Raw genomic sequence first — 72089 nt, forward strand, 5'->3', positions numbered from 1 at the left:
AAGCAATGGAGGATCAACTGACTTGAGGAGTCAATCTACTTCTTCAAGACAGCCAAACCTGTTCGAGATTGGTGCCCCGAACCAGCGTCTATTTAGAGCTTGGTCTTTGTTGGAATACCCCCTCCCGGACTGATGATGTACCAAGGACCAATCGCCCCCATAAGTATGTGTGGTACGTGGTGGATAAAAGAAAGTTAGTGGCCTGGGTACAATAGATGAGCCCTCGCCATCAATAAGCCATGAACAAATATGGTGGGCCGTGTGTGGATCCTCAAACGTCACGACTATACAGTCACCAGGACTGGATTTCTGTGAAGGACCCACCCAGGGGACTCTACGCACCATTAAAACTCTACTTCTCCGGCCATTTGGGATCGGTCTATTCACGTTGAGCCAGTGCATGACCTTATTCTTCAGAGACCAATGGTTTTCGTGGTGGTCAATCTCGACCTCAGGCACACCCGTCAGTACCACCACATAATCCTTGGCCTCTGGGGGGAGATCAATATAACCCCCTCGGAAATTGCTCTTGTTATGTGAGCCCTGGGTGAGTCGGTGGACAGTGTTGCTAGCATTCCGCCTCAGAGGAGCACCTGCATTACTATGTATGGGAGCTTGGGGAATGGGGTGCTTTGGTACCCTAGGCGGGGGATCAGAGGTTTTGTGGTCAACTCCCTTGGTACGAGGTTTGGGGACTGGCCGTGTTGTAACTGGAGCTGGAGGAGGAAGGTTTGGAGTCTGTGGGGCTAAGTTATTCTCTAGGAGACCTTGGTTTTCTAGACCTCGCAAGCCAAGAGTAGCCAAGGCTATAATGCTCTTTTCCATCTCTAATAGATGGTTCTCAATGCGTGATAGTCTTAGGTCCAAGGGACATAGGAGCTTTTTTAAGGTTTCCCAAACTATTTCTATAAACTCCCCATCCCTCCCTTCCTGGTCCTCTAATTGTGATCCAATTTCCTCAGCAATTGTATTATCTTTAGTGGTTGCAGGGGGTACACCGTCGCTATCTTTATCCCGGGGTACCCGTGGCAAAGAAGCATGCCCTCCTGTAACGCTAGTCACAGGGAAACTACCAACATTAAGTTGGTGTGCCCCAACAATTTTAGCCTTCTTACGTGAGTATGCAGACCTTGAGATACGTTTCCTTTTGTGTAGTTTATCGGGAATTTCCAGGGTATGGGGTGAGGTAGTGGTTTGTTGGTCAAGGATAGCCACAGGTGGGATCTGACTTGCAAACTGGGGTGTGGGACACAAAGTTGGAGGTGGGACGTGCGAAACTGGAGTGTAATGGACATCCGCCTGCGTAATCACGCAGCGCGGATTGACCAGATGCTCCGGAGTAATAGCAGATGCTATGTGACCCAAGGATGATTTTTTAGAAATAGCGATGTCCTGCGACAATCTTCTAGCAGCAGCCAAATCTAAAGAGACACGAGTTTGCAATTTGGTGATTTCATTGTCTATAGCAATATTTGTGCGCGTAATGAAATTATCCATGGGGCCATTTTGTTTCAACCCCCCCTTAGCAGTCCTACTGCGGCTAGCCCGAGTGCACATATCTATGAAAGGTAGACAACCCGCATACACAATAGGAAGGAGCAATGTAAACAGTACCGGTGGCAAAGCAAGGGGCGAAAGGGGGGGCCCAGACCAGACCTCTTGGACCTCGAACGGCCTCAAATGGCCTGCTCTTTGCCCGGTCTTCGCCCCGTGCTGCGTCCCGCGCTGCGGGAGACTAAGACTAAGATATAGGGGGCGTGAAGGGCAGGGGGCGGGCCAGCAGGGAGAGCGGACCGGAAGCTGACTGTCGGTCTCGCAGGGACTCCTGGTTGTTGGAGTCCCTGCACACTCGCAGCCCTGCTGAAGCCTCTCACCCGGTACCGCCTTTCCTCGAGTCTCCGCCGACTCTGCTGCTCTGCACCCAACAAGGCGATGCGGCACCCGCGAAGAGGGTGCGACGAGGTGTGGGCTTAGTTGATGTCAGGAACGCTGCTGTATTTCTGTCCTTGCGCTAGTGCCTCCGTAGGGAACAAACTGCAAACCCACAGAGGGAAAGGTGAGGGATGTTTTGTAATATCCTCAGGTGGGCGGGGGGCGGGCCAGAAGGGAGAGCGGACCGGAAGCTGACTGTCGGTCTCGCAGGGACTCCTGGTTGTTGGAGTCCCCGCACACTCGCAGCCCCGCTGAAGCCTCTCACCCGGTACCGCCTTTCCTCGAGTCTCCGCCGACTCTGCTGCTCTGCACCCAACAAGGCGATGCGGCACCCGCGAAGCGGGTGCGGCGAGGTGTGGGCTTAGTTGATGTCAGGAACGCCGCTGTATTTCTGTCCTTGCGCTAGTGCCTCCGTAGGGAACAAACTGCAAACCACGTAATATTGGGTTTTGAAAATTATTTGGGCGCATGACTTTGAACTCCTGGCATTATGATGTCAGGTTTGTTGTAAATTATTTATTGTGTTGGTTTTCTCTTTCCAACTGGCCATTGTTAGTTCTTTTACTGTGTTGTATAGGTCCTGGAGAGTGACATTTGTCCACTTAAGTCGCTTTAGCTTGGTCATGTTTACACTTCCAGCCACTTCTGAAGTGACACAGTGCTTTGAGGAGCTTAAACTGAAGTGAATATGTTGATAGGAGTGATCACTCAGATTGGTGAATTCAATTGAGAACTGTGATAGGATTGGAATTAATGTAAAGGAGACTGCTGTGAAGTATAGTATGGATCGGGCCTTACTCATGTGTTTGGTGATTTTCAGACAGGTGTCTTCCGTTGATCTGCCATTTATTACTCTAAAACTGCTGTGAAGTCTAGTGTGGAATGTGTCTTATCTTCGTGGCAGGGGAATTTCGGAGGAGTGTCTTTCATTCATCTGCCATTTATTACTCTCATACCCAGTTACTTTAGCAACTTAACTAGCGACTGGCCTGTACGATCTGGGGGGCATATTACCAACAACTAGCTTAGCGAGTATTTTTTTAACACCAAGCATCGCAGAGATAACGCGCTATTAGCAACATTTATCTCTAAAGCAATAAAATATCCGGCGTTAGTGGCGAAATGCATGAATATAGCTGGTAATCCAGCGATATTCACGCATTATCGCTAATGAGGACTTAGCCATAATATCCAACTCCCATTGGATATAATGGCTAAGAACTGGTCAGAGCAGGCCTGCCTTGCTAATAGGCTGTTAGCGACAGCTTGCTAATAGGGTGATAGAATTATCGCCGCTTAGCGGCCGAAAACGGACGCTAAAGCGGCGATAATCACATATCGCCCGCCTTGGTAATATGCCCCTGGGCGAGTTGTTTTTAGTTGATACTGCAGCTGAACGTTCCAGTATATATTGTGTGGTTGATAGTTTGTCATCCTCTTCTGGGGTATAGATTAAGTTGGAGTTGAAGTCTCTTTTCAGCACTATGTACCAAGATGGGCAGATGAATCTCAAGTCTGAGATTGTTGTACTCAGTAGGGAATCAATAGCTGTTTTGTTCCTTTCTTTTAGATGAACGTATGTGTTCAATAACAGCACAGGATTTATTTATTTATTTTCGAGATTTTTATTGCGCAAACAAATACCCGAAGGTGTCTCGGCGCATGTGGCGGATAGAGAGACCGAGCAGCAGGCTTACTGGTTGAACAACCATGTCTTTAAGAGCCTACGAAAGCTCATCAGATTGGGGACAGTTTTGATGGTGAGTGGCAGAAGGTTCCAAAGTTTAGGTGTGGCAACCAAGAAGCGCCTGTCTCCCCAGGTTGCCGTTCTCGTGCGAGGTACCGGAAGCAGGCAGGTGTTGGCGGATCTCAGCTGTCTCTTGGGGCTATACAGCTGGAACGCTTCAATCAGAAACTTTGGACCGACGCCATGCACTGCCTTGTAGGCGATGCAGAGGGCCTTGAATTTAATACGGCCCTCTACTCTTAGCCAATGCAGGTGACGAATGGCTGAGGTGGTTGGCTGACGGCGGGGGATGTCAAGAAGAATTCTTGCAGCCGCATTCTGTATGGACTGCAACTTAGATAGAATGAGTTTCTGAGTATTAAGGAAGAGGGCATTCCCGTAGTCAATTTTGGAAAACACTAGGGTGGAGACCAGGGTCTTCCCAGCCGAGGTGGGGAGGTAAGGCAGTATTTTCCTAATTTTCTTTAGAATAAAGAACGCAGATGACACAACCTTGTTGACATGAAGGTTAAATGACAGCTTGCTGTCAAAAATGACTACCAGGTTTCTAGCCTTTTCAACTGGGACAGGTGGAGAGCCCAGCTGGTTAGGCCACCAAGTGGAAGCCCAGTCCGGGGAGAGTTTACCAAAGGTCATGACCTCGGTTTTGTCAGAGTTAAGCCTCAGACAATTGGAGGACATCCAGGTACTGACAGCAAGCATGGCCCTTTGAAAATTAGCTGCCACCGCTGGGCCATCCTTGTGGATCGCCAGAACCAGTTGGGTGTCGTCTGCGTAGGATGCAAGTCGCAACCCATGGGCCTTTATTACCCTCGCTAAGTCTGCTACATAGATATTAAATAGCGTTGGACTTAGCGAGGAACCTTGTGGAACTCCACAGGGGAGTGCAGAGACAGGAGAATAGAAGTTACCCAACTTCACTGTCTGGGTACGGTTGGCCAGAAAAGATGAAATAAGATCTCTAGCCGTACAGTTTATCCCCAGGGCTGTGACACGGTCGACCAGAATAGCATGGTCGACCGTGTCAAAGGCTGCGGACAAGTCCAGAAGGATCAGGACAGCCGCACCTCCCTGGTCCCTGATTTGATTTGCAGGTGCTCTAGTGAGCAATTTCGATTAGTTGCAATCCATGGTGGGGAGTGTTAATTGTTTGGATTTTATATTTAATGCTTTAGACACATAAACTCCCTTTTGGGAGCCCATATTGCAAATGTTTTACTGTGGCAACACTGCAGTGGATAAAGTCCCCCAGCTGTAGGTAGTCCGGTGCCCATGTCTCATGAAGGGATATTATATCATATGAATCCTAGTCTTGAGGTGTAGTGCCTTCTTCTAGTCAGTTTCTTTGCTCCTACTATATTCCATGAGATCAAAAGTAAGTTGCCTCTCCTGAGTTTGCTTGCTGGTCTCCCCACATGTCAGTCGCCATTGTGTGCGTTAAGAGTGGCTGGAAGCCAACTCCATTTACTTTGGCCTGCATCTGTGTTTGCGTTCTGATCATTGTAGGCGAATACACCAGCGTCTTCTCTGGAGTTTGTTTTAATGGTTGTTTTGGTTTATGAGGTGGGTTGGCGCTCGGGATAGTGGGGTGTGGTTGGTTTAGATAGTTTTATGCCCCATGCATAGAATTGCTGTGTACAGTTCAAGATGAAGAGCACTGTTTCTTCCATTTGCCAGGTAGTAAGAGTTTGTTCATTGGTTTGTTGACCTGCTGGAATGAATTGTACTGATAGCAGGTTTGAGGATTCTATATGTTTTAATGCTGGGATTTCTGACGTCAGTTTTTAAATATTCCTCCTGTGTAGGGTGCCATGCCGACACTGTGATTTGTATTCTGGTGTTAAATTATTTTCAGCGTCAGATGTTTATGCGAGGAGGCTGGAAACCAACTCCATTTCCTTTAGCCTGCATCTGTGTTTGCATTCTGGTCATTGTAGGCGAATACACCCGCTTCTTCTCTTCTTGCATCTTTTGCTACCAATGGGGCAGCTACTTCTACTATCTCATTCTAAGTCAGATTAACTGAGACTTGTATGAATGAAGATTCTATTCCCGATGTTTTACTTAACCTTGATTTATAGAATGTGTTTACCTCCTTTTCTCATTCTTTTAGGATTATGCTAAATACCATGTTAGTGCTTGTGAGATTCTTGGCTGGATCGAGCTTTGCTTTACCACCTCATATTGGTCCAAATATGAGGCACAGTTTAGGTGACGGGTATTTTGCCAGTTATAGTATTTTGTTTCTTGCTTTTCTTTCACTTTTTTTGTCTTCTCTCTTGTTTAGCTGTATTGGACTCTTTCATAGTTGCTCTTTCTACTAGGGTCTCCTGGGTCTTTTACGGCATTGCCCTTTTTGTCTCCTGTTTTATTTAAGGTTTTCTTACTTCTCCTGTTGGCTGACAAGAGCCTGTAGCTTACCCTAGTGAGTTTGTAGTAGGTCTGGAGTGTCCTTCTATCATAGTGGTGGTGGTTGGACTGTTGGGCAGGTTAACTTTTTTATGCTTATTATCTATTCCAGTATCACTGGTAGGTAGCTTAGTTTGTCGATTATCGGGCTGCATGCCCAAGATGTTTGTAATTGTGAGTGAATTATTTGTGCTCTTGTTATTAAGTCTTTTAGTTTTTCCAGCTTGGTGTTAATGCCTGAAATATATGAAGCTATAATATTCAATAGATCTATTTGGATATCCAGCTTGCCAGATTGCATTGTCAGTTCCCTTTGTTGAGGCTTGTGGAGCATGTAGTGGTGTGGTGAAGACATACGGCTGGGCACTTGGATTGTTTTGTTCCCTGTACATAGTGGCCCATTTTGATTGTTTTTTTGCATTGTGTTTACTTGTGGTTGAGTGAAGTTAAAGGCGTTATCTAGGAAAGTTCAAACATGCTTTTTACTATTTTTGTTGTGGCATTCGTCATTTATCGCCACATAATTTTTTTCTGATGTGTTATGGTCATTTTTACTCTTCTGTCCTTTGACTTTAGTCTCCTAGCAAACCATTTTTAGCTTTCCTGGCTAGTAAGGGATCCTCATTAGCTGAGACCATGTTTGATCTCAGCCAGGAACTTTCCAAGTCATCTCAGAGAGCCTGTGCAATAGCATTTAACCCCTGCGTTGCTTCCTGTTTTGGGATGATTCTAGGTGTTATTGAAAAAGGGTACAGGACACCATATCATGTATGACAATTGTTTTCACATCTTCAGTATGGGTTATGATACAAGTTAGTAGTTGAGTTTTCACACTTTCAAAGCAAACGTGGAAGTGTTGGAGAATGAGCCCCACAGGACATTTGTATGGCTTACTAGTCTAGTGAACCTAGGCAGTATTACTTAGCATTCCTTTGCCTTAGTTACAATGGTAGATATGCTTGTGCAGCTTGAAGAATGAGCCCTCCGGCAAAGGCATACTTGGACACCCGCAACTTGCATCCACAAACTGGAAGAAGTTGGATTTAGCACAGTCACTTGGATATTTTACAGGATTAGTCAGGACTCTGATGAGGAACTAGACATGAACAGGTCAAAAAAGCTTAGATAGGTGTGCTTTCACAAGAATATTGCATAGGTAGAAGGCAGATAGTAAAGGTAGTACAGATACACATGCCATCACTTCATCTTGACCTACGGTTTCAAAGCCACTGGTGCCACATTCACCACAATACTAAATTATACCCTCACTCAAATAAGCAGCTAACTCTGAACCATACATAACGCAGCAGGCAGCCTCCTCCCTTAACATTCCAACATGCACATACCCAGCACCTGACGCAGGTTCACCGACTCTCAATCGAAAGCTCATTTCAAAACTCCAGAAATACACATTCAAAGTCTTTCACAGCATTCAATACCGCCTTAGATTTCAGAAACCTTCTAGATACACATTTTCTCAGCATGGGCAACCCCAAAGTAAAGAGAATATACTTCTCCTAGACATTTGCGCCATCTCAAGAATGAGTGCATTCCACATGAAGCTGAGCACTTAACATTTCAACTAGGTTACTCCATTGATCACCTCTGACTGCTCTTGCATTAGGGACAGGATACCCTCTCTATCTTTACAAAAAAATTCATACCACTACAGAAAAATCTGCACCCAACGCTAAAAGTATGGGTAAAGGGTATGGCTTGCTTGCCATGTACATCCTCCATCACAACTTAGTATATGTACAGTTTGCTGTATGATGAGTGCATTACAGTCACAGCACAGCACATAACGTTGGATGGGACATATGCTACATTCTTACAGACTGCCCTGTGTGGCAAAAACTACAGTTCTACATAGTTTATGATGTTCTCTTTAGGGAACTTTAGCACTAGTCCCCTGCATGTTTGCCTACATTTCAAAGGCAGATATGCTCACTCCTTCCAAAAAAAAAACCTAGAGGCATACAAGGATATCCCCGACTTGCATCCACAAACTGGAAGGAATTGGATTTACCACAGTTAGGGCCATATTATCAAGAAAGGGCGATACATATTAGCCGCTTTTATCGGCAGGAAACTGCCGCTAAAGCGGCGATAATGGCCTTGATAATATGCCCTTGTGGATTCCCATAGAAGCCCAGGTTCTGTTGTCAACCTTGGCTTCTATGGGATTTCACAAGGGCATATTATCAAGCCCATTATCGCCGCTTTAGCGGCAGTTTCCTGCCGATAAAAGCAGCTATAATGTCTCGCCCTTTTTTGATAATATGGCCCTTAGTGTGCAAAAGACGTATGTAAGACATGTCTATCTGAGCATCACGTGTCTTTCATGGAAGCCATTAATAAATGTTCACTAGGCATGAGTTCTGTAATATTCAAAAGAAAGAGGTGGTTACATGACAGATGGTAATAAGTAGTCAAATTGATTCCATCATGTGGCGTATAGATATAATGGGCCCTTGCATGGTGAGGTATGTTGATGTGAGTGCACTTAACTGTTGGATTGGGTGTGGTGTGTGAATGGACAATCAAGCTGCTGGTGTTTTAAAGTAGCTTTATGACTCACCTTCAGAGGTCTTGGTTTCGATATTTAGATACTCAGATCAGTATTTTTGCTCTGCAGCCAGTATTTCTAGAGGTGCTACAACCAACCACTGTAAGTGTTGGATAAACTATAACAAATTAGTACCACATTTATATCTGTGGCTGTAACATGACCCTAACTAAGAACTCCTTGTTTTGTCATTATGGGTAGCTGTGGATTTTGGATGCTAGCTCAGCCGGCACCTAGGCAAACCTGCAAGTGTTTGAAAACTAGACAACAAGCTCTACCTACACAAGTGAGGTAGCATTATTATCAGGAGACCTGGAGGATCTCTGGGTGGTAGGAAATTTGTGCCGATCCAGTGTTCTCACGACTTTCAAAAACAGAAATGTGAGGAAAATGTGACTATTTAGCTAAATCTGAGGTTTCCAAAGGATGTTGGATACAAAAAAAATGTAGGCAAACCACACAAGCCTCACCACCTCAGACGCCCTCCCACCCGCAAATGTTTAGTTTTAGAAATGTCTGAGTTTGGAAGGTTTCCCTAAATGGCTGCCAAGCCCGGAACCAAAAAGCGCAGGTGCACCTTTGCACAACCAGGTTATGATAATTTTGATGTCTCCAAAATAGGTTTTTGGCCCTTACCTGTCATTGGCACTTGGTCCGCCCACAGAAGTGAGGTATCATTTTCATCAGGAAACCTAGGGGAATGCTGGGTGGTAGTAAATCTGTGCGGGTCCGGTGATTTAGCAACTTTTCCACACAGAAATGTGCAGAAAAGTTAACTTTTAAGCTACATTTGAAGTTTGGAGAGGATTCCGGGTAAGATAATGTTGAGAGATCCATGCAAGTCACACCCTATTAAGTCCTCCGGGTGTTTAGTTTTCAGAAATGTCTGGGTTTGGCAGGTTTCTCTAGACTACCGCCGAGCTTGGGGCCAAAAACGCAGGTGCCCCTTACAAAACCAGGTTGTTTTGTGATAGATCATTTTGATGTCTCCACAATACATTTTGGGCCATTCCCTATCACAGGCATTTGGCTTACCCACATAAATGGGGAGCCTCAGACATTAAACAAGCATTTGCAATGCAATAGGTCTCGCATTAGGAAAGATTGAGCTATTGGTCTTGTAAATGACAAATTTTATATTTATGTGTTGGTTTTGAAAATAGCGAAATTAATAGCTTTGTCATTTACAATGCCAAAACTTTTAACTTTTCCAAATGTGACACCTATACCATTTGTAATGCAAAGTGTTTTGTATTTACGTGACTTAGATGTATTGATATTACGAATAACTATGGATTTTAATTTCTTTCAATAATACATTTTTAAATAAAAGTTATTGTAATTTATAATGGCAATAGCTTAAACTTTTGTAAATATCTTTGCGAAGATTATGTTCAGTGTATTTTATTGTGATGAAAATCAAAGAACAGAAGTGAAATATTAACATTTTTTGTGACATTTGTAATAAATCTTGAAACATTGAGAGAACATATTTGAACCAGTTGTTGTTGAATGGTTGCACAGATTGATACTGTGGTGGCGCTGAGTGATGTTGTGGTGGCGACGAGTGATGCTGTGGTGGTGCGATAGATAGATAGAGTGAGGGCGATAGATAGCTAGAGAGAGGATGAAAGATGGATAGAGTGAGGGCGTAAGATGGATAGAGGGTGATAGATAGATGTGTGTGTGTGTGTGGTTGTGTGTGTGGTTGGGTGTGTGGTTGTGTGGCAGTGTGTAGTTGTGTGTGTGGTTGTGTGTGTGGTTGTGTGTGTGGTTGTGTGTGTGTGTGTAGTTGTGTGTGTGGTTGTGTGTGTGTTTTGGTGTGGTTGTGTGTGGTTGTGTGTGTGGTGTTGTATGTGTGGCTGCGTGTGTGGTTGTTGTTCTGTGTGTAGTTCTGTGTGTAGTTGTGTGTGTGGTTGGGTGTGTGTTGTTGGGTGTGTGTGGTTGGGTGTGTGTGGTTGGGTGTGTGTGGTTGTGTGTGTGTGGTTGTGTGGTTGGGTGTGTGTGGTTGGGTGTGTGTTTGGGTGTGTGTGGTTGGGTGTGTGGTTGGGTGTGTGTGGTTGGGTGTGTGGTTGGGTGTGTGGTTGGGTGTGTGGTTGGGTGTGTGGATGTGTGTGAATGTGTGTGGATGTGTGTGGTTGGGTGTGGTTGGGAGTGTGGGTGAGTGTGATTGGGTGTGTGGTGGTTGGGTGTGATTGTGTGTGTGTGGTTGTGTGTGAGATTGTATGTGTGGTGTGTGTGTGGGTGTATGTGTGCGTGGTTGTCTGTATGTGTGTGCAGCTAGAGAAGGATGTATGTGGAAGAGAGCAGCAGATCAGCACAGCAGAAGAGAACAGGGAGTTAAAGAAGGAGGCGGGTGGAAGAGGGCAGCAGATCAGCACAGGAGAAGAGAAGAGAACAGGGAGTTAAAGAAGGAGGTGGGGTGGAAGAGAGCAGCAGATCAGCACAGGAGAAGAGAACAGGGAGTTAAAGAAGGAAGCGGGTGGAAGAGAACAGCAGATCAGCACGGGAGAAAAGAACTGGGAGTTGAAGAAGGAGGCGGGTGGAAGAGAGCAGCAGATCAGCATGGGAGAAAAGAACAGGGAGGTAAAGAAGGAGGCAGGTGGAAGAGAGCAGCAGATGAGCACCGGAGAAGAGAACAGGGAGTTAAAGGAGGAGGCGGGTGGAAGAGAACAGCAGATTGGCACAGGAGAAGAGAACAGGGAGTTAGAGAAAGAGGCTGGTAGAAGAGAACAGCAGATTAGCACAGGAGAAGAGAAAAGGGAGTTCGAGAAGGATGCGGGGTGAAAGAACAGCACATCAGCACAGGTGAAGAGAACATGGAGTTAAAGAAGGAGGCGGGTGAAAGAGAAGAGCAGATCAGCACAGGCGAAGAGAACAGGGAGTTAAAGAAGGGGGTGGAAGAGAGCAGCAGAACAGCACGGGAGAAGAGAACAGGGAGGCAGAGAAGGAGGCGGGCTGAAGAGAGCAGCAGATCAGCTCTGGAGAAGAGAAGTGAACAGGGAGTTTGAGAAGGAGGTGGGTGGAAGAGAGCAGCATAACAGCACAGCAGAAGAGAACATGGAGTTAAAGAAGGGGGCGGGTGGAAGAGAGCAGCAGATCAGCACAGGCGGAGAGAAGAGAACAGGGAGTTAGAGAAGGAGGCAGGGTGGAAGAGAGCAGCAGAGGGCATGAGAGTGGTAGAGTGAGTGCGGTATAGTGAGGGTGGTAGAGTGAGGGCGGTAGAGTGGTAGAGTGAGGGCGGTAGAGTGTGGGCGGTAGAGTGGTAGAGAGTGCGTGTGGGCGGTAGAGTGGTAAAGTGAGGGCGGTAGAGTGGTAGAGAGGGCGTGAGGGCAGTCGAGTGAGGGCGGTAGAGTGGTAGAGTGAGGGCGGTATAGTGAGGGCAGAATGAGGGAGGTAGAGTGGTAGTGAGGGTGGTAGAGTGAGGGCGGTAGAGTGAGGGCAGTAGAGTGAGGGTGGTAGAGTAAGGTCAGTAGAGTGGTAGAGGGAGGGCAGTAGAGTGAGGGCAGTAGAGTGGTAGAGTGAGGGTGGTAGAGGAGTAGAGTGAGGGCGGTAGAGTGAGGTCAGTAGAGTGGTAGAGTGAGGGCAGTAGAGTGAGGGCGGTAGAGTGAGGGCGGTAGAGTGGTAGAGAGAGGGCGGTAGTGTGAGGGCGGTAGAGTGGTAGAGTGAGGGCGGTTGAGTGAGGGCGGTAGAGTGGTAGAGTGAGGGCGGTAGAGTGAAGGCGGTAGAGTGAGGGCAGTAGAGTGGTAGAGTGAGGGCGGTAGAGTGGTAGAGTGAGGGCGGTTGAGTGAGGGCGGTAGAGTGGTAGAGTGAGGGCGGTTGAGTGAGGGCGGTAGAGTGGTAGAGTGAGGGCGGTTGAGTGGTAGGGTGAGGGCAGTAGAGTGGTAGAGTGAGGGCGGTAGAGTGGTAGAGTGAGGGCGGTAGAGTGGTAGATTGAGGGCAGTAGAGTGAGGGCGGTAGAGTGAGGGCGGTAGAGTGAGGGCGGTAGAGTGGTAGAGTGAGGGCGGTAGAGTGGTAGAGTGAGGGCGGTAGAGTGGTAGAGTGAGGGCGGTAGAGTGAGGTTGTGAGAGTGGTAGAGTGAGGGTGGTAGAGTGGTAGAGTGAGGGCAGTAGAGTGGTAGAGTGAGGGCAGTAGAGTGGTAGAGTGAAAGCAGTGGATTGATGTGAGGGCGGTAGGGCAGTAGAGTGAGGGCGGTAGAGTGAGGACGGTAGAGTGGTAGAGTGAGGGCAGTAGAGTGGTAGAGTGAGGGCGGTAGAGTGGTAGAGTGAGGGCGGTAGAGTGGTAGAGTGAAGACAGTAGAGTGGTAGAGTGAGGGCGGTAGAGTGAGGGCGGTAGAGTGAGGTTGTGAGAGTGGTAGAGTGAGGGTGGTAGAGTGGTAGAGTGAGGGCAGTAGAGTGGTAGAGTGAGGGCGGTAGATTGGTAGAGTCAGAGGTGTTGGTAGGGGTACGTGTCAGACAGTGCTTTATGAGTTGAATGTGCGCTGCGATTGTTTCCTGAGGTGGGAAAGCTGGTATGTGTAAAGCAGTGTCCCCAGAGGTGGTAATGGGGCACGTGCGAAGCAAAGCTTCCAGAGTGACATTTGTGATTAAGTTGTCCCCTTCTTCACATTACATAGTGCTTCGCTTACATTTTTGTCTCTTGTGGTACAGGATGAATTCATGAAAAGAAATCGTGAATTGGAGCACCTCATCGTAGCAAAATGTCAAAAATAAAACTCAGGAGATTAACAACATCCACGAAACCAACAGAGTCCTGAGAGGTTGAAGAAGTGTTTGAAAATAAATGAAATGTGAATAAACAAGGGAGGGTCAGTAGTGTGTCGACAATGGAAAAGAGAAGTGGGGGCAGATCGTGGAGTAGGGCTAGCAGCAGTGCGAGGAGGAAGGGGATCAGTAGCACATGGAGGAAAGGGGAAAAGCATTGCCACTAGGTGTTGGAGAGCAACAAAGGAGACGGTGGGGGGGAACAATGGTTAGTCGGCGAGTGAGGGAGCAACGGAGGTGCTGGAGACTGACCAGCTGCACGAAGAGGAAGAAAGTATTGGCAGAACTTTAAAAACCGAAACATACTCCTTGGAAAATGCATTTACAGTGAAGAAATTTGTGAGCATGTTTGGGTTAAGTTTTAAGTGAATTTTGCGTTACCCTACGGTGTAGTTACTGCAGTGGCCCGGAGAGGACAAGTAGTTCACGCAATCTGAACACATACAATATTAAATGTACAAAAGCAACATGTGTCAGTGTTCATACAGCGTGCTCGGCTGGCTACTGCATGCAAATGAGATATGTGTCACTGTTCCACTTATCAGATCAAGAACATCGCCGAAAGAAAAAACAAGAAAGGCCAGAGCTAATAATACATGTAAACGATTCATGTTCAACAGCAAAGCCAGGAATCCGGCACATGTTCTGCCGGCACTTGGAGAAAGCGCAGCACAAACAGGGGCATAGAGGCCAGATTCTTTGCGCAAAATAATGGTTTCATTGTTTCATCCCACCGCTGCCCCTCAAAAACATCAAAGTTGGTCTGCAGTCAGAGCGAGGAAGCTCCTCAGCAGAGCCCTTGAGCCCCGAGCTGCTCCCAGCATGGGCACAGAGACAGCTTACTACTTTTTCTTTGTGCCCAAGACTTCTTTCCAAAATGAAAAAAAAATCACCTAAGCTACATACACACAGGTCAATAAACGCTGGTAAGACAGCTCCGTTGGTTAATACATGAAATGAGGAAATCAAAGAGCAGAATTCGGATCGGTGGCCTCGGCTTTTCAGCCTTCAGAGGTTGATTAAAAAGAAAAGCGTACTGCGTCTGATGGGTAAAATCACTCTTCTGAATCAATAAAGCGCCTGCCAAGAAAACTGCATCAAAAAGATATTTGGTAGCGCTCACTGTCATTAACAAAACTGTTAACTCGTATATATGTTATAAAGAAAATATAGAAATACACTTAATTTGTGTAACCAAGCCCTACTTGAGCATTTACGTTCATGAATAACTAGCCATGTACAGATAAACTTACCAATGACCAAAATGTCGGTGTGGACGCACTTTTAAACATACTGGACATATTAAAGTGTAACGTATGGGAACTCGGTACTCAATCACGTGCTCACTCAGCTCGTGTTGATGTTCTTTACAGAGGAGCGGGCGTGCACGCCTGTCACACTCTCCAGCACACCCCATGCACAGCTTATGCAGCAGGGCCCCTCTCTGCAGAGGGAAGGCCGCCCGTCCAACAGGGTGGCACCTGGGCCACTGTGCACTACACGTGCACCTGCTATGTGGATGGCATGCTGCTCTCCTGCGCGCGCCCAGCCCAGGAAGCATCTGCCACCGCAATAAAGATATCAATGGGCACCCGCGGTGCACAGCAGCATCTCTCGGCCCCCATCAGCGGCGGGAGTGGACGCCCTGGCACAGCCCACGGCTGGTCCCCCGTAGTAGTAAACAGAAGAGAAGCATCTACCCCCAACCCCTCTCTAGCCCTAAATACTTGCCCTCCTCGCCTTAATCCTTCATCGGGATGCGTCCGCTCTGATAACCTCCATCTTCTTGAGCTCGTCGCTCAGCTGCTCTCCGCCCCGCCCGGCTAGGATGCAGCTCAGAGCCCCAGGAACGCCCTTTACCTTGTGAACAGATGATGCCCGGGAGCTCGAGCGGTCCACCTGCCCTGGCGCCGGCCCTAGGCTAGGGGTGCGGGATGGGACCCGATGCGGGCGGACGGCCGGGTCTCCGTGCGATGCATGCCAGCCCTGCTCTGATCACAGAGGGCCAGGGATGAGATAGGCCTGCAGAAGGCAGCGCCGACAAGCTGCCTCCTAGGCTGGCCATGACATCCGATCTGTAACCTTCAAGAGCCAAAATGGATTCAGTAAACATCGCAGCATGTGTCTGCCTTTAGAGATGCACGCCTTCCCTGCCGCTCCTCAAAACAATCACCAAAGGTGGGGCCACACAAACGGCGCTGTACAGATACATCCATTAGTAATATTTAAAATACTGAGTAAACAACACTAAGTGCAAAAAAAGTCCTAAAACATGCCGCTCTAATTATCACCAGCTGTGCAACTTTAATTCCTAATGAACGTGTGGCGCCAGTAAGACGCCTGCTCACGATCACAACAAAGGAAAGGTAAATAGCATAGCAATTATCACAGCATGCCGCCAGGCCCCGAAGCACTCTCCCCGAGAGGTTGCTCACCAGTGTTCAGGACAGGAGCACTCAGCCATAATTGACGCCCAGCAGGACTTCCGGTGAGGACCAATCAACTGCAATTGAACGCGGAAAAGCTGTCCTTGGGAGGCGCGTTCCCATCTTAGAATCGGCTCGTGGAAGCGCGTCCACAGAGCCGATTCCGCTCGTGCACTTATCTGTCTCCTCCCCCCTTCACGCTGGTCCTACTTTTATTTCACACCTGGGTTGTGTTTAGGTAAATTAATATTAACATCTACAGATAAGGGGAACTTGAACTTAAAATGTTATTGTGAGGTTTAGAGAATTTAATTTTTATAGAATAATACCTGGCATCCACATTTACTAAAATAATGACGGGGAGAGCGCCGGAAGCCGACGATCTTATCACGCGAGAACTGTTGGCAATCAGCTTCTGCGCAGGACGGCTAAGGTTGCACAGAAGTTTGGCGCCACCATCTCCGTGGCACTGCAGTGCCTGAGGGTCGGGAGAAAATCTGTGTCCGTGCTGCGTGCTTTTAGTGCACAACCAGATGTGAGCAAAGCGCCGGGTCCAGCGTTTCAAGTTATGTTGGCAAACATCGTCTAATTAATGGAGACCTCTTTTGACCGGCTTTTTATTTAGTTTGTGACCCATCACCCCCCCACTCCCTATGTCTTGGCTTGTCTCTGGAGTGGTGCAGGTGTTTGTGTGTATGCCTGCGTGTGCTTCCGTGAGTGTGGCTGTGTGCGCGCGTGAATGGGAGAGGCTGACGCTGTGAATGTGGAATGTGGAGCAAAAGATGTGCACGGCTGGGGGGGCCGGGCTGGGCATGCGCGTCCACGAGTTGTAATCGGCGCTCGTGGCCAGATCTAAGTCGCTTGACAAGGAACTCAGCAACAATAGGTCTAGCGAGACCTAAAAAGGGTCCATTTTTGGTGGAAAAATTTGATGGGTCCAAGTTGCGTTTGGGCCGTTACCAGTTGCGGGTAATAGACTAGACTTACCCACACAAGTGAGGAACGAGAGATTCCAGAACTTTTCATCAAATAAAGTTGAGGAAGATGTATCTTTTTGTCAAAGTTGGAGGTTTAAAAGGGATTCTGGGTAGAAAAAACTGGTGAGAGCCGCAAAAGTCAGCCCACCATGGATATTCCTAGTTGTCTAGTTTTTAAAAATTTACAGGTTTTCTAGATTTCCCTATGTGCTGCCTGAGGTAGGGTCCAAAATCTAGGCCCACCCACACAAGTGAGGTACCATTTTTATTGGGAGATTTAGGGAAATCCGGGTGTATGGAAGTATGTGGTTCCCCTCAGATTCCAGAATGATCCATCAATTAAATATCAGGAAAATGTTCTTTTAGTCAAAGTTTGAAGTTTTCAAGATATTCTCATTATTAAAACCTTGTGAGAACCAGGCGAGCCAGCCCACCCTGGATACCCAGAGGTGTCTAGTTCTTAAAAATGCTCAGGTTGGCTAGGTTTCCCTGGGTGCCAGCTGAGTTACAGTTTAAAATCTTCAGCTTCCCACATTGGAAAAAAGGGTCAGTTTTTGTTAAAAGATGGGATGTGCCCATGTTGTGTTTTGGCCCATTTCCTATTGTGAGTACTAGGCCTACCCAAAATAGTGGGTTACTGTTTTTATCTGAAGACTTTGGAGGAGTCCACATGGATGGAAGTATGTGGCTCCCCACAGATTCCAGAACTTCCATCACAGAAATGTGAAGAAAATGTGTTTTCTTTTATCAGAGTTTAAGGTTTGCAAGCGAGGTTGGGTAAAAAAACTTGATGAGACCCACACAAGTTAGCCCACTACTTTTCAGAATTGTACAGGTTGGCTAGGTTTCCATAGGTCCCGGCTGAGCTACCCACATTGGAAAAAAGCAAGCGATTTTAGTGGAAAAATTTCATGCGCCCATGTTGTGTTTTAGGCCATTTCCTGTTGAAGACACCAAGCCTACCTGCACAATAAACCAAGCCTACCCACACAAGTGAAGTACCATTTTTGTCATAAGACTTGTGGGAGCATAGAATAGTTGAACATTTATTATTTCCAATTGGATTTCACTGAATGTCTGCCTTTCTGATGTAAGTCAATGTAAAAGAAAGATGACATTTTGAAAAAAAAAACTCTAAATCAAATTCTAATATGTGTACCCACAAATTTAGAGCTGTAGAAATACCCACTGCTCCTAAACTCCATGTTATGTGCCTATTTTAGAAAGTCCTAGGTTTCCTTGATACCCATTTTTCACGCTGCCTATTTTGCTACATGATTTTGTCTATACTCGGTACTCAATGAACAACCATTGTACGGTGCAGCTCAGTTGTTGGCTTTGGGTGCATTGGGTTCTTTAAAGAACCTACAAACCCTATATATTCCGCAACCAGAATATTCTAGTGGGTGTAAAGGTATATTGCTTTTGTAAATTGACCATCGTGACAAAAAGTTACATAAGAAAATATTTTCACAAATTGGTATTTTTTCCTTCCCATCTGTAATATTTTTTTATTTCAACATTTATTTTCATCGGCAATACCCTCAGTAATCTACACATATAACCCCTTGCTGAATTTGGAATTCTATCTAGCTTTCCGGAATCTATAGTCTTTCTGGATCACCCATGGGTCTCATGCTAGTTTTGGGAAATGGAAGTATGTTGAAAGCACAAACATTTTGAAAAATGGGCTATGTCTTTGAAAAACTGTGATAAAAAAGTAGGTTTCTTCAATCTGCTCTGCACGTTCCTGTAAGCTAGTAAGATGGTGACTTTAGTATATCAACCCGTTTTTGGATACCATATAAAGAATACAAAACTGTCACTTTTATCTGGAGCACTTTTTCCCTATTTTTCTTAAAACACATCATTTTGCTATATGTTGCCTTTTTTTCTGAGTACCCTCCAGGGGAATTTACAAGCACTGGGTACTTTAAACTCCCCGGGATGTTGGGAAAAAAAGACACGAATTTGGCATGGATACCTTGTGTGTAAAGAATGTTATGGAGCTCTAAGCACAAACTACCCCATATACCCGAAAAAGAGCTCTGAAATGGGGTGAGAGAAGGCCCCCAGCAGTCAAGAAGTTAGGTCTGGCATTAATGTTATGTTTCATGCAACCCATGGAAACAGCATGTGTGCATATCAGACAGTAAAACACACTGAATTTCCCTATCTGTACACACCAACATTAAATGCCTCAGTCAGGTCAGTACATAACCCTGCAGCGTCCCTTCCGTGGCAGGCTACCTGTGTGCAGTTCCTGGGCTGTGCACAACATGAGTTTCCCAGGTGCAGCCCTCATGTGTTCACGTGTAACCAGGCAAGTGCCTTTAAACCTTAGACTGTTGCAGCAGCATTAAAAAGTGCACACTGGCAGTAAACACATTTGGGGCTAGATGTAGGTAAATCAGATTTACTGATTCATAAATACCAAATTTTACCGATTCGGTATTCATGAATTGGTAAATCTGATGTAGGTAATTATTCGGTAACAAATACCGAATCGGTAGGATTCGGTATTTACCGATTCGGTAATTACCGATTCGGTAATTACCGAATCGGTATTTGTCATTGATTCCTATGGGCTTGAAGCCCATAGGAATCAATGGCAAATACCGATTTGGTAATTACCAAATCTGTAAAAATACCGAAATGCCAAGGGGGACAGGGTGTCACTTTGACACCCTGTTGCACCCCTGTTTCTGGCTTGTGTGCCAAGTGACACACATACATGCCCTTAGGGCATGTCTGTGTGCCACATGGCACAGGTGTACATGCACAGATGTGCATGTACACAGGAATTCGTTATTTACCATGCAATAGTATTACATGGTAAATAACGAATTCTTAGGGGCCTGTGGCACTGTTTGCACTGCCACCTACATATAGATTTATCGAATCAGTACATTTACTGATTCAGTATTTTACAGATTCGGTAAATTTACCGAATCGGTAAATTTACCGATTCTGTAAAATTCAGGCACCCTACATCTCAATCACCAAATACTGGTCAGTAACGGCCGAAATCAGCCATTACCGACTGGTATTTGGTGACCTACATCTGGCCCATAGTCCATTTTAGCATGAGTTTCGGTGGATGAGTCACAGGCTATGAGACTCCCCCACAGTAAAAGGCCAAAAACCTGGGCTTTAACAAGTGGAAAATCATGGTGGTATTAGATATAAACACCCCTCACACACGCCGTGGTAAGCTGATTCTTATGTTAAAGAAATAGTCACTATGCATGTGTATTCTTTACCTTACCGGAAACTTACTCACCAGTTGTCTGCTACCCCAGATTTTTAAGCTGGCTGTCGTCTACTGAAACCACCTAGCTCACCGATCCCTTATTCTACCTCTCCCTACAGTGACGCTGACTGACCTTTGAACTCTCTTAGTTCTAGATTAGATGCATCTAGGTCACTACTAATCTACATAGACTGAACAGAACTAGGCCTACCCTTGCCTGGGTCACACAGTATGATGCCCTTAATCTTTTGTACAACAGCAGAGTTCCTCCGCACTGTTGCCTCCACACTGGATAGGTCTAGAACGTATCTCCTGGGTCATTTTCTGGTCCCCCTTCTGGAGATTATTCCACCCAGTACCCTCTTTTTTCCAGATCCCGCAATCCAGGAGATGCAGACTAATTTGACCCTCACCCATAGCCTGCAACTGGGGTCTTTAGCTGCCCCCACTTTTTGGGATGGCTGTCTCCCCTAAAGAAAGAACAGCCCACTCGTATCTCTTGGTACCTTTCCCATGCGGAGAAGTATTGTTCACCCTTGACCTGGCTTCCAGGTAGGACCTCAGACTGATCACCACACTGGCAGTGTCAGAGTATCAGAAAGCCTCCAGCTCACCCCCCCCCCCTCCCTTTGGGAGCTTTACACAGAAACCACTCTGGGAAACTAGACCCCTATTTTGTTCTCCACTGTGAGAACAGGGCCTATGAACAGTGCCTATGCACACTTTTCTCTGAGAGAGGCCCTTCTCCTGTGCAGCCTGTCCCTCATCGACAGCTCAAAGTGGCAGACTTGGACAGCAGTGGCTACCCCAACTAACCCGGATGCACATGGTCCCTTCATTAAAGATAGGCTCTACCTGGCTGCAGCTAGCTGTACCACTGCAGGCTGTCCCACCTTCTGTACCTTGCTGTGGGACATACATTCCAAACTGCCACCTTAAGAGGCCCCAGGGGTGCAGCCCTGATACACCTACAATGCACCAGACAGGGGTTCTCCAAGTAAAAGCCTCTGCAGCCCATCATTGACTGACAGCTCAGGGAGCCCCTTAACAAATGTGGCTTCCTGCCCCCCTACTTTTACTTGTCCTGGGGTCTGACGCTACAGGACCTACCTGATTGGTCCCAGCCACCACCTCAGTTTCAAAACAACTCGGCTCCAGGATAACATCCTTTCACTTTCTTGGATAGTGCCTACCCTGTCCTGACACATCAGGGTCCATTACTAACCTTCCTTTTGGAATCTAGGGAGTCAAGCACCCCTCCCAGATCTTCTCAGTGTAATTTACTTAGCCCACCTAGGGAACCTAACAGCTACCCCTATACCTATATCAAGGAACTCTCTTTTGGGACCACCACTAACATGGGTCACACCTGGGTATCCCACCCTCCACACCAGATAACCTATGGGTATAATGGCAACCACATCTATCTTGAACCCTTCTCCCACCTTGGTGGACCAATTTTTTGAAGTGGAAGTTGACAGTCTGGTTAATTCTAGGGCAAGAACGTCAATAATCACAGAAGAGCTATTCGAAAGTAAGTGACGAAAGAAGGTATTGTCACCACCAGATAGATGTTCTGATCTTGTAGCATTTTTTTGAGCGTTCATTGAATTTTAAAGGCAAAAATATTTTTAAGTTTCAAAAGAAAGTTTATTGAGAATACAATAGGAAAATAGCATTATGTGACAAGTGAAATAGCATAAAAAAGACATAAAATTAAACATGCATTAATGGCATCTAGGAAGGTAGGTATATGAGATGGATTCAATATGGATAGATTAAGGTTATAATTAAACAAACCAAGGGGGTTGAGTAACTTCCTGAATTGATGATACTGGAGTAAAGAACCTTTAAAAATATTTTTAAAGAAGTGTATGTACCCAGGAAAGGGTGGAAGATTCTGGGATGCTGTCATCAAGGGATTTTTGGAATGAAACTTAGGGCTGGGAGAAAAAGTTTATGTTGGTTACAGATGGCATGCAGCCCCATCCTGATCCTATTTAACAGTTAGAAATATATGGGTGGAAAGGCTTAAGTCAGTGTTTGGTAATGAGCTTGGGAAAAGCAAAGGGTTTCAACACAAGATTCGGGATCAGCTTAGGGGACATCCTTGTTAAGCATAAACTTTGGAATGTACCCCTTAGTATTATGGAAGATATATCCAACTTAATGAAGAAAATGTGTGTTGAGGTGGTCATTGAGCCTCACCAATCTTCTTTGTGGTTTTCTCCTTTTGTTATACTAGGATGAGAAAAATGGTTAGTTGAGAGTCCGTGTTGATCTCAGAAATGTGAATAAAGTAATTTGGGTGGATTTTCATCCACTGTCTCCCCTTGTTGATATGTGCAAAAGAACAGTTGTTGGACAGAATGCAGAACAATGTCATATATTCACCCCAGTACAGAGATCTGTACCTAAATACATCATTTTTTTGCTCACCTTGATGATTCAACATTTGTACATGTCAATTGATCTTCCATCTCCCTGTCATCAAGTTGAATTGGCCATCTGGGCATCTCACTGGTTTCATGTCTCCTGTGAGAACTTTTCAATGTAAAAGAATGTATTTTGCCTTGACTTCAGCTGCATCTGTTTTTCCAAGGATAATGGATTCAATCTTTCAGGGCACTAGTAACTTGTAATTGGTAATGTTTCAAAATGACATTATTGTCGGAAAGGATGTTCAAGAACATAAAAAGAGCATGCAAGTTGTGTTGGGTTAATTGGAAGAGTCTGGTATAGTGGTTAGTATGAGGAAATATGAACTTGGTGAGCCAAGCATTACATTTTTAGGCCATATAATTTCTGGACAGGGAGCGGAACTCACGGCCTGGATTAGTTGAAGATATAACAAAAGCTCATATTGCATGGAACAAAGAGCTAGTTTCTTCACTTTTTGACATTTGTGAATCCTACATACAATGCATGAAAGGTTTTCCTGCAAATGCTTACAATTTGAGGAACAAAATGTGCATGTGTAGTTACAAATGTGAGGCAGAATTAGTGGAAATGTAAACCGAAATTGCTTTTGCCAAAAAAGTATTGCCATTTTATCCTACTATAGAATGTGGGATTACGTTGATGCAAGTAACATTGGGCTTGGTTCCCCTCCTTTGGCTCAAAAAACCAGGGGGATAAAAGACCAATCAGTTGTGCGTCTAGAGCACTGTGTGATAATGAAAGGATGTTTTCAGTCACCCACAAAGAGCTCTCAGTTTTTTGTTGGGCTGCTGGGTAGTTCAAGTGTTTTGTGTGGTGAAGGAAGTTCACCATACTTATTGACCTTAAAAGTTTGGTGAGTACACTTGGTGGGTTGGTTGTGAAATATCATACATCAAAATTTGCCAGTCTATGGTCACAATTATTACAGTACAATTTTGAAATTTTCCATATTCCAGGTGGTAGGAAAATAGGAGCTCATTTTTTGTCAAGGCCACCTGTGACAACAAACTTAGGGGCATACCATCTAGACGGCGTAAAACAATTATCACTGCTTTTGCATCCGATTTTGGGCAAAAAGCGGTGATAATTGTAACACCCTATCAGCATGAACACACTAACGTGTTAATCCATGCCTTAGCCCCATTTCCTTTGCGCCTCGCCTCATGAGATGCAAGGTAGGCGCTCCCGTCTGTAAGTCAGCAAAAATAACCGCTAACACAGCTACCCACAAATAAAAAAGTAAATCGCTAAGCCGCCTGGCGACATAAAAAGGAGCGCTAACCCAGTATATTGCCGGTTACTTACTCCTGCTTTTTTTCCTACTTAACCATATCTATCATGGGAGGAGTATTTTCATGCTGAGTATACATCTCCCTATCTACAATGTTTTCCCTAATGCAGTTTTATACCGCTGGAATTCCTGCAATATTGCCTCTTTCGCCGTTATTGCCGGGATTTCTATCGCCTTGGCGATGCGTGTTGGTAATAGTGCGCTAACCGGGCGATAGAATCCGGCGATAGACGGCGTTAGTAATGTGCACGTTAGACACGGCCTGCGATACTTATCGCTGCTGCTTGATGAAATGACACTTAGCGAGTTATCAAGAGAAGGGGGATGATTAAGAATGTTTGATTGCTATGATTTATGTTTGCTGTGAAAGTGGTATCTCTGTAGAGGAATTAATTGATTGTCTGAAGTTGGATGAAGAACTACGTTTAAGTTAAACATTATGTGATGCAAGGGTAGCCGAGAGAGAAATATTTACAAGTGAATGCATGATCTTATTGCAAGGTTTCTGGTGAATTGTTTCTTTGAAAGAGAAATTGTTCATGAGGTGTGATAAATGTATTCCTCTCATGTCTTTGAGAGAGAATATTGTCCAAGCAGGGCATGAGGGACATTTGGGGCAAACCATCACGGAGAGGAAAATACTCTGTGTATTAGTGGTCTGGCATGGACACAGACATTGTTTGAACTGTCAAGGTGAGTGTGATTTGTTCTAGTAATGATAAAAGCTTAAAACTTAAATATCTCAGCTTTAACTAGTTCAGTTAGCTGAGAGGTCATGGGCTTAGTTAGCTGTTGATTTTATTGATCATTTCAGTTATTTGCCTTTTAAGCTGAGGAGTTGATTATTGTAGCAAATGGTGGGAAGTGAGGTTTTTGAAGAGATTAATTCATTGTTCGCGAAGGTATTCATTAAAATGAGTTTCTGAAGGAATTAGTGTCAGGCAATGGTGTTAAGTTGCTTCCAAGAAAATTGAGGATTTTTTGAGTAAGTGAAGTACTCACAGGTGGATTGCACTGTATCGCCTGCAAGCAAATGATCTGTTGGAGAAACTGAATTGCACTTTGGCTGAATGTTAACAGTAGGCAATGAAGAACAGGTTAGAGCGCTGTTGAAACTATGTTATGGTCTTATCGCACAAGTCACAAGTCCAAATGTTATTACTTGCAAATCGACATTTGAAGTCACAAGAGGTCATATTCCTGCATTCAAAACGGGACAGGGGGGTCAAAGTAGCCAGAGCGGCTGAAACCTAAGTGGTGCTACCCCAGCACTGCTCAGCTCAGCATAACTGGCACTTAATCTCACTGATGGCCCCCGGGGCCTGGATATCCTTAATGGTGAAGATTTGTGCTTAGCAAATTTGTAATTAATTACAAAAACAAATGTCACCAGCTTAGTTAAACAAATGGTGGATCTTGCACAAAATGAACAGTCAACGGACACATGCATGTGACCCAGGGTGGAAGATTGTCAGTTCAAAATTAAATGGAGTTTTGACGAAAAGCGTGGTGTAAAAAATGGCAGGGATAAAGAGAAGGTTGGAGATCAGGTAGGCAGGCCAGTGCCTGTGTTGAAAGGGAAGACAACATTTCAAAATCCGACGGTGCTGAAAGCTGTGAGCCATAATTCTATCAAAGTGAATGGCCATGAGTTGTGGAATATGAATAGGATGGTGAAAGTGAAGAATGAAATAAACTGTCTGATGTTCCTAACTGTACGTTTCCTGGCCAAGTTCCCCTATGAATCTTTAACTCCATCAAATAACCAGGGTGTGCTCAGTAATGGCAGGAGTTGTAAAAAAGTATGTTTTCATGAATAGTTTAGTTACTGATTAAATATTGGATACGGTGTTTTGTACACGGGTATAGCTTAAATGTATACATTTTACACTGTATGGTATAAGATTTGTACCATACAATAGTCAGTTGTTATTATGTTTTTTATTATTTTCATTTTATTTAAAATGTTCTTTGTTGTATGAGTATTTTTTTAATTATGGAGGGAAGGGTATGTTGCGATGTTCTGAAGTGTTTGGGAAGTTGCTCCCTGGTGCTGTTGGAACTGGATGGGAATAAAGAGCTATGCTCATTCAAAGGAGTCAGCATTGTTATTGTATGTGTGAAGCTTCCACATTGACTTATTGTAGGAGGCTGGCTTAGTATATGGTGCACACTTATCTAAGTGATGCACCTTGCACTAATCCAGACAATTCTTATGGTGAATTTAGTGGACTTTGATAACCATGTAGAGCTCTGAAATTGGTAGCCTTGGAGATCAGCCTTCAGGCTTATCTTGAAGGAGTGTGAAGCAGCTTGTTTTAACAGTTTAATCTGTAGTATAGGTTATATGAAAATAAACAACATAGTGTTTAGCAAAAATAAATCTCTTTACTACAACACAATATCACTTTCACATTGGTATATGTCCTACCCGGAGATATCAACACAATACACAAGAATACCTCAAAAGCAATCAGGTAAGTAGCACAAAATATAGTGGTCTCCAGAGGCAGACCAAACAATATATTAAGTGGAATGCGAACTGCAACGGAGGACAGGACTTGGACCAGGAGACCCATAGGATCCAGGGACACAAGGAACCACCCAAGGTAAGTACCCAGGAACCACACGAAGGCCGTGTGCAGACAGGAAACACAGCTGCATGCTCAGTAGAAGTCAAAAGAGAAGTTACATTTGCAGGTTTAGAGAAGAAGGTCCCTTCCCGGAGGACCCCAAAGAAACCCTTTGGAAGACAGAAGCTTGGAGAGTCACCCCACACGTGGATGCTCCAGGAACCAGGTTACCTGCACCAGGGAAGCCAGCCATGAACAGCAATGGGAGACGTCAAAAAAGATGCTTCTGTAGTGGATTGCAAAGGAGTCCGATGGAATCAAAGAGTGGATTCTGGAAGTGAAGAACCTGCAAGCAGAGGGACGGAGCCTATGCCACTCTGAGGTGACCAGGAGGCACAGAAACACAATGCCCACTGATGGTGGGGAATTCGAGAGAGTCGAAGGTGACCTTGTCAGTGCAGCTGTGAGGACCAGATGCTGTACAGGAAAACCAGATGCCACCCACAAGCTGTCTCATGTCGGATGCTGGTGACTAGGTGATCAGTGACCGGTGGGAGCACCAACAAGCATTAGTAGTGCAATTGGCACGAAAGATGAAAAAGAAGCAGCGTTGGGACCAGCAAGGTCCAAAGGACTCACCAACAGCAAGAGAATCAGAGCAGGCCCCATCGCAAGCAAGGTAGCCCACTGAAGCAAGAGAAGACCCTCAGTAGGACTCACAGGCCGAAGGCCTATGGGTCATAAGAGGACCTTGAGCAGCTCACCAAAGATGGAGGCCTAAGGTGCAGAGGATGCAGTGAGGATGCTGATCTTGGAGAGAAGAGGTGCTAAAAGCTGCTTCTAGCCTGGAGAACTCTGGAGTGAAGAGCCAACAAGTCTTAGCAACAGCATGTTGTTGACAATATGCACAGGGGTTTGGTCCCTGAGGTTCCAACAAGAGATACTGGTGTCAAAATTGCAGAGGACAAGTCAGGCCTCAAAGGAGTTTCAGAACTACTACCTGTGTTGCTGAGCCTCTGGAAGTCTGTAGGATGACTGGAACAGCAGACCGGTCAGCTTTGTTGCGGTGTCTTGGAGATGCTGCGCAGTTACTCCTTCAGTCCAAGGAGATTTCTTCGGGTGTCCTTGATGCCCACAGGCCTGTTGATGAACCTGAATGAAGCAGAGACACAGACAACGAAGAAAACTTGAATAACAGAGAGACCAGGTGCATCAGATGTCTTACTTGGTGCAGTCTCAGTCCCAGGCGAAGTCCAATGAAATGCAACTATCCAAGTAAGTGAAGAGCGACCCAGTTTTAAGGGCTGAGTCTTGTCCTGCGACACATCTATATCTAAGCCCTTAAATACCCTAAGCAAAGGGTTGGAATACCTCTGGGGTCCCTCCCAGAGGAGGAGCAGGACAGAGGGGAGGATAATCCCATGTCCTTTGTCCAGTTTTGAGCCAGAGCTGGAACCAAGGGTTCCTGAAATGGCTCACACTAGGGCACCTAGTGCAAGGAGGGCAAGGAGGGCACCAAATGTGCTCTTCAAAGAAGTCTGGTGGAGCTGGAAAACGCCCTCTCCACAGCCCAATACACTAAGTCTTGTCTGGGAGGTGGTAACACCTCATGTGACAGGAAACCTATTGTTCTACATTCCACTGCTCAAGCTTGGCTCAGCAGCAGGAGGTCTGAATGGTGTCTGTGGTTGGCAGCAGCACTAGCTTGCTTACAGACCCTGAAAGGCCTGGTACCGGGAGTACATTGGGGTCCCCTATGGGCCCCCCCACTACATAGGATCATGCTTCCAAAACTGGAATCAATGTTGGGGTATGATTCCAACATGTTTGATACCAAACATGGCCGGGTTCGCTGCAGCCCCTATATAGTTAGACATCTTGTAATGACTAATGTCCACTATATGTCTAAAAATGGCTGACCACACTTACAAAGCATCAAGAATCAACTCTGAGGTTTGTAGGGGTGTCCTGCTCCTGCACGGGCACCCTCAAGCTTAAAGCCATGCATCCTAACCTCAGTGACCTTAGATATAAGGACATGTATATATATCATGAGAAGTGTAAGCACTAACTCACACAGGCAGCAAAAGCAGGCCTTTAGTCACAGTTTAATTGGACTCCCATGGGTGGAAAATACATCTTACAGCCCATGGGAGACCTCTGGTGATCCTATGCCTTGGGTACCTCAGTACCATACACTAGTGACTTACAAAGGGACACCAGAAGCCAATTGTGGAGGTACCCAAGTACTTACAATGTCAATTTAGGGGAGAAAGCACAGTTGCTGGGGTCCTGGTCAGCATGAGTCCAACAGACTAGGTCAAAAATGACACCAAGCAAAAAGTGGGGGGTAACCATGAAAGCAGATCCCACTTTCCTACACTTATTTAAAGATCTTTTTCAATGCATTTCATAAATGGATAGGAAAGAAATGCTGTTTATCTTTACCACTATTTCTTGTTGTTTCAGGATTCTGTTTCTCTCATATTCACTGTTTATAGGGCTGTTTATATATGTAGTAGGTGTAGTGGCCTTGCCCATGAATACTTGCGGTGTTTCTTTGTTATACCTGGAAAGTCTGATTATTTACGACAAATATGAATATCTATTCAACACAATGTCCTTGATTAAATAGTCTGAAAAGAATCTTAAAAGTTCTTCTGCAGCATAGAAATATTTTACAGTGATGGATGAGCTTAATGTGTGTGGTTTTCATAGAAAATAATTTTATTGAGAGGAATGTGTCTCTACTGTGAGCACACTTAGGGATGCCAACAGCTTTAGCATATGTACAACTTATAGCATGCAATTTTTATTCTAAGCAAACAACATTGTATTTTTCTTATATGAGAGATGACTTATGTTCTACCAATTCAACCCCAGTTTTTGTAAAAATGTGTAATTTGCGTTCAGTATTTTAATGGAATATTTATGACTAACAGTTACAGAGTTGGCATTTTAGATAGTCAAGAAAATAGCTGCAGGTTGCTAAAATATTTTTTAGCCTTTGGAATAATCAAAACAAGAAGTTGGTTGTTATATTTAGAATAGAATAAATTAAGTTTTGTCACTCCTATCCTCCATGTTAATAATAAAACAAGTCAATAAATTTAAGTTTAAAGCCTTCGGTTTGAAATGTCGGAGATGAGATTGCAGACTGGGATATTATTTCTCTTATGGGATACTCTGATAGCAGTAACTGAAGAGGTTATTTATCAGTGATTTCAACGAAGAGAAAACATTGCAAACACTAGTAGTAATCCCCAGTTTGTGTTTTTTGAAGCCCACTTTCACTGAAGGGCATTGTGGCCCTGCTGTTTCAGGAGATCCAATTTACAGTGATGTAACTATTACTCAAAGAATGAGTTCAAACGTCCACGTTTTAATTTACATCCTAAATCTCATTATTACTCCCTCCTTGCTGATCTTACGAGGCAGACTGTTACACAAAATGGCTGCTCCCTGATATCAGGCGTACGGCTCAGCCGACATGGTTCCCCAGAGTGGGATGGGCCAATGTGAAGGAGGCGCCCTGGCGCTTCTCAGCCTTTTGTATTGGCCCCTACCACAGGAAGCTGCACAGGAAAAGCTACGGACTCCCTCCTGAGTGCAGGATAAACAAGCATTCGCAATGCAATATGCCTCCCATTTACGCAAGTTTGAGCTGTTGGCATTGTAAATGACAATGGGGCATTTTCTCAAGGACTTACTGCTAAGTTAGTGGCACTTTACTGCAGCCAAAGTTGTAATAAATTAATAGCCCCATTCACAAGATGGTGCTAACAGATGATATCACCAGTTTACCTGCGATAGCAGCCGCCAAAAACATCGCCACAGATGACCCCGGCAACTATCGCTAATGATATGCAGAGTAGGTGTTCCCGTGCAGAAAGCAGGGACAACACCACTTCATAACATTCTCAACGACCAGCCAGATCGGAGATAAGATCACAAAACAGGCGATAAGGTGCGTTAGCAGCAGGAATTTAATATCTGCTCTTACCTGGTGCAAAATCAGACGACAACCTGCACCAGAAAAGGGAGCCCAGCCCAGAGCCACACCTGAAGAATAACAGATGTCATGGAGCCAACAATCATGCAGCTCGGACATCCAAGAGGGCCACAACACCCACCCGGGGCCCTACCCTGGGCACCCCCCAATCTCCCAGACCAAGATATTGCACATCAACTTTACAAAATCATGAACAAAACAATTCAATTGATGTCGCACAAATACAACACTTAACATACATGTGTGGTCAGAAAAAGGAGAATCATACATTCATCTTAGAATTTCCAAACAATTTGTTTTATTCAGAATAAACCCAAAAGAGTTATTTTGAAGAGTCATGGTGGGTCTTCGCAGGACAATCTGTAAGTCACAGCCTGCAAGATAAAATTCTAGATAAGAAGGTGTGTCATGCGCTCATCAAAGGACAGAGAGAGAGAGAAAGAGAAAGAGAGGGAGAGCGAGAGAGAGAAAGAGAGGTAGAGAGAGAGAAAGAAGGAGAGGGAGAGAGAAAGAGAAAGAGAGGGAGAGAGAGAAAGAGAAAGAGAGGGAGAGAGAAAGAGAAAGAGACGGAGAGAGAGAAAGAGAAAGAGAGGGAGAGAGAGATAGGGAGAGAGAAAGAGAGAAAGTGACGGAGAGAGAGAAAGAGTGGTAGAGAGAGAGAGAGAAAGAGAGGGAGAGAGAGAGAAAGAGAGAAAGAGAGGGGGAGAGAGAGAAAGAGAAAGAGAGGGAGAGAGTGCCGTCACTGCGGACACAGGCCTCACCTGCTGCCACTCGTGTATCTCCAAACATGTGCCGGTATACACTGCAGTCCACCAGGTCCATTATCTGAAACAGAGGCCAGAGTCATGAATGGCAGAGTCCATAGAGTTGCACACGCCATCATCGCTTTCCCGCCCCTGCACACACAAGCTGCTGCACCCCAGCCCCTCTTGCTCCCCATCGTTGATTGCCTGCCCCTGCACAACCAGGCATCACTGCACACCTTCCGCCACCAGCGTGTCTCCAAGAGGGCCCACCACGTGCCGGTGCAAGCTCCAAGCCAGGGGCCTGCGACCATAGCACCCTCAACATCATGCAGCCCTGCACAGCGGGCCACCAGGTCACACACTTGATTCTGGGTCTTGATTTGGCAATGACAGAGATCATATCAGTGCACACTGCATCATCGCAGGCTGCACATTCGCTCAGCTCCTGAGGTGCCACTTACTCTGTGGCCCGCGAGGCAACGCCATGTGGCGGTATGCCCACACTGCCGCTGGCTCAGGCCTACACTGTGGTCCAGCAGGGCTCAGGCAAATTGTTACCAGTCCAGACCGTCAGGATGGCACATCATCGCAGGCTTCACACCAGCTCAGCTATTTAGGTGCCCCTAGCTCAGTGCACCGAAAGTCACCGTCCCGTGGGGGTGTGCCTGTGCCGGCTGCAGTGTATCCGGTGCCACCAAGTCTGTCCACCCCAAGTCATGGACCCTTTATGATTTAGTCTTGTGGTGCAGATGCCATCATGTCACCTCCGTCACTGGGTAAAGTGATGTGGCAGGGCCCTAAGCCCTCATGCACAATTCATAACCACACGGATACACCCAGATAGAGAGTGGAAATGGCCTACAGCATGTGCGCCAGGCCCTTTTAATTGTCAGGGCCACATGTCATGTGACATGTGTGCTGGATGGGTGTGGTGTGGGTGTAAACCAGCCATCAGGGAGTGGTTGTGGCATGCTGACAGCTAGACCTATGAGTAGACGATCAGTACAGGGAAGACCTGGGACATGTAGCGTAAGCAGAATGGGCTGGCCTTGCGTATGCCAGTCCAGCATAAGGGTGTGAACAAGGTCCCCGGGGCTCTAGGCATGGTTCCGTCCCGGGCTGGACAAGTAAGTAACTAATGCATGTGTCTCGGCTGTAGTGTCAGCGCCACCCGGACCGCAATCGGCAATGTGTCACCCTGTGACCCAAGTCCTACAACATGGTAATAAGGGGGAATCACTGACCCTACATTCATCCATACTTCCACACTTGAAAGATCATAGACCTGAGACATCTGTGTGAATATGAATGTTTAATGCACATTCAGTGGAGTGTTGTAGCTGGAGCAGTACAGGGCCATGCATAATCCACTTTACATTGTTGGCCCGTGGAGGGCCAGCCAGAGTCCTTAAGGGAATGACAAGTTCATTGGCAGAGGAAGAGTGCAGTCTGTAGTCTGAATGCTGCTTCATTGGTGACCAAACAGAATATTGCAGTCCATGTCGAGGTCCAAGGTGAGTGTTGCAGAGTGTATTGGGGGACAGTGGAAAGTGATGATACAGAGAGCATAACCAAGCAGAAACTGGCCATATGGTGGAGATGAAAACTACTGCGTCCTTCTTACCACGAAGGCAGATTCATCTGCATCTTCGTCCTCTGCTGTATCATGTGCCTTACATGTGGGTGGTGGTGTTCTGTCTCCAGGACTGTGTGGCAGTGGGGTGGAGAGGCTGTCTACGAGCTGTTGGAGGGCATCGGGGTCAAAGGCGTGGTGGTCCTCTTTGTCATCTGAGAAGAGAGGTTTAGCCTGCTCTGCAGGAGGTTTTGGATTTCCCTCTGCAATGTGAAGGAGAGATGTAGTTTAACATTGTGTTCACATATATGTTGATACATGTTTACTTTTAGACTGCATGACAGTGTACATTGTGACTGTTTGGGAAGAGCTGCCTATTTGATGCGGGACAGTGGACATTTCGACAACATCACAAATGTGTGTTTGTACTTGTACATTGTCAACTCACATTTCCCTACAATGCCAAATGTGATTGACCAGTTTCCACATACAAGCGGCACCAGTTGTGTCCTCTGTTCCATTGTGGACGTGTTGCGGTTTGTACCACATCATTGTCAATGTTGATGTGCTCTGCATGGTATGTGTGTGTGCTGCATTTTCGAGGAGTTACCCATGCAGCTCTGATTTTGCTGCCTCTTATCCTTTTCATGCGGTGGACCTTTGTGTACCAGTGCTGAGATGGGTACATTGGTCTCTTGTGCATGTGTGCCATTGTGCCCATCTCCCCCTGTCCCTGGTCCCTGGTTGTTACCCTGGTGCTGTTGAGTCCGGTCAAGCTGAGCAGTGTCCGGTCCCCCAACTCCTGCCACTGTCTCCCCACTGATGATGGGGACACCATTTCCTCCATCTTGTCCAGCTCCTCCTGTGGAGCTGAACTCCCACCTCCAGTCTGCATTGCTCCCTTCCGGTTGTTGGTGAGTTTCTGCTTGGTTTTGCGCTTCAAATCATTCCAGGGCCTCTTGACCTCTTCCATTGTCCTCCTCAGCACTTTGACTGCAATCACCTTATCCATGACGGACTGCCAAATTCAATTTTTTGTTGCCAATGAGTCAGTGGAGGTGACGAACAGTAGTTGATAGTGTTCTACCACCTCCATTCTCAGGATACTGTTTTCCTGAGGACTGAACCGCTTCTTCCTACTTTTCTTGTCCATGCCCTTCCCTGACCCCGAGTTCCCAGGCTGGTCCTCTGGGTGGCTTGTAGGGTCTGGTTGTCTTCTGTACTTGCTCCGGCTACCTCCATTGTGCTTCGCTGTTGTTTGACTTTTGTTTGTAGGCTTTTTTTCTACTTTTATAGTGATTTTTCCAGCATGATGCATGGTAATTGCAGACCAGTTGCTGTTTATCGCTGATTTTTGTATCGCGATTGGCCTCATCGCTACTATTTCCACGTTCGTTGTTCGAATTTTTTCGGCGTCACATTAATTTTAACGTGGTCATTTGACGTGTTAGCGTGAAACTATCACATGGTACCACTGTGTTGTGAATACAATGTTAACAATGTTTTATTTTGTCGCAATAGACTGTGATGTGCACAGTAGCGTTAAGCTAATTTTGCAATGATTATAATATGTTCTTGAGAATATCCCCCACTGCCTTTTATTTATGTTTTGGTTTTAAAAAAAATAATAAAACCCAATGTCAATTACAATGCTAATAGCTAAACTCTCTCAAATGTGATACTTACTGCATTGCAAATGCTTGTTGTTTAATGGTATACCAAAACAATGCTCTTAGTGTTAGACCGAATAATTTGGATACTATTTATTTCATGGTAACTGGCTGTGGCCTCAAAAGATATCTGCAAGCATATGGCTGACTGATCTAACAAGATTTTATTATCCAAATATTGTTATACTTTAATCTTGGTATCAGCTGGCGTCAACAGAAAAGTTCTTGCTTAATTCTCAGTTTAATGTCAGCCAGACCTAGATGAAATGGGAGAAGGGCTAGAATGCAACTGGTTTTAATTATTCAAAAGCAAGAATTTTATGTAGCTTGGCCTATTTTCCTCTTACCTTACTCTTTAATCAACAATCTGAGTATAAGTCTATTATGGTGTCTACTAGGGGCGGTGGAATTCCCTATATTGCCAATCTGGCCCACAAGTGGCCTCTGACCTTATGAAATGTTGTAAAACCATTGAATTCGAGTTATGAACTTGAATAATTGTTCCATAAATTAAAAAAGTAAGTCCAATGTGTATAAAGAGTTAAAAGTAAAAGGTACTGGCTCACTCATTGTAAAATGTGCATAAGGACTGTAACAGTGCCTCATCTGTTTAAGGTGAGAGATGAGTATGGTCTTGACTCTTGTGAAGTCTAGCCCTCTACGCTTGAGCTCAGACTTAAGGTCGATGATGCACAGCTCGTAATCTTTTAACTCTCTGGGACAGCAGCCGCCATTTTGCATATGTGCGAGCAGGAGAGAATGGAGTAAGCTGGCAAAGAGCGCAAGTATGAACAGTGGCGTCGCAGTGCGCATGCGCCTACTACGTAGCCAACGAGCTGGAAGCCGAGAGGAAAAAGAAAGGCCATGCCCATCGTTATTGAAAATAAATCTGGCAGCATGCCGTGTAGTTGTTGAAAGAAAAAATATATAGATATAATATGTACACGGCTGTAGAGCGAGGAGGGAGAGTGTTGAAAAGATAATGATCTGGTGCTGCGTGTAGTCCTATTGTAAAAGTGAAAGTACGCATGGTGCGGTGCAAATGAAAAAAGAAAAGCGGTGGCCATTACTAAAGCTTTTTAGATAAACTAAGCAAAGAATTATCTGAAGGGCTAATGCAAGCTAAACAGTAGGGACACGGTAAAAGCTCCAGTCCTGCTGAGAGGTTACCAATGCAGACAAAGCATTATTAAGGACGGACTGACAAGCCTGTTAATGAATCAAAAGCAACCATTTACGAAGGACAGCAGCAGGAGCTAATTGAAAGATGGGCGGAGAGTGGGTGGAGCTTCAAGTCCATACCTCGCAGCAGCGCATGCTCAGATCAGGCTCGACGTAAAAGGTGTGCTCGAGAGCTTGCGTTTTACCTGCAATTAGGGAAAAAATAAAGAGCTCTGACATGTCATTCTTATCTTTAGCTCACTTGCAATTCTACGCTGCCTTTCTGCATCTCTAACCTGCCTTCCTGATTCGGACTGTTTTTCAGGAGGAAGAGTACTCCTTGTTTGTTTCAGCAATCTCAGTTCTGTCAAGAGCTTTTGTGTTCAGAGGCCCCTGTAATACAAGTAAGAGAGGCATTACCAACAGCAATCTCTCCTTCCACTTGATGGTAAGATGTATGCTTCAATGTATGCTTAGGAGGTTTCAACGCATTCATGCCTTTTGCAGACTTCTGGTGTGAACCCTGAGTCTTCATTTGTGGGTCTTATTTCCTTTAATTTCTCTTTTCCCCGTGGTGTGTTGTGATTTGTAGAGTGTATTTTCCTCCAGTGATGACCTGGGAAATCAACTTCTGGATACTTTTCTGCTCCTAAAAAGGTAGTACTAATATTAGTTATTCATCAAATATATTTCCCGATTGGTCGTATGGACCTTTGTTAGTTGCCTTGAAGCGTTGGAAGTGAGTTAATATTAGAAATACATTTTTAATTTAATAAAGACCAATAATCAATACTTTGGATCAATTGGGTTTATTTTAAGATATTAATCCATCCACTTTATATATGCATAGTAGAAAAACATTCAAGAGATGCAGCAATATAGTTTGAAGGCTAAAATGTGTCAGTAAGTTGAACCATAATAAAATGAGAAACAGAATAATAACAGTCACAACGCAAATAAAACAGATTGTCGCAATCAGGTGATCCATAAAGAAACTTCCCTTTTCTATTCTAAACATAGGTTGAGAACCAGATTTGTCTAACTGGAATTCTATCCAGCGAGCATAGAAGATGTCTGCATAGAATAGAACTTCTGTAGCAGTTCAAGAAAATAAAAGAAGTGATCAGCATGAAGCTTCACACAAAGCCCAGCAGTGAGATTTCTTCCGTCTCTGAGTCAGACAAATTCTACCTAATAGCTATGGAAACAACAATTAAATATACAAGGAGCTTCAAAAACGTCCATATCTCTCTCCCACCACCAATAAACAACAAAGTTGCTAAATGTGAGGGGAGTCAACATACTCCCTAAATCCCCATCTCCTCGGAATTAGTGACTAGATTTAAAAATGTGTTACACAGCAAAGCACCCAAAGGTACTTCGCTGCATTGCATGACAGGAGAGAGCAAGAGAGCTCTATATCTACAGAGAAACACACTCTCCTCCACTCTCCCTAGTGCTGATGGAGAATTATGCTGCCAATCCACTCACAAATACATTTGCACCACAGAGAAAGGTTGTATACCTAAGTCCAGCTCAGATTGTGCACTGGAAGGACACCTTTCCAGTAGATACCTCTATGACTAGACACGTTTTAAAACTTTTCCTATGTTTTGTGTGGGCTGTGGAATGCTGCACACATGCAAAGTCAGAAAAGAAAGGACAAATGAAACTTTTCTCCTTTTAAAGTCTGCTTTCCGGCACCATTATTTTTTTGTGCAAAACCCAGACTAATAGTGTTACTAATTAGAGTTTTGCACCAGAAAGCATGGATGGCTGCGAGGGAACACCCATGTATTGCCCTCTTGAAATAAACTAACTAAAAGCAGCGCTTAGTGCTGGATTTTGTTACTTTAACTTACAAACCAACTCAAATACCAATATGCGTTGGTTTGTAAATCCCCCACAAGTGTTTGCATTGGGTTTTAATTAAAAAAAGGTCACACAGACCTGACAGAAAAACTTTTTAAAGCTTAGGTCTACAGCTGGCAATCTTGAACACCTTATCCTCCAGGTACACTGTAAACAGAAGGCCTCCTCTAACTATTTTTTCCCAGAGTTTGTTACTAACTACCTCCCTAAAGGCCTCAATATCCGTTGTCTAATACAAATAATAAGTCTTTCTTCAACTAATGAGAAACATGGTAACGCACTGGCAATTTAAAGAAAGATTTTTTCAGCCAGGGCCTCTTAAATATAACTTGTGAATTTGTGATCTTTGTGTAATTTATGCTTAGTTTGAGAGAGAGTATAAATGACTTGCTCCTAACAACAACAAAGGTCTTAGAATTCAGTGTTGTAGAGTGCATTAGTATATAGTGGAGGGACATACAGTTGAGTGGTGTAGAGTGCAATAGTGTAAATGTAAATGTACAGGAATTTATATAGCGCAAATCACCAACTGGTCTCTAAGCGCTTGCTTAGGGAACGCGTCCTGGTATTCCCCTGTGAGATAACCCCGGCAGGGTATCCACAAGGTGAAAGCCAGGCATCCCGCCGCAAGGGGCTGTTGTGGAGATTAAGCAAGCTATTGCCCAGAGTCGCAGAGTGTGAACCTGTGAATCGAGTAGGCACCGGAGCGAGAATTGTCAAGTCCATGGACATTTTAGGACTCAAGACCTGGCCGAGCCGGGAATTGAACCCTGGTCCCAGGCTGTCCTCTGCTTCCAGGTCTACCTCCTCTAACCAGTGAGCCACACTTCTCCACGAGAATGGAGTATCATACAGCCTGATTCATGAACGGGCCGTTGTGCGAGGCTCAAATTGCGAATCATAAGGAATCGCTATTTGAGACTCGCAAAACGGTATTCATGTAGGAATCGCAATATTAATTGCGATTCCCACTGATTCCTTATTTGTGATTAGCTAATTGCTAATCGCAAATAAGGAATAACTCCCCATGCATTCCTATGGGCCAAAAGGCTCATAGGAATGCATGGGGAGTCATTCCTCATTTGCGATTAGCAATTAGCTAATCGCAAATGAGATTGCGAGTACAAGGGTGCCAGGGGTGTCCAAAGGACACCCTGTAGCACCCCTGCAATGGAAATTAACACAGGTGTTGCACACACATATGTCCAAAGGACATGTGTGTGTGTAAAGTGCAACTCAGAAAAATGCATTTAAATGCATTTTTCGGAGTTTTCGCAATTTACCACAAGGTTTGACCTCGCGGTAAATTGCGGCCCGAAATTGCGAATTCACAATTGTAAAATGGATGATGAATTACATTTAAGGAATCTCAAATAGAGATTCCTTAAATGTAAATCCTCGCAAATATGCGAATTAGCAAATAGCGATTTTTGCATTTGGGATGTTGAATCCCAAATGCAAAAATCGCACTCGCAAAGGGCCAGATTCTCAGAATCTGGCCCTTTGCGAGCGCTAATATGAATGATGAATCAGGCGGTTAGATTAGAGTTGCGTACAGTGGATTAGCACAGATTAGAGTAGCATATGGTGTAGTGGCATACAGAGGAGTGAGGTAAAGTGTACAGGCTTACATTATAGCTGACTGTAGTAGAGTGGCTTAGAGTGGAATAGCGTATTGTGGAGTGACGTCTGGGTGAGGAGTGTAGATTGCAATAGCGTAGAGGTGAGTGGCATAGACTGAAGTAACATAAAGTGGAGTGACCTAGACTGGGCTGGCGTACAATGGAGTAAAATAGAGTATAGTGGGTAAAAGTATGCTGCGTAGAGTGGAGTGATGTATAGTGGAGGGTTTACAGTGGACAAGCATAAAGTGGAGCTCCATACAGTGGAGTGGAGTAGAGTGAAGTGACAAAGATTGGAAGTGACAAAGATTGGAATAGCGTGGAATGGAGTAGCATAGCGTCTAGTTGTGAATAGGGGTGGGTGGAATTTGCGAAATTCACTTTTGTAAACTATCGGGAAAATGTTCAAAATCTCTGCAAACGCGCAGGAATATCGCGAAGACGCTGAAGTTTTTTTCCCGCCAATTCGCAATATTTTCTGCGTGATTGCGACTCGCTAACTTACCCATGCGGTTGCTCACGGGCGCGACCATCTTGTTTTCACTTGTCCCGCCCACCCGCGATGCTTACTTCCTGTTCCGGGTCACGCAATACATGCTTGCGCCCTGTTCGTGGTATGTATTTCCTGATATGTATTTCCTGTTCGGGAATGCTTTTACTTGTTCTTAACTTTATTGCATGGTTCTGGGACCTGATTTTCCATCCTTCCTCTATCTTTCCAATCCTTTGTTTCAAGCCACTTTTTTTAAAATCTCTTTTATTTATTATCTCTCTAACTATTTTCCTGCTTCATTATTTTTGGTTTTTGTCTACTTTTTTTGTGTTTTTTAGCTACTTTTTCACTCTTTTTCTATTGCCTGCTATTTTCGTTTCCTTTACTTACTTTTTTAATTTTATTACCGTTTCTTTCCCACCCCGTCTCACTCTCCCCAGAACTTTGTCGAAGGATAGGGCTCGCCGCAGCCAGAGCAGCGACCACCTTCCTTGTGGAAGGTGGCGCTCACAAGGGGTGCAGGCATGGGCCTTATTTGGGGAGGTGGATTTGGCTGCACTAATTTTCTTTGTGCAGCGCCACCTCCCCTCAACCCTGGCAGCAGGTGGCAGGCCTGGGTCTGGGTACGGGCTCCGGGAGCGTCAACAACGGTGGGGGAAGGTGCCCTGGGCAGTGTTCCACTGCTCTGTGGTCTGGTGCACCCAGGCGCAGTCGACGCACCGGTGGTCCGACATCCTGGACCGTGAGCAGGACCTGCTAGGAGTGGAGGTCCCGGGTCTTGGTGAGTAACTATTTAATTATTACTACTTTGTGTCTATTCTTCTGCTCTGTGTCATATATTGCGAATATTTTTTTTTCTTCCGACCAGCTAGAATGTTGCTGCTTACATTCTAGGTTAATTACGTTAAAAAGTCTATGTGATTGTTATGACACAATCAATCAATCAATCAGTGACACTTATAGAGCGCGCTACATACCCGTAGGGTCTCAAGGCGCTGGGGGGGGGGGGGGTGCCGCTACTGCTCGAACAGCCAGGTCTTCAGCTTCTTCCTGAAGGAGAGGTGGTCTTGGGTCAGGCGCAGGTCGGTCGGGAGGGAGTTCCAGGTCTTGGCGGCCAGGTAGGAGAAGGACCTTCCTCCTGTAGTCGCTCTTCGGATGCGGGGGACAGCGGCGAGGGCGTGGTTGGCTGATCGGAGGTGGCGTTTGGGAGCGTAGAAGTTGATCCGGCAGTTGAGGTAGCTCGGGCCTTGGTCGTGTAGGGCTTTGTGTGCGTGGGTGAGGAGGCGGAAGGTGATTCTTTTGTTGACGGGGAGCCAGTGAAGGTCTCTCAGATGTCCGGTGATGTGGCTGGTTCGTGGGATGTGGAGGATGAGTCTGGCTGAGGCGTTCTGGATCCGCTGGAGTCTCTTCTGGAGCTTGGCGGTGGTACCGGCGTAGAGGGCGTTGCCGTAGTCCAGTCGGCTGGTGACGAGGGCCTGGGTGACGGTCTTCCTGGTCTCGGTGGGGATCCACCGGAAGATCTTCCGTAGCATGCGTAGGATGTTGAAGCACGCCGAGGAGACGTTGTTGACTTGCCTGGTCATGGAGAGGGAGGAGTCCAGGATGAAGCCCAGGTTGCGTGCATGGTCTGTCGGTTTGGGTGCGGTGCCCAGGGCGGGAGGCCACCAGGAGTCGTCCCAGGCGGAGGGGGAAGAGCCCAGGATGAGGACCTCCGTCTTGTCAGAGTTCAGTTTCAGGCGGCTGGTCGTCATCCACTCGGCTACCTCTTTCATCCCTTCGTGCAGGTTGGCTCTGGCGGAGGCGGGGTCGTTGGTCAGGGAGAGGATCAGCTGGGTGTCGTCGGCGTAGGAGATTATGCTGAGGTTGTGTTTGCGTACGATGGCCGCGAGGGGGCTCATGTAGACGTTGAAGAGGGTGGCGCTCAGAGATGATCCTTGAGGGACGCCGCAGATGACTTCGGAGGCCTCTGACTTGTACGGTGGTAGGCGGACTCTCTGTGTTCTTCCGTCGAGGAAGGAGATGATCCATTCCAGCGCTTTGTCCTGGATTCCGATGTTGCTGAGGCGCTGTACTAGGGTGCGGTGGCAGACCGTGTCGAATGCCGCGGAGAGGTCTAGGAGGATGAGGGCCGCTGTTTCTCCATTGTCCATCAGGGCTCGGATGTCATCGGTGGCGGCGATGAGGGCGGTCTCGGTGCTGTGGTTGGCTCGGAAGCCGGACTGTGAGGGGTCGAGGGATCCGTTCGTCTCGAGGAAGGCGGCCATCTGCTTGTTGACGGTCTTCTCGATGACTTTGGCTGGAAACGGGTGCTCCTCTGCGCTACTGCTAATATGGCCGGGATGCCCGTCACCCCCTCCCAACACAATCCCCAAGGATGGGAAGTCGGACGCAGTTCTGAACTTTTGGAAGGCGGAAGGGCGTCACACTCCCGGCCGTATTTATTAAAATATGAAACAAAATTTAAAACATTAAATAAAAGTTTCATAATCATGTACAATTTTACATTTATTACATTTCGATGAAGACATGTTCTTTGGCTAACCTTAACAAATCTCTAATACAAAGGTTTCCTAGCCGAGTCTAACATCCTGCAAATGCATACATTCTAAATTAAAATTGTACATCCTAGCATTAAGGGCCAACGGCAAGGTCTTAACCGGTGTCAGATCCCTACTACCAAAACTGTCGCCCTCACGCTGTGAATGACGCATGCGCAGAGAACTGTACCCTCATTGCCAACTGCAATTTCCCTTGTCTTGTTGGGGGCCCCCCTTTCCGCTCGACGCCATCTTAAAGGTCGTCCGAGCTCCCGTGTGAGGTATCTGTAGGAAGGACAGCGTGGACTCCCCCCCCCATCCCCACACTCTCTATCCGCCGTCGCGGATATCCAGACCCCGGGAAATTTGTAGGAGGGGCAAATAGCCGCCTCCTCCCCTGGAAGGGGCCTATGGCCGTCTCCCCTTAGGCGACCCATCCTTAGTGGGTTCCGCCTCTCAGTGGGAGGGGCCAATGGCCGCCTCCCCCCGGGCGCTCCCATCCATAGTGGGTGGCGCCCCTCTCTAGGGACCTTGAAATTACTGCTCACCGATCATGACCTTACCGCCCGGCCAAAAAATAAATACGACAGTTGTTCACCTACTAAGGAAGCAAATATCAGCATGTCTAATTGTATCAAACCTGTTTTACTCCTAAAAGAAAACAGAATCCTACAGTCAGAAGGCACATCCTCAACCTAAACATTCATTTACTTTTATACGGAGGAAAAATGCCTATCACAGCAAAACTTTATTGCAAAAACAACATTGCCATAAGGGGCTGGTGGGTGGGTCAAAATTGCTCCTTGTTCCGTCGAGGGCTCACGAGCAACGAGTGGGTGCAGCCTGCAGAGCACAGGAACAAGAGGACGCTTCTTCGGATTCCCGCTCTATTTATTCTTCTTCGGGAGGGCGTGTACCCTCCTCCGGTACGCCTACTGGGCGTGGTCATCGGTGTAGGTGTCTAGGACAACCCCTCTTGGGCGGGAAAAGGCGCGCCCCGGCTACGCCGCTTCGGGCATACCAGCCGAGACACGCCCCCCACCCAAAATGGTTTCCCGGGAGGATCGGGGCACCCAACCATACGTTCGGGGGGACCGAGTGGTCGCCCCTTTCCATCCTACTTGTTTGCAACTTTGTGTTTGCTCTCACTTAGCGTGATTATATAAGAGTTTATTTTAGAGAAATTAAGTTACGTAATGCTATAGTGACTCTAGTCCTTACTTTGTCCTGTCACTAAGAGTAGGGGAGGATGATACTTAGGTTTAGTTACTTTGTATGAGTTTGTAATTTTTTAGTGGTATGCGTCACTACTTTTTGACCAGATGAGATCGTTCAATTTAGTTATTGCAATTGTTGTTTACATAAATGTTTTTTGACCGGTCTTTAAAAATATTTTATTTGTTTCACACCATCCATCAATGTTTGTCTCTTTCTTATAACTTTCCTGTTCAGCATCCAGGAGCAGGCAGACAGGGAGTTGGACACAGTTGGCGGGAGAACAACACCAGGAGGACACCAATGAGGGCTCCTCTGCTAGCCCTAGTAAGTACGTTTTTAAGAATAATTCTTATTCCATAACTTTTACTGCACCATATTTTTCCCGAACTATTGTTTTAGTTTCCTAATGCTATTTTTTACCAACAATTATCCTTCGATCTGTACTGTTTCGAAAATCTTGTTGTCCCTGCCTCTGCTATGCTGAATTTTTGCACTACTACTACTATTAGTCTTTCTGTACTGTAGTAGCTAAGCTTGCCCAGTTAGCCACTCTTTATTTAAAAGGTTGTAAATAAAACTCAGATTCACCAGTAGCTCTAGCCATTGAGTCCAGTCTTTTGCATTGTCCTCTTGTACTACTTCTAGTCTTATTGTTCTTGAGTCTTTGTTAATCTTGAGGCTTTGACAATTCACACCAATAAATGTCCAACCAGATTTATTACTATTTTGATATGATAGGACATACTACTACTGTTGTAGGGATTTTGCACATACAGAACTTTGCACAAGAAAATAGGATGGTGGTGAATGGTGATGGGAGGTTGGACCTTCCTCACACACTTCAATCAGAAGTTCAGAACCCACCCTGCCCGACTATAGTAGTGTCTTGTCATAACTATTAGCTCTCCGAACCCTCCCCCCAAGATGCCCAACAAGTAGACAACCCTGAACATAAAACACCCAACCTCTCAGTCATGTAAGCAATGCACATGCACACCCTTCCTTTCGCTCGCTCACTCCTATAAGTCCACACCAAATACCACCAAGTCTATGTAAGTTCAACATTTTTATTTTTAATTGACAAGCTCTGTATGTTGTTCTATAATGCAGTACTAGCAGGAAAATCAATAACATTGTTACACTTACTTACAGTTGGGAAATAAATCATGATAACTGAACAGTGGTGGAAGCACCACCATCCCCTAGGTAGGAATATAGTTCATACAATTTTATAAATGAAGATCTCTGTAATCTGGTTACCCCTCACCTTAGAAGAACCTAGTACTGGTATTTGTTGCATCATAAGCTCTGCAAAGCTCTGGTTTGTAGAATCTTCCGTCTGAAATGCGAAAAATGAAATGGTGCGCGTTAATATATTGCAAGCATTTCTCAACCGTGCCAAAAAGTGTAGCATTTATGGATAAGCAATATGGACTACCAGTACACCAGAACTTAATAAAAAAGTGGCTTGTTAATGTTTTGGTTGACCGCTTGTACGCAGGTCTTAGACAGTAGCAGTGTGAGGTCATGTGGGCTCAAAGGTGTCTTATACAACAAGCTGCAAGGTAACGTCACATGTGCAAAAATAAAAGACACAAAGGTAAAATGGTTGCATGGCGTGGGCTAACTAAGCAAAGGCTAGAATGACTCTAAGGACCATATATAACTACTAGTTTCTACTGTACCACTACCTGATTTGTACTAGTGATGTATGTTATATACTATTAACTAATTTTTCAATCTTGCTACTGACCAATAGGAGGAGGTGTACATGACACCTAAAAAATGTGTAATGTTTTCCAGGCGCACTACCGACCACGACCACCATTGCCGGGGCCAGCGAATGCGACGAGGAGGGAGAGGATGCGGCAGTTGCTGATACCGATGGAGTGGTAGGGGGAGGGCCAGCACCAGTGGCGGGCGGTGGTAAGTTATCATAATCCTTAACTATTATTGACATTACACTCACTGCAAGGGTGTACTGATAGAAACTGTCCGCCAATTTTCCGCACACTCAACATGTTGACCGGGCGGAAAAGGTTTCAATATGGTGGCGGTGTCTGAAACACACCACCAGCCATATAATCTGCATTTTGGAATGCCTTTAAAGGCATGCGGAGTATGCTTGGGGTGCCCATTGCGGGCCCCCATGTAGGGTACCTATTCTATTGTACCCACCTGCCTTTCAACGCACAACGTGGCAGGCTCTGCGCGGGGCCTGCCATGTTGTGCTTGGAAAACCACAACTTAGCATTGCGGCGGGTGGTCCTTTTGGCACGCCCACCACAATGTTAAAAATACGGGATGCGCTCGCCACTCTGGCGGGTGCAATCTAATTGTCCCCACAGGACCCCCGCCCTTATGGCGGGTGGTCCCTTTTTAGTGTGAGGATGGCGGGCAGACAAAGTTGTTTGAAGATTGAAGACACCCTTTAATTGGCATAGGGGCGGGAGTATTGAGTAACCAAAGGCCTCATCTATCTGTGATTTCAACTTCGCTTTGAAAGTTTTATGGAGAAGACTAAAAGTCAGATCAGATCACCTGGTGTTCAACTAAAAAGTTAAAGACGGGTGGAAGGAAGAAGGACAGGTGAGATTTAATATTTCTGACTGACAGACAGAAGGACACGTGTGATGCAAGCATGCAAATTGCAAAGGCGGCTGATAGTAAAGAATCTGATGCATGGTTGGATGAATGCCTGAAAAAAAATCCTGCAAATGTTAAAGCCCAAGAAAGTTGGAGGATAGATAGTAGATGCATACCACAAATGTTATGTACTGTGCTTTATAGTGCTACCATGCGACTATGTGTATAATTAACTTGTCTTACTGTTTTTCTAAGAGTATATTTTACAATCGTCCTGTTTTTTCTTTTTGATATACAGCTACTCCTTCCAAAGTTGATCGGAAGGAGATGGCCGCCAAGGCACGGTGCCGCAAGCTGGAGGCAATCCATTGCGAATATCGGCGGCTGGTGGTCTTGGCAGAGGAGGAGGAGGAGACTCCAGCAGTTCAAGCCTCCTCCAGTGCCCCGGGACCCAGCCACTGCCCTCCATTATTGCGGCACCACCGTCTGGCGGGCGCCCGCCGCCGCATCACCATCTCTGGTGCCCCCCACTGTGGCTGCAACTGCCGCGCTCCCAAGCGCTTCGTCTCCCATTTAGAGAAGCAAATGCGTGTCGTCCTCCAATCCTGCCACACATCATAGAGTCCATGTCTTCTGCCCCTTATTTAATTATTGTTTCGGTGGGTGGAAATTGGGCGTTGGGGTTTTGGACATTTGGACTTTCTTACGGACATTGATTGGGGTTAGTGAGGGGGTGGGTCAGCTTTTGTGTTTTTTTTACATAGTTTATTTTTGTTCAGGGTACATTAAATCTATATTTCTACTTTACATGCAATGTTGTTAATATTTTTTAGGAGGGGTTACTGTTTTACATCACACTGTTTCCTTGCTGGTGCAGGTCCGCCCATAGCCAGTGTTTGATTTAAATAATTGGCTGACTGTGTAAGACACAAACAGAGAGATGCAACACCCCTGACTGATTGAGTTAGCCTACTAGTACTTTCAGTCTCTCTTTTCTAGTCTAGGCATTCTTTTTCTGGACTCAAAGGGATGTGTGAATTCATTGAAAACATGTCCATTATTAATTATGCCTCCCCAAATTTCTCTTACCTTTGCTTGATGTTTAACTTAGGCACAGAAATGGCTGCATGGTGAAGATGGTTTCCTTTTTCTAACATGCCATGATTGGGGTGGTGGTGGTAGTATAGTAGTAGTAGACGACACTGGCAGGGCAGCAGCATTTGCAAAAAAAGAAAATGAGACAGTCAGTCGCCTTTGAGAGACTGTTCGAGGAGTAGTAGAGGGAAGTACACTACAGAACTTACCGAGCAACAATAATATGCAAAAATTCTTACAACAAAACATAATGAGTTGCAAACTATAGTTGTGTCGAGTCACTTGAATAGGCCTACAGCGTAACAGTTAGTGCTGTGTATGAGGAATGACAACAAATCCAATCAATGCCGGCAAATAATGCTGATATATATGTTCCTTTGTTAAATAAAAATCACCTCTAAAATATACTGCTCATGGGTGGGAAAGCAGAAGAAGATCATCGCTCTGCCTTGAAATTGAAGTACTATTGCTTTTGCCACATCCACCCCAGCAAACGTGTGATTAATTATCAGTGTACATTTAATTTAGTCACACCTCAATAAGTCACACAGCCGGGGGAAGAGGGTTAGGATTTGTTGAATGGATGGGAAGGGGGTTTGGGGAAAGGTTTGACAGTGAGAAACAGTACACATGGACAAACAAACAACAATCTTTGAAGACTACCATATTCATATCAATATGTTAAGGGAGAAAAGGGAAATGCATGGATGATGATGAGTGATAAGGAGAGGAGATCCGGATTACATACACTTCTTGTTCTGTTGTTCCGGGCTTAATACTTTTACAGAAAGCAAATTGAATTTCTAAATATTGGTAGGGATGAATTAGAAACAGAGAGCAAACCTAATGATTATAACAACAACAAGAAGAACACACTGTTGTAAAGATTGTAGTCAAAATAATGAATCAAATTATTTAAAATAAGATAAAAGTTGATACTGTTACTGTGTTATCTTGGTCAAAATTGTGAACTGGATTTGCATCTCGGAATTCCACTTGGCACTCTCGTCCATCAATCTTGGGTGCCGCCACTCACCAGTCACCACTGCCCACCTGGAAAAAATGTAGATTTATTGTTAAGGTAAATGTGCATTGTAATGTTTTCCCAAGTATAGGGCAAGGCCCGGCCTGTAATTGTAAATGGAAACACAAAGGGGAGATTGAGAAACAAAGTTGAAACAAATGCACAAGTTATGGCGAAGTGCAACAAGAACACTTTCCGACGCGGCATGTATGCATCATTTCTACTCTAGTCTGTTTACAGCATTGACCTTCAACAACAACAGGACAGAGCAGGCCCACAGTGACAGACCTGACGGCACGTTGCTTAGCACATCCTCTGTTTAGAGTACTTTTTTTTAAAGAGTTGGACAAAGGCAAAGTACATATCCATTCCAAACATAGCATTTTACAATTTAAGTTAGTTAATTAAAAGCACCACAGTCATCCCACCGCTACACTTGACTCCACTCCTACACAGACATTTGGGTCTGCTGTGGTTGTTGTTGACGTGTTTACCTTTAGGCATTTATGCCACTCATGAAACATCGTCCTGACTTGTTATTATTCCATCAATCATCTCCGATACTTGTACTGACTGACTATGAAGATCGGCCTGCAGTAGAAGTAAACTGTTGTTATTACACAACAAGAGTAGAACTATTATTGACTTGAGTCACTCTTTAGTATGTACAGTAAGACTACTAGTACACTTTGACTTCACTTCGTGCATAACAAACAAACAACAAAGACACAAACACCAATCGCTCAGAGTCAGGTGTCCAATGCATGCCATTCATTTTCATTACCTGTTCTTTCTCATTTTAAGTTAACAGCACTTTTTTTCGCCATCATCATCATGAACGGTGCTGTTGTAATACTCAGTGTGCAGATTGAGTTCCCTTCCTGTATTCAATCAAAAGAAATGTATCAATCTGCAGTAGAAGTATACATTTATTTGCAAGAAGGCAAAATTTGCCTTGAGTTACGTTTAGTGTGTACTGTAGAAAGATCATTAGTGCACAATCACATAACTTCATGCACAACAAACAGCAACAAAATCACTCAGTCGGCGACTCTGAGTCAAATGCATGGCATCAATCATTACCTGTTCCATTTCCTTTTCAGTTAATGGGCAGTCTCCTTGGGTATGAAAGGAGGATAGCTATAGTAGTCATCATGTTCCACTTCTTTTGGCTGGACAAGGAAAGTTTTAGTTTTTTCTTCTATTTTCCATCATCCAATCATCATGAGGGCAATGGATTTAGGCGGGAGATTCAGTATGATGGAGCTGAGGAGCTGGATTCGGAGGACTGTTCTGTCAAATGTAGACACCTGAAACTTTATATATTGAAATAAGAAGAGTAGAAGACGGTGTTAATGGATTTGTTGTGATTCAAAGTTTGTAACTGGAACGACAGACACACAAATAAAGGAAAAAAAGGGAGTAGGACAGTAAGTGCAAGCCTAATTTTCAGGGCAGTATAGCTCGTCATCAAAACAAGTAGTAGGTAATCATGATGTGACACACTACTTCCGTCACCTGAGCCGATGTCCTCATCTTCCTCGCTTGCTTCATGTATTGTGAAAATTCGATGGTATGAAGTGCTGATTCATTTTGATCATTGTTAACCTCTCCACGTTTTTCGCCGAGAGACTGGTCCTTCTCACTGTTACAATGGAACCAGTGGCCATCAAGCCATTTTCCTATGCCAATACTGCAATGGGTTTTGATCAATGTACACCTCTGTTGGGTCGTCCAGATAGGCCTGGACCATCCGCTCAATGTTCAGTGGTGCTGCTGCTAACCTTTCGGGCTCTTTTCCCTGTGTATCAGCAATGTGCTTATTAATGCCTAACTGTAAATACAAATCATGTAACAATTCTACAGGGCCTAACGATCCAGTTATTGTTGCTGTTGTCGATAGTGATGGTGAGTGTTGTGAGCCAAACGCACTGCCCTCAGCCTCCGAAGTTGGACTTGATGCTGCATGCCCTGCTGCAGTACTTCTTGTGGGTTGATCTACTGGGCTATTAAGTAGCAGCCGTTCATTTTCCAACGTACTCGCTGCCTCAGCTATCCAAGTTTTGTAGCTGGCAACATCCATCTCTGAAAAAGGAATGAATGTCTTCAGTCCCAATTTAGCCCGTGGATCCAGAATTGTTGCAGAAATTAAATGTTCTTGTGACAAAATCTTATTGTGCACCCTTGTATTTTCAGCTAAGCAATGGCCTAAGCTCTCCACCAAGTCATAGGATTCCTTTTTTTCCTCTACAAATTGGTATGATTCAGACACCTTCTTCAGCTGATGCTCTAGCATTTACAATAATGGGATTGCTTGGCCCATTGTACAGTCCTCCTTGCTGACTTCACGTGTGAAGACCTCAAAAGGACGAAGCATCTCAGTCAGGTATTTAACTAGGCCCCATTGGTCCATCTGAAGGATCATGCCTTTCACAGTAGCATCCCCTCTTCGCATGACATATTCATTGAGTGGCCTGTACTGCTCAAACAGACGATCAAGCATGTAATACGTAGAGTTCCAATGTATTGCCACCTCCTGGATGAGTGCTTTGACTGGCATCTTATATTCACGGTGAATGATCCTCAGCTGCTTCCGAGCTTTAAAAGAATGCTGAAATGAGTGCATGTTCTTCGGCAGGTGGTCAGTAAGTTGCTGACTATGGTTTCTTTTTTCACAAAGTCTTGAATTATAAGGTTTATACAGTGCGCCAAACACTGAACCCTGAAATAGGAACCAAGGTTCATGGCCTTAAGTACATTACCACCATTATCTGTGGCAACAAAACCAATACTAAGCCTTCTTGGGTGCAGCCATTCAAAAACCTTGCTGCGAAACTCATCCAAAATGTTTAGATTTCTCCATGGCGAACATGGCTACAGTTGCATGTTTGCAAAAACAATTGATGGACAGAATGCAGAACAATGTCATACATTCACCCCAGTACAGAGATCTGGGCCTAAATCCATTGTTTTTTGCACTCCACACCACCCCAGTTCAGACATGGCCATATGCAAATCAGCCTTGACCCTGTGCCTCATGGGAACAGTCCAGCCTGAACTGCCAGCCATGTCTTTCCTGGACCGGAATCAAGCCTCCTAGGACTGGTTTCGGGCTATCAGCCGTCTTCAGCAAGAATAGCTTGATTCCAGTGGCGTGGAGAGCATGGGACTCACGTTTGAGCATGCCCATCCCACTCAGGGTGACAAATGCAAAAACAACAATTGATGGACAGAATGCAGAACAATGTCATACATTCACCTCAGTACAGTTGCATGTTTCCCAGTAGCTTTAAAAATCTCAGCTGTGTCAACAACACCTCGTTCAGATAGCTTATCTCTAAACCCCACAAAAGAGACCCAGTGTGCAGTGATGCACATGTTATCTGTGGCTTGGCAACTGGTCCACATGTCTGTTGTCAGGTGGATATTGTGAAAAGCACTCTGCTGCAAAGCTTGTCCAACCAATTCCAGCAACTCATGATGTAGTGCCGGAACTGCAATTCTTGCAAAATAGGACTGGCAGGGAACCTTCCATGTGGGGCAGATGGCTGACACAAATTCAAGGAAACCCACCCCTTCCACAAATGAAAAAGGGAGAAGGTCCAGTGGTAACATTTTAGCCAGCTTCACATTGTACAACCATGCCGTTGGGTGGTTGCGCTGGAACTGCTCCTCCAACCTAAGCTTGCTCTCAATGGTAGGCTGGATTACTTTCCTTTGTGGTGCTGTTGTACTTTTCATTAACCCACTTAGGCTGAACAACGCTGTTTGTCTCATTGCAGTACTCAGTCGCCTTGGTGTCTCAGGCTGACTCTGAGTATGGCTCTTACTGCGGTGCCACTCAGATGTTACAGAGGAGGATGTGGGCGGTATCACTGGGACAAGGCTAGAAACGCCTCCCTCTTCTTCAACTTCCAACGCATTGATATCGTCCCCTGATTCTTCATGCCCAACTTCAATGGGTTGAGTTTTTTTACTTTGTTTTACGTGAAGTAGGTAATTCTCCCACACAATAGTGTGGTGTATTCTGAGACTTGCTTGGCCTCCGGTACCATAGTTTGTGCCAAGCTTACTGCGCCGAACACCTGTGCGACAATTTGAGCATATAGCAATCTTCTCCTCCCTGATGCTAACAGAAAAGAAGTCCCAAACTAGGGAGGAAAACTTTAGGACACTGCTGGATGTGCCACTTTCAATACCAAATGAACTGGCTAGTTTGCTTGGAATGTGACTCTGGCAGCTACACTGTGACTTTTACTACCACCACTACCTACTGAGAGAATTGAACTGGATGGAGTAGGTCCCTGCCGGGCCTTTGAAAATTTGGCAGCTGGAGGTCGTGGTGCTGTAACCTGTGTTGGTGGTATCCGTGCTACATCCAGCTAAGTAGCAGCCTTTCTAGATAGGGTGAGAATGTTTGTCTCCATCCCTTTTGGGGCTGGAGTGATGCTGGCTCATCTGACTCTTCATCAACATCATCCGCCTCTTGTACATATACCTCCATAACTGTAAGTTTTTTTGGAACCTTTCTTTTCAGAAGCATTGTCTTGTGGTGTGCATCACTCTCAGACTGAGCTGGTGGCTGCCAAGTGGCATCATGATCATCAGACGCGGGCTTGGAGAAGAAGATGATGGACTAAGCCTCCTTTTCCTTGCTGGCAGTCTGGAAGACAATAGATCTTCCGAAACAGTGGTTTGCTTCACTTTGTCTGCAGGAAGCTTGATTTCCTAAAATGCCTCTATTTCAGGAGCAACAACTACTATTGTGGGCTGTTGTTGCGGCTGCTGCTGCTCTTCTTGCGGCTGCTGCTGTTGTTCTTGTAGATGCTGCTGTTGTTCTTGCGGCTGCTGCTGTTGTTGTTGCGGCTGCTGCTCTTGTTGTTGTTGCGGCTGCTGCTGTAGTTGTTGTTATTGTTGTAGTTGGGGCTACTGCTAGTGTTGTTGTTGCGGCAGCTGATGGTGTTGTTGCAGCTGCAAACATATCTGCTGAGTTGCCTGCGTTGATTGTGTACTACTTTGCGATGATGACATTTCAACATGCCCGTTAGTAGAATGGCTACCTCTGCAACACTCAAGGGCTTGGGCCTAGGTTTGTGGGGTTGGACTGCTGGTGCAGGGGTGCTGCTCCCAGCTTGGTCCCCGGACAACGCTGCTGCAGGCGTAACGTTTTTGGTCCCAAAAAAATATTGGCCGGCTTACCAGTGGTGGTTAATGCTGGCACTTCCTTTTTCTATTCCTTCTTCTCACTGGCAACTTTCTTGGTAGTGGACCTGGTACCTTTCTTTGGGGCCATCTTCTTCAGATGTCAGGCAGGACGCAGATGCACAACAAGTTGTGGTCACACTTGGACGTGATGTGCAACATGACTTCTGTCTGGCTGGCAGTACAAAGGGTGATGATGATGACTACTCCTCCTCTGGCTTTTGTGCACCTAAAAGCAAATAAGCCAGGAGAAGAACATCGGTGAAATGTTGCATTTGTTGCTGTGGTTCAGTTACTACTGTACTAGTGCAAACAACAGATATAGTCTAGCCATTTCTGAGACTTTGTCAACAAGGGCTATGTTATACTACTGGTAACACACACTACATTCTAAGGAAGGATAGGAAAGAGAATAAGAACCACAAAAATAAAAATGTAATGGAAGTGGGGTGAACTCTATTTGCCATTAAATTATTCGAGCATGTCATCATTCATGGAGCTGCTGCTGACAAAGGGGGTGGATGAATGGAAGCAGTAAGCCAATAGGAAAACCATGCAGGCCTATATAGCAAAAGCAGGACACTAATAACTCCCACCACAAAAAAAGGCCACCAGCCACATGGACACTCACAAATCACAAGCAACAAGCAGGGGGCCTAGGAAACACCAGAATCTGACAAAAGACCTGTAAAAGCTAGGCAAAGGTTACATGCGAAATCACACTGCTCTGCCTTTTTAATGCAGCAAAATGCAAATACGAAAATTCACAGGCCCCCAAAAGGTCTGCCGGGAGCATGCAGTGCACACCAACACACACCAGACACACACAACAAAGGCATGCCTTTAAGACACCCAACATCAGAAAGCCCACACCAAAAAAACACATTTCCCAACTCAATCCAATGCCATCCATGCCCTAAATTTTGCTTGAAAATTAAATACATTCAAAAAACACTTAAGGAACAGTTGCTTCATCATGCACACACCCATGAGGCAAAGACTAGCTCAGGCCTACTACTGACTACTACCCACAACATTTAAAAAAAAGGAATGATAGTTACCGAAATTAAATTTTAGTTGCAACAACTGCAGTGCCCCCAATTAAACAGACACAACATGAAGCAACAACCACATACTTGTAAAATGTCCAATTAAAAAAATCCTCAAATCCAATTGCAATGATGCAGCAGACAAAAAGAGTGATCTTTCCAGGTCAAAATCCAAAGACAGAATGAGCAGGATGGACAAAGCACTTGGAGGAGCCTGCTGGACAGGAACAGGAAGTTGGAGATTCTGTGTCACTTCCTCCCTCTCCCCACCTGTTTAAAAATGGACTCCTTGTACCAAAAAGGACAGCCAAATGTCAATCTGAGGAGTTTTTCAAATCCAAATCATCATTTGCAGAAGGTTTCATGCTGCTAGAGCTGATATTCTTCTCCAAATTGAAAATTTGACATGTTCAAGTTCTATAGCTTCACATTACTTCCGCCGGCATGTCCAAAATGACGTGATTGCATTCTCTCGCTCCCTGTCACATTGGATATGACGTGTTCGGGTTCTTTCGCTCCTTGTCACGTTCGATATGACGTGTCCGCGTCCTCATGCTCTCGCTCGCGGTGAAGAATAACGTGTTTGAGATCTTATACTCTTGCGGTGCATGATCACGAGACAAATGATGTGATCGCGAGACGAATGACGTGCTCGAGGGCGCCAACTCTCGCAAGATAGCGCAAAATGGCTACCAATAATCCAACATCTCGTGGAGAATGCGACCGTATCGTGAAAACTTGCCAGAGAACGCGGGCATACAGGTAAGGCTAATGCGTGCGCGAGAATGTATTTTTACAGCACAAACAAGAAAATAATTTCCGGTACGATGCCCTTTGCGGAAATTTAGACATTTTCGCACTCTTTGCGGAAAATCAAAAATGTCAAATTATCACAATTTCCTCAAGCGGAACGGAATTTGGCACCCAGGCGTATCTATGACATGTGTTGCTCTTCAGATGTGGCTTTGGGCTGGGCTCCCTTTCATACTGTATGTAGTTGTTTATTATTTTAAAAACAAGAAGACATTAATAGTCTAAATAATAAAAAAAATTACAAAAACTATTTTTAGGATGTTAAAGTTATAAAATATAATATTTTTTTTCAAAATTACTTAAAAAAACAGATTTTTTGATCTTTATAATTAAGAAATTAGTATTTAAATAACCTTGAAATTCACAAAGAAATAGGTCTCAGAAACATTGAAGTTAGAAATAAATATTTAAAAAAATAATCAAATTTACTGAAAAAACATTTGCCACATTTCCCAAAATTGAGCTATTGTATGGGTGAGGGACCATGCCGTTTTTTGGATGGTTTGCTGTCTTGTTCTGCACTGCCTTGGTGATAGTAGGGAGAGTGGAGGTACGGGGGGGAGGTCCTGATTCTTGTGGCAGTGGGTGTTGTGTCCTTTTTGGGTGTCGTAAAAAACTATAGGTTAAATGAACATTATAATTAGAAGTTAGCATTGAAAAAAACATTGAAATTCACTGAAAAAAACATACGTTTCAGGCATGCTATACTTAGAAATTAGCATTTAAAAAACCTTAGAAATTCACTGAAGAAAACATCGGTTTGAGGCATGTTATATTTAGAAAATATTATTTAAAAATTCTTAGATATTCACTGAAAAAACCATAGGTTTCAGACATGTTATAGTTAGTTGGACATTTCACTCGTACAAAAGCATAGAAATTCCCCTTTATAGTTAGTTTAGCTAACTAAAACTCGCGCCTCCGCAATGCACTGCTGATGATGTCACATATTACATCATTCATGACATGGTCAGTGACATCACTGATGACATCACTGACCAAAACCTTTTTTCCCCATGCAATTTTGCATTGGAAACTTTGGACACAGCCACAGCCCGAACTGATGAACGGAATTACACCAAATTTGGCAAAAAGCTAGCTCTTGGTTCAGAAAGATCCCTTTTTGTTAAATGGTTTAATCTGTTCAGTAGTTACTGAGAAAATCAAAATGATTTTTTTTAAACTATTTAGAGGCACGCAGGATCCGTGCACCCTGCAGATTAGAATCCGCGCACCCTGCTGATCACGAGCTGCATTCTAATTGGCTGTGAATACTCCAAACCAGGAACTGTTGGCAGCCATCTTGTGCCTCAGTAGAAGCAAGGCACAAGAAAACAGTAAAATGAAGGCAGAAATCAAAAAGAGGGGGCAGGGTTGAAACACCCGGTCCCCCTAGGCCTGCTTAGGGTGTCCTACAAGGACCTCCAGGGCTACAAAAAGCATTAAAAAAAAACACGCCGAGATGCACACGTGGTGTCCAGATCCAGCCGCGAAAATAAAAAAAACAAATCCTGTGCTTTGTTTAAATAAAGCCCCCGGGTGGGCCAGGTCTCAGGGGCAGAAAAGCAAGAGAGTGGGGTGCCCCAATCCCACCACATTGCCTGGGGGACCACCACCCCCAGGGCTTTGTTTTTTAACATGGGGTCATCTAAGCCCCCTCCTAAGCCCCGGGGACTGCCACCCCCCGGGGCTTTGTTTTTTTAACATGGGGGGCATCTAAGCCCCCTCCCAAGCCTCGGGGACTGCCACTCCCCGGGGGTATTATTAATATATTTGCGAGGGCAATTGGCCCCCCCACTGCCTGGGGACTACCACCCTCGGAGACCGCCACCCCTGGGACTTTTATTTAAAAAATCATTCCTGTGTGGGGGGGCCGGACCCCCCCACACGCTCCGGGGACCACCACCTCACGAGGGCTCTAATTGTTAAAAATAGGTGGTCCATGACAGACCCCCAAGCACTGGGGAACACCACCCCGGGGCTTTGTCAATGTTGGGAGGGGACCGCATGGCCCCACTCCTGGAGCCATTGATGGCCCTGGGGACCGCCACCCCCCAGGGCCTGCTCCTGTAGTGTCCTGGGGTGCCCATCCAAGGGACACTGCTGTATGCTATGGCACGGTGGGAGCCTCGCAGCTCCCGCCCTGTCATAGCAAACTTGGGTTTGGTTTTTGGAAGAGAGCAGGGAAACCTGCTATCTCTTCCAAAAACCAAAACCGATTGCTTTTCCACACGGGGAGCTGCATGTTAGCAGCTCTCCATGTGGAAAAGCAATGCCGGCTCTTGAAGGACATGGGGAGCCGTGGGGGCATTCAGGCTCCCCCTCACGGTCCCCATCAATGTGTATAGGCCCTGGGAGATGGGGTCCCCGGGGAGAATAGAAATTAGTGTTAGGAGCCAATTTTTTGTTTACCGAAAAATTTGGAGTCGTCCCCTGGTGTAAACACGCAGGGTGCGCACCTACCAGCGCGGCCACTGGGTGTGAACGCACTGGGTGCGCGACTCCAAGCTTAAAAAATTATATATTTTTTAAATATAAATCAAGCTTATATGTTTAGATCTTGTGTGGCTCTAAAAAGAGCCCTTGTGTTTATTGTGAGATTTTGGTAACTACAAGTAAGTACCTAGGCAGGATCTAAAGTGGTTGAGAAAGACTCTGTTACCCTCATCTGTGAAATATACACTATCTCTCCTGTAGATGCCATCCATATTAAAACGCAGATTGTTGTTGTAAATGTACCCCATCCTATGATCTCCTAGATTAGCAGAAACCGCTTTATTGACATGTTTCCTAGTTTTTTCAATTTGTGGACAAAATCTATTGGACCAGTTCCATTTCTGTCTTTGGCATATGTAAGAGTAGACAAAGGCAGTTTGGGGGAAAAGCAACATCAATTCTGCAAAGGTTTCCTTCATCAGCATGTCCAGACCTTCCCCAGTCAAAGTGCCTAGGTCACTGCCACCACAGTGCACAATTATGAGGTCAGGGTGTTGGAGATGCAAAAAGGTTTTAACCAATTGCATTAATTGGTGCCACTTTAATCCTCTCTGTCCAATCCATTTAATGTCTACATTTTGCAAAGCTAGGTCTTTGTCAAAACCTCTGCTTTCAGCATACCTTTTGCACCACAAAATATAGCTGTGTCCCACAATCCACACTCCAAGCATCTTGAAGGGAAGTCTGGATGCACTCAGAAGATGTCTGTAGGTGAAGTAGGCAGTTTGTAAAAGAAGATGCTTCTGTAAGTAAGTAAGTAAGTAAATATAGCTTTATTCGATTTTCATATAAAATCATAAAAGTACAACACATATGTCAAGTCATAATCACAATTAATAAATGATTACATATGCACATACAATTAAAAGCAACAAGTGTGATAATCAGGCAGATAAAAGAATTTCAGATGCTATACAATTTAAAGTGCAATATCTACTGTCTGAAACAATGAGCAGGGTGGAACCCAAAAAAGGGATGTTTTACCACATGGTTTTCCGCAACTTTATGACATTTCTTAAGAAACAAGATATCGCAAAGATCACATGCTCATCTTCAAGTCTTAACAGTCTTGAGAAAGCTGGCCTGCAATTTCTTATACCCCAGCGGTTTAATAGAGGTTTCAAATAAAGTTTTCTGGGGTTAGAATAAGAAGTGCAAAAGAACAGTATATGCAGATTGGATTGCACTGCGATATTGTCACATGTGCAGAACAGCTTAGTAGTTGACCAATTGTTCATGTCAGGTAAAGTTACCATGCGATAAAAAGTCCCAAGGCGTAAACGGGACAGAAGCATTCTGTGGTACGGACTAGGATCAACATTTAGGTACATTTGCAAGCCTTCGTTGGGGGTGATTTCCTGAAAGTTTAAGATGGTTTGTTTGTGCTTTTCAGAATTCCATCTCAAAGTTTCCAGATGGGTGGTTAGTGTTTTTTTGAAGACTGATCTTAAAACCCCATCCAGAGATCTCGGGTTTTCATAATATTCTGGGTGACCTATCTCGGTAAGTAAGGTTCTTACGTACGATAGCCATCTGAAATTTGCAACCCCATCTAGGGCCAGGCAGTCTTCTAAAAGGTCCCTGTTGAAACTGGCTTCACTTGTAGTCCATACCTTGTACCATAAAAGAATAGGGGCCATCTTAATTATGTCGCTCAGGTGCTTGACTCCTGTCTCGATATGCGACATGAATGAAGATGTGGTTTTTGGTACGCCCAGAAGATAGCTGATAAATTGACTCTCACAACCCTGCAGAGATTGATCCTTCTCGATGCCCCATAATCCCGCCTCGTAGGTAGCTGTGGACATCTGGGTCAACTCTTTGATTGGTTTGCCGCCCACTCTGTTAGAAAACGCGCGTAGAGCGCCTATGGTGCGAATAAAAGCCAGTTTCCTAGCTTCGATCGCCTGTTTCCAACAGCACCTCCTGTCAAACAGTACGCCCAGGTAACAGAACTTATCTACCATGGCTATATTCTGTTTGTCCAGGGATACGTTACAGGGAGCCCTCTTACGCTTATTGGTGCATGGCATAGTATATGTTTTTGAGATATTCACTTTAAGACCTCTATCCTGCATATAACCAGCAAATGTAGTCACCGCCCTCTGCAGTCCCACTTGAGTCTGGGACATTATGGCCGCATCATCGGCGTACAGGAGGATTGGCCTGGTGAGCCTTTCACGATAGGGTAATCATTTTGGAAGAGGGAGAGGTATTGACCCACTGAGTTTATGTAATATGTGAATAGCCTTGGGGCCAAGATACATCCTTGTCTAACCCCTCTTGAGAGGGCAAATTTATTGGTGCATTCCCCCTGCTTACCATATCTTACTCTTGCCCCGCAGTTGTGGTACAGCTCTCTAATGAAGGTGATTATACGGGCGTCAATGCCGATCTCGCCTAGCGTGGACCATAAAAGCATGTGGTCCACGCAATCAAAAGCGGAACTTAAATCAACGAAAGTTATGAAAAGCGATCCACCTCTAGCCTGAGTATATTTAGCACATAAAAGGGCCAGGTTTAAACACTGCTCAGCTGTCCCTATGCCTTTCCTGAACCCATATTGGAGGTGTGACACAACATTATGCTCTTCCTCCCATTCCTGAAGTCTCTTTAAAATAATCCTACCTGCTAACTTCATTAGGCCATCCAATAGGGATATTGGCCTGTAGCAAGTCGGGTCGTCTCGACTGCCTTTTTTAAAAATGGGGACCACTATTGCGTCCGACCAGGTTTCAATAAACCCCTTTTGATTGCCCTTATTCAGCACATTTGCAAGGAGGGGAGCCCAAAAGTCCGGTTCGGCTTTATAGACGTCTACCGGGGTGCAGTCGGGCCCCGCTGCCTTACCTGGTGCGCTGTCCCTGATTGCATCCTGAACTTCACCTACTGAGAAGGTTAAGTCAATCGGGAATGGGCAAGTTGGGGAATGAATGTCCCTACTGATTTCTGAAGTTTGGGCTACAATGGGGCTCGGCCCGGGGGATGTAATAGTATCAGCTGGCTTTGTGTGTTTATATAGTTGCCTAAAATGGGTTAGCCATCTTTCACCCGTTATTGCCAGGTCTATTTTATTTCCACTGTTATTTGGCTGGTATAGAGTTTTGACCAACCTCCAGAACTTAGTGGTGTTTTTCTGGGTGGATGTTTCTCTTAGTGTAGCCCAGGCTTGCTTTTTTAAAGCCAACCTTCTTTCTTTTAATGCACGTTTATATAATTGCCTGACACTACGGATTGTGTGGGGATCCCTTGGTTTAAGGGCCAGAACTTTTTTTAGGGCTTTTAGTGCTTTCGAACCATCCTTCCCTAGCTGTGTTATTGTTATTCGCTACTCGGGTCAACATATTTTTGATACGATGTTGAATGTTGGCAAAGGCTGACATGACAGTAAAGGGGTCCGCGTGTTCCTCCAAACAAACATTAACATCAATAGCAGACTCAGAGAGCAGCTTTTTCAGGAACACACTAGGGACAATCTTCTCCCATTTCACCACATAGCCATTAGTTTTAGATAACTCAACCCTATATGGATACGTGGGATGGATACCATTGTTATCATAACGCCCCTTTACGTTTACACCAATTGAGAGGGGATAGTGATCGCTGAATACGTCTTTGCCAACCGCCCACGAGGTCAGAAACCCAGGGTTAACAGTGGTTATCAATATAAAATCTATGGTTGAGTTACAACCTCTACCAAAGAAGGTTAACTCAAACTGCACGGGTGAAGGACAGGTCTGATTGGCAAAAAAAAAGTCAAAATTAAAAACAAAACCATTTAACAGCATCCCCATCTTTGTGTGAGAAAAATGAGTTGGATTGTCCGCCCCAAAGTCTGCGAGACCACACAAGGGAGAATAAGAATGTGAACAGATCGTACAATTGAAGTCCCCTGCCCATATTATTATTGCCCCCTTAAAGTGGTCAACAGTACGCGTCAACTGGCGCAACATATTGGACATGGTGGGCTCCATTTCACTATCGGACATATTATTGTAAAAGTTCACCAATACAATTTTCTCATTCGTGCCCCAATTAAAAGATAGAATTTGAAAATGGGAACTGGAAAAAAAGTTATGTATCTTAACCTCTGCCGTTGTTGAGACATAAACACAGAGCCCACCCTTATTATGGCCCTGTGCTGACGGCGTAGCCGAAGAGTGGAAGGTTTGGTACCCAAGGAGGTGTAGTTCTTCACAACACCATGTTTCTTGAAAACACAGGATGTCGTGCATGTGTATGGCGTCTAACCAGGCTTTGTTGGACACTTTACTGGCTAGCCCCGCCACGTTCCATGAAAGAAGAGAATTGGAATGAGGTACATTGCTAGTGGCCATGTGTGTGCGGCCTACACTAACTAGAGGTCTTTGTGATTGCAGAGTTGGTGTGTTTGAGGTAGCGGGAGAAGTCGAAGGGTTGGAGATGGTGCAATTATGGGGAGATACTAGGGCTGGTGAAAAATATTGCCAGGTATCAGGGGATCACCAGGAGAATCTATCCCCTCCCTGCTTCTGAAATGGTGGACAAGATGCAGTTTTAAAAAAGGTAGATAAATGGTTGGCTGACTAGAGAACATTATACACTGAAAATTAGGGTGCATGCTTCTGTGTTTTAAATGCATGTTGCTTAATGGTAAGTAAAAAGTTTCTGAAAGGTACATTAGATAAGATAAGCTTGTACTTTGGAAAGTCAAGCAAACTTGCTTTTTATATTTGTAACATTGTGTGCTGAACTTGTGACATGTGTGTTCAGTTGCGTGTTCCATGAACTATTACTATGGTAACAGGCATTAAGCAGAATGGGGGTAGGGTTGAAATTTATGTTAATTGGCAAGGGCTGAAATGTGTAACCAATAGAAATGTGTGTTAGCTTTTGAATTAATGTGGGAAGCAATGGGATTTGATATTTAAAGGTATATGTGTGCAGAATGAGAGGGAAAGTTTGCCATTTTTTGGTGTTGCTCAGAGCAGTGCACTACATTCATTGTGTGCATAAGAAATTCTGGTGTGTGATTCAGATATTTCATTACCTAAAAATCAATTTGAAAGGTGAGTTATTAAATTGTGAGGTGTTCTATGTGGTGCCTTTATTTTTAAACATAAAATAAAATTCTTAAAATTTGAAGTTAGTGATATATTTTCTAATGAAGAAATATTTATTGCAGTTTTTCGAGATGTGTTTAAATGTTGTTTAATATACACTTTGCATAGTATTATGCGTGTTTTGAACTTGGAAAATGAGTCAGGCATTCAGACAAGCGGTGGTATGGTCAAATGTGTAGAATGTATGTGGTGCCTTAACCCCTTACAGACTACAGAGTCTCTCCTGCTAAAGTCCAGGGAATGCTGTTGCTTGTCTGGAATCACACTGTGAGTCTGTGTCCACTTTTACAACCATTCTGACAGAGGCATGTTCCTATTTAATCTCTCTGCAAACACATACACGCTTATAAACGTATCCTGATGTCAAGTACTAGCAGTATCAGAATATCAGAACACCAGTCACTGTTTATGCACTTGGAGAATGAGTACAGTTAAATGTGCACAATGTATGAAGTACTCTAACACCTTTTAGACTACTTAGTCTCTCCTGCTCAAGTTCAGGGAGTGACCCTTGACCCTTCTAGGTAGGTCGCTCCCCCTCCGCACAGCACCGCCTGTGTGTTCCTGCCCCAGCTGCCGCTGCTGAGGAAGTTCAAGGCCCTCCTCCACCCGCAGGCTACCACCTGCGCCTCATCCTTGGTGGCCAGTGGTAGGCCATAGGTTTGCTCATCCTCCATTGTATTGCCTGTATATTCTTTCATTGCTCCCGTTGTGGTGACTGCATTTTCATTGTTGTGGCTGTGACAGCTGTTGTCTGTCTCCCCCTCTGCCTGTACGTGGTCTGTGCCCTTTCTCTCCCTCTGTTCCCCTCGCTGTCTCCATGTCTCTCTGCCCGGTTTACCTTCTGCTCCCCTCGCTGCCCCTGTGTCTCTCTGCCCGTTTTTTCCTTCTGTTGCTTAGCTGCCCCTGCATTACTGTGACCTTTTGCCTTCTGTGCCACTCGTTTCCCCCTGTTTGTTGTGACCTATCTGCCCTTTCTTTTGACCTTTGTGCCTCTGTGCCACTTGTTTCCCCCCGTTTGTTTACCTTTCTGCCCTATCTTGTGACCTTTGTGCATCTGTGCCACTCGTTTTCCCCTGTTTTTGTGACCTTTCTGCCCTTTTCTTGTGACCTTTGTGCCTCTGTGCCACTCATTTCCCCCCGTTTATTGTGAACTTTCTGCCCTTTGTGCCACTCATTTCTCCTGGTTTTTGTGAACTTTCTGCCCTTTCTTGGGACCTTTCAGCCTCTGTGCCACTTGTTTCCCCCCGTTTTTGTGACCTCTTTGCCCTTCCTTGTGACCTTTGTGCCTCTGTGTCACTTGTTTCCCCCGTTTTTCTGACCTTTCTGCCCTTTCTTGTGACCTTTGGGCCCCTGTGCCACTCATTTCCCCAGTTGTTTCTGAACTTTCTGCCCTTTCTTGGAACCTTTGTGCCTCTGTGCCACTCGTTACCCCCGTTTTTGTGACCTTTCTGCCTCTTCTTGGGACCTTTGTGCCTCTGTGCCACTCATTTCGCCCTGTATATTTGTGACCTTTAGCCCTTTTTGTGACCTTTCTTGCCTTCTGTGCCACTTGTTTTCCCCTCGATTGTTGTGCCTTTTTGCCTTCTATTTCCTTTGTCACCCTCGCCGCTGCATCCCCTGCGGCCCCGCCCGCCTGACTGCCCATTCTCTGCCCCCACCTCCCGCCATCCAGCTGCTCGTCCCTCCCACTTCCCCATATAGGCCGGCCGCTGCGTGGTGAGGAGAGCGACCCTTGACCCTTCCAGGTAGGTCACTCCCTTTCCGTACAGCACCGCCTGTGTGTCCCTGCCCCAGCTGCCATTGCTGCGGAAGTTTGAGGCCTTCCTCCACCCCAGGCTACGAACTGCGCCTCATCCCTGGTGGCCAGTGGTAGGTTTGCTCATCCTTCAATGTATTGCCGGTATTTTCTTTCATTGCTCCTGTTGTAGTGACTGCATTTTTATTGTTGTGTCTGTGCCTGCAGTTGTCTGTCTCCCCCGCTGCCTGTACGTGGTCTGTGCCCGTTCTCTCCCTCAGTTCCCATTGCTGCCCCTGTGTCTCTCTGCCCAGTTTCCCTTCTGCTCCCCTCGCTGCCCCCATGTCTTTCTGCCCGGTTTTCCTTCTTCTCCCCACGCGGCCCCCGTGTCTCTCTGCCCATGTCTGCCTTCTGTTGCTTAGCTGCCCCTGCATTTCTGTAACCTTTCTGCCTTCTGTGCCACTCGTTTCCCCACATTTTTTGTGACCTTTTGCCCTTTTCTGACCTTTCTGACCTCTGTGCCACTTGTTTCCCCTTCAATTGTTGTGCCCTTTTGCCTTCTGTTTCCTTCGTCGCCCCTCACCACCCCCGCCGCTGCGCCCCCTGCGGCTCCGCCCCCCCTGACTGCCCATTCACTGCCCTGCCTCCCGCCTCCCAGCTGCTCCTCACTCCCACCTCCCCATACATGCCGGCCGCCGCGCGGTCACGTCGCTGGCGCGCAACAAGCCAGTCTGCGCCCTGCCGCGCCTGGACCACGCCCAGTGCTAGAACCCCTGACCCCAGCACCCGCCATGATGACCGCCGTCTCTATGACGCCAGCACTCTGCAAGCTCTCAACAACGGACGGACCCACAACTGATTCCAGGCCGCCCCAAAACGCACACACGGTCCCTTCACCTGTCGGAACTGCAGCTACACCAGCCGCAGAGCCTACAAACCACACGCCAAGAAAAACCTCAACTCTCTCCGATTCATACTACTGAACACCCGCTCTGCACGCAAACACACCATCGAGCTATGGGATCTGCTCAGCACAACCTCCCCGGATGTCGCCTTCCTGACAGAGACCTGGTTGAACAACTTCTCTGCACCTGACATCGCCATAGCCATCCCAGATGGCTACAAGATCACCAGCAGACACCGCACAACGGAGTCATAGGAGGAATCACCATTGTCCACAAGAACAGCATCAGGGTCTCGACTAGCTCCAACGACGGGCTCAGAACCACTGAACACATGCATTTCCAGATCCACAGACTCCAACTCCACCCTCAGTGGCACCCTCATCTACCGACCCCCGGACCCCGCCCCCAGTTCAGCGACTCCATCCCCGACTTCATCAGCACGCACGCCCTGACCTCCACTGACTACATCCTCCTCGGAGAACTGAACTTTCACCAACAACAACAACTCCACAACCCTGATCGATAACTTCGCCAACCTCGGACTGAGACAACTCGTCACAACGCCCACCCACTCCACCGGCCATACACTCAACCCCGTCTTCTCCTCGAGCCTGCATCTCTCCATCAGCCACACCACCGCCCTGTGCGACTCCTTCGCCACCTTCTTCCACCGCAAGATAGCAGATATCCACAACAGCTTCAACACCGAGACAGCCCCAAAAGACAACAACACAACAGACCCTCCGCACACCATCGACCACGTCCCCTTGCTAGCCTGGACCAACGTGAGTGTCGATGACACCATCAAGACCATGAGCACAATCAACTCCGGCTCTCCATCAGACCCATTCCCGCACCACGTCTTCAACAAAGCAAGCAGCTGCATCCACTTCACCTTCCAAAAACCCACCACACACCACCGCACCCAACAGATCCCCCGCCGCCACTGGAGCAAAATCACAGAAGAACAACTACATGCAAACCTTGCTCTCAGCCCACCCACCGAACCCTCCAACACCGACGTCGCTGCCCACAGCTTCAGACGCTTGATCGAGGACTGCACCAACACCCTCAGCTGCTGAAGAACCCCCCCCCCCACAGAGACCCCAGCAAGAGGGCCAGTTGGTTCACCGCAGAACTCCAAGATTCCAAGCAAGCCTGCCGGAAACTAGAGAAGAAATGGCACAGTGAACAAACTCCGGACAGCCACGCAGCACACAAATACGCCGTCCGCAACCACTACCACCTCATCAGGGCTGCCAGGAAGACCTCCTTCAAAGAACCCTTCAACAACAATACACACAACAGCAAGGAGCTCTTCTACATTGTGAAGGAACTCTCTAACCCCAGCTCCAACACCAACGACAGCCCGCCGTCGCAAGCCCTGTGCGACTCCTTCGCCACCTTCTTCCACCGCAAGATAGCAGATATCCACAACAGCTTCAACACCCAGACAGCCCCAAAAGACAACAACACAACAGACCCTCCGCACACCATCGACCACGTCCCCTTGCTAGCCTGGACCAACGTGAGTGTCGATGACACCATCAAGACCATGAGCACAATCAACTCCGGCTCTCCATCAGACCCATTCCCGCACCACGTCTTCAACAAAGCAAGCAGCTCCATCGTACCTCACCTACGCAATGTCATCAATCTCTCCCTTGTAACCGCAACCTTCCCAGAGAGCTGGAAACACGCCGAGATCAATGCCCTACTCAAAAATCCCAAGGCAGACCCAAGAGACCGCAAGAACTTCCGACCCATCTCTCTGCTCCCCTTCCCGGCTAAGGTGAACGAGAAAATCGTTAACAGACAGCTAACCCGATACCTCGAAGAGAACAGCATACTGGACCCTTCCCAGTCAGGGTTCCGCAGAAACCACAGCGCCGAGACCGCCCTCATTGGCGCAACCGACGACATCAGGACCCTGCTAGACAACGAGGAGACTGCAGTACTCATCCTCCTAGACCTCTCGCCGCCTTCGACACCGTCTGCCACCGCACACTACACTCACGCCTCCACGCCGCAGGGATCTGAGACAAGGATCTGGAATGGACCACCTCCTTCCTCTCCGGCAGAACCCAGAGCGTCCGCCGCCCCTGTTTCGTTCCGAAGCCTCCAAGATCATCTGCTGCGTACCCCAAGGATCCTCCCTCAGCCCAACACTGTTCAACATTTACATGGCCCCGCTTGCACACGTCGCCCGACAGCACAACCTCAACATAATCTCCTACGCCGACGACACTCAGCTGATCCTCTCCCTCACCAAGGACCCCATCACTGCCAGAGCCAACCTCCATGAAGGAATGAAGGCCATCGCCGACTGGATGAAGATCATCCCTCTGAAGCTGAACTCGGACAAGATGGAGGTCCTCATCCTCGGCTCCAACCCTTCAGCCTGGGACGACTCATGGTGAACAATGGCACTGGGGGCAGCCCCGACCCCCACCGACCACGCACGCAACCTGGGAATCATCCTCAACTCAACGCTCTCAATGACCAAGCAAGTCAATGCCTTCTCCTCCTCCTGCTTCAACACCCTCCGCATGCTCTGTAAGATCTACAGATGGATCCCAACAGATACAAGAAAGACAGTTGACTACGGAAACGCCCTCTGTACAGGAGCCCCAACCAAGCTCATCAATCGACTACAATGCATCCAAAACGCCTCAGCACGACTGATACTCGATGCACCATGACACGGCCACATCACCCCCCACATGAGAAACCTGCACTGGCTCCCCGTCAGCAAGAGGATATCCTTCAAGCTCCTCATCCATGCACACAAGGCACTCCACAGGAATGGCCCAGCCTACCTCAACAGACGGCTCTCCTTCTACACCCTCAACCTCCAGCTATACTCCGCTCACCTCTCACTCGCCACCGTCCTGTGCATCCGAAGAACAACCACCGGCAGGAGATCCTTCTCCCACCTCGCCACCAAGACATGGAACACACTCCCAGAGAGCCTACGACAGGCCCAAGACCTGCTGACCTTCAGGAGGACACTAAAGACCTGGCTGTTCGATCAGTAGCGGCCCCCACCTTCCCCCCAGCGCCTTGAGACCCTTGTGGGTTTGTAGTGCGCTTAACAAATGACTGATTGATTGAGGGAATGATGATTGAGGGAATGCTGTTGCTTGTCTGGAATCACACTGTGAGTCTGTGTTCACTTTTACAACCATTCTGACAGAAGCAGGTGCTTACTTAATCTCTCTGCAGACACATAAGTGCTTATAAACTTATCCTGATGTCAAGTACTATCAGTATCAGAACCCCGTCACTGTTTATGCGCTCACAGAATGAGTCAGGCATTCAGACAAGCACTGGGACAGTTCAATGTGCACAATTTATGTGGTACTCTAGCACCTTTTAGACTACTGAGTCTCTCCTGCTAAAGTCCAGGGAATGTTGTTGCTTGTCTGGAATCACACTGTGAGTCTGTGTCCACTTTTACAACCATTCTGATAGAAGAGTGTGCTTACTTAATCTCTCTGCAGACACATACATGCTTATAAACTTTACCTGTATCAGAACCCAGTCACTGTTTATCCACTTGGGGAATGAGTCAGGCATTCAGACAAGCACTGGTATAGTTAAATGTGCACAATGTATGTGGTCCCCTAACTCCTTGGAGACTACTGAGTCAGTCCACCTTGTGTAACTTTTCTACTACTTGTAAATAAAAGGTCTTCATACGCAGCACTTTGCGTTGGACGTTCCATAAGAGTTGTTGTGGATGTTAACACACAACGCTCATAGAACAAGAAACATCTACATATTCATGAGAAATCATTAATCTGGAGATGTGTGTGAATGCTGTGGCATACTAGAGTTTCTCTCTTACTATTACAAAGAGTACCTACCCCCATCCTTGAGTTGTATGGGTTGGAGCTATTGAGAAATATTTAGGATAAGTTTGTTCATTAAAACCTTATTCACATAGTGAATCTTCCAATTGGACCTCTGTTATCACGTTTCACTACTCACACAGGGCAGAATGGCACTGGGGCCCTGTTTAGGGCACCCTGCCTTACTCTCTGCCTTGAAAATGTCGCTCCACACGCTGCACCGCTCCTCCTGGTGGCCCGTGACTGCCCCTCTGCTGCTACTGCCAAGGGTTCGCCGCTGGTGAGCCCCTGGCACATGTGCTGTTGTTCTTTGGTTTGTTGCTCTGTTCTCCCCCATTCCTGGCTGCATATTTTGTGTTTTTCCTCCCTCTGTTTGCTGCTCGTTTTTGCCCTTGCCCTCTGTGCCCCCCCGCTCCCCGCTTCCCGCCGCTGCTCCCCTGTGTCCCGCCCCCTTTTTGCCTTCTGTGCCCACTGCCCTCGCCCATTGGCCGCCCGCTCCCACCTCCCAGCTGCTCCTCCCTCCCACTTCGCCTCTTATGGAGGGCCCCGCTCGGAAGCACTGTGCCCGTCCGCGCCTGGACCGCGCCCTGCGCCAGAACCCCTGGACCCTGCGCCACCCGCAACACCAGACTACGCTACGACTCCAACACCCTCCACGCACTCAACACCGGACGAGACCACCCCAGCTACCGAGCCACCCCGAAGCACACCCAAGGGCCCTTCGCCTGCCGGAACTGCAGACTAAGCAGCATCCAACCCACCAGACCAGCTACCAGAGAACCCAACCACCTCCGCTGCATCCTCCTCAACACTTGCTCCACTCGCAAACACGCCATCGAACTCTGGGACCTCCTAGACTCCACCGACCCCGACGTCGCCTTCCTAACGGAGACCTGGCTGAACACCACCTCAGCACCAGACATCGCCATAGCCATCCCACAGGGCTACAAGATCTCTCGCAGAGACCGCACCAAAGGAATGGGAGGCGGAATCGCCATCGTCCACAAAGACTCCATCAGAATCTCAACCAACACCGACGACATCATCACCACTGCCGAGCACATGCACTTCCAGATTCACACCGACCCCAACACGACCCTCTGAGGAACACTCATCTACAGACCCCCCCAGACCACGACCACAGTTCAGTGACAACATCACCGACCTCATCAGCACCCACGCCCTCGCCTCCATGTGCTACATCCTCCTCGGGGACCTGAACTTCAACCTCTAGAACAACAACGGCGCCAACTCCACCACCCTGATCAACAATTTAGCCAACCTCAGACTCAAACAGCTCGTGACAACACCCACCCACGCCGCTGGACACACACTTGACCCCATCTTCTCCGCAAGTCCCCATGTCTCCTTCAACTACACCTCCGACCCTCACTGGACCGACCACAGATGCGTCCACTTCACCTTCAGGAAACCCACCACACACCAACGCACCCAACAGCTGGCACGCCGCTGCTGGGGGAAGGTCACCGAGGACCAACTAACGACCACCCTCGCCCGGAGACCACCCACGACCCCACCGACCCAGACATCACCGCAACCAACCTCACACAGTGGATCAACGACTGCACCAACACCCTCACACCTCTCAAGACCGCCACAACCAGCCACAACGACAAGAAAGCCACCTGGTTCACCGAAGACCTCCAGATCTCCAAGCACACCTGTCGGAAACTGGAGAAGAAATGGCTCCACGACCGAACACCAGACAGCCAATCAGCCCTCAAAAACGCCACCCATAGGCACCACCAACTCATCAGGACCGCCAAGAGGACCGCCTTCAAAGACCGCCTAGACAAGAAAGCGCACAACACCAAAGAACTCTTCAACATCGTGAAAGAACTCTCCAACCCCAGCTCGAACCCCAACGACATCCCACCATCACAAGACCTGTGCGACTCCCTGGCTACCTTCTTTCATCGCAAGATCACCGACATCCACAACAGCCTCAACTCCGACCCCCTGCACCCACCACCGAGTCCACCACCTCTGCAACCACCACCCGCACCAGCCGCCTGACCGCCTGGTCCAACGTCAGCGATGAAGACACCATCAAAACCATAAACGCCATCCACATCTGACCCCTGCCCTCACCACGTCTTCAACAAAGCCAGCACAACCATCGCGCCCCACCTCTGAAAAACAATCAACAGCTCCTTCAAGACAGCAACCTTCCCGGAAAGCTGGAAACACGCCGAGATCAACGCCCTTCTGAAGAATCCCAAGGCGGACCCCATGGACCTCAAGAACTTACGGCCCATCTCCCTGCTCCCGTTCCTGGCAAAAGTGACAGAGAAGATCGTCAACAAACAGCTAACCCGCTACCTCAAAGACCATAACATCCTGGACCCCTCCCAATTCGGTTTTCGCTGCAACCACAGTACCGAGACCGCCCTTGTCGCCGCCACTGACGACGTCAGGATCCTGATGGACAAAGGAGAAACAGCCGCCCTCATCCTCCTGGACCTATCAGCAGCCTTTTACACAGTCTGTCACCGCACCCTATCAGCACGCCTCCATGACGCCGGAATTCAACAGAAGGCCCTGGCCTGGACCACATCCATCTTCTCCAGCAGAACCCAGAGCGTCCGCCTCCTACCCTTCCGCTCGAAGTTCACCGAGACCATCTGCTCGTCCCACAGGGATCCTCCCTCAGCCCGACGCTGTTCAATATCTACATGGCACCACTCGCCCACGTCACATGACAACATAACCTCAACATCATCTACGCCGACGACACCCTGCTGATCATATCCCTCACCGAAGTCCCCCACACCGCCAAAGCAAACCTCCACAGAGGAATGAAGCCCGTAGCCGACTGGATGAAGGACATCAGACTGAAGCTGAACTCAGACAAAACGGAGGTCCTCATCCTTGGACCCACCCCCTCAGCCTGGGACGACTCCTGGTGGCCCACAGCG

The sequence above is a fragment of the Lissotriton vulgaris genome, chromosome 3_2 (genome assembly GCF_964263255.1).
Source record: "Lissotriton vulgaris chromosome 3_2, aLisVul1.2, whole genome shotgun sequence".
In the NCBI taxonomy this organism is placed as follows: domain Eukaryota; kingdom Metazoa; phylum Chordata; class Amphibia; order Caudata; family Salamandridae; genus Lissotriton; species Lissotriton vulgaris.